General features: G+C 47.9%; 1 protein-coding gene across 2 annotated transcripts; it reads left to right on the forward strand.

Annotated features, from left to right (window-relative positions):
* The first annotated feature begins 273 nt into the window (after positions 1-273).
* On the forward strand, positions 274-49,348 carry DSTYK (dual serine/threonine and tyrosine protein kinase). Of its 2 annotated transcripts, none has more exons than XM_045982474.1 (13): positions 274-671; positions 18,710-19,098; positions 30,669-31,338; positions 35,244-35,476; positions 35,878-35,961; positions 36,588-36,764; positions 37,511-37,640; positions 38,782-38,938; positions 39,378-39,510; positions 40,812-40,925; positions 42,281-42,395; positions 44,469-44,603; positions 44,946-49,348. In XM_045982474.1, the coding sequence occupies exons 1-13, from the start codon at positions 404-406 to the stop codon at positions 45,131-45,133; spliced, it is 2,793 nt and encodes a 930-aa protein (XP_045838430.1). In that variant the 5' UTR covers positions 274-403; the 3' UTR covers positions 45,134-49,348. The 2 variants fall into 2 exon arrangements, with proteins under 2 accessions (XP_045838430.1, XP_045838431.1); XM_045982475.1 differs by having other exon boundaries at positions 36,597-36,764.
* Positions 49,349-65,906: the final 16,558 nt, after the last annotated feature.

Below are 65,906 nucleotides of genomic sequence, written 5' to 3' on the forward strand. Positions count from 1 at the left end.
ATAGAGGGCGCGGGAACACGTTTTGAAACGAGGAGAGCGTGCAATAACAAGAATCGGTGAGGGTCCACGGGGAATCAGCCCCATCCACCATCTCCAGGTTTCCGAGCTCGGCCGGCCCACACTACAAGTCCCAGGAGACCCCGCAAAGGGAGGGCGCGCCCCAGTGATCCTTCCCTCACTCTCCCGGAGAGTGGAGACAAAGGTTCCGCTGGCGGCGCACTGCGGGTTGGTTTGTTTTCAACGGCGGTGACGGAGGTTGGAAGCCCGGCCGACTGCCGGCGGGGGCGTCGGGAGGCGGATTCCTCCTCCCCCGAAGCGCTGGGGTGGGGAGGGGGGCGGGGAGCAGGGAAGCGGGGGCCAGCGGACCGGGGGCCGAGCCGGCCGGACAGAGGAGGCTGGAGAGATGGAGGGCGACGGGGTGCCGTGGGGGAGCGAGCCCGTCTCGGGTCCCGGCCCGGGCGGCGGCGGAATGATCCGCGAGCTGTGCCGGGGCTTCGGGCGTTACCGCCGCTACCTGGGCCGCCTGCGGCAGAACCTGCGCGAAACCCAGAAGTTCTTCCGCGACATCAAGTGCTCCCACAGCCACAGTTGTCCCTCCTCCCCCACGGGAGGCGGCGGCGGGGCCGAGCGCGGCCCTGCCGGCGACGTCGCCGAGCCCGGGCTGCAGGCGGGTAAGGAGAGCAGCGGCGGCGGAGACAGGGCTGGAGGGGCCAGCTGGAGGGCGGACCGCAACCCTGTCCCTGCAGAACAGGCCGGGAAGGGGCGGAAAGTGGGAGCGGGGCGGCGTGGCGGGGCCACCGGGCCTGGGCCGTCTGGATCGGCGAGGCCGTGGGCGGGCATCCCTCGGGGCGGGGGTGAGCGAGGGGCGCGCGGGGGCCGCCCGGAGCTCCGGGAGCGGGCTGAGGGGCGCCGGGCCAGCGGGCCGTGCGCTGGGGCCGGGGTCCCCTGGGGAACGGGGAGGGTCGCTCCGAGTGGGGGGTGGGCCGTCGTGGTCGGAGACCCGCCTAGGGATGGAGGAGTGGGCAGGCAGAGGAAGAGCAGCAGGCGGGGAGCCCCGGGAGCCCGAGGAGGCCAGGGAACTGGCATGGATTGTGTGTGTTGTGCTCGCGTGTGTGATTATGTGCAATGCTTTTGCACCAATCGCGTGGCAAGTCTGTGAAGAAGTAGGACTGTACTCTAAACGGGGCTGATGGCTGAAGCAAGTAGCTGTCTGAGTGGTGCCAGCGGTTGCTCGTGCTTCTGGTGAAGAATTAGAGAGGGAAGGGATCGGGTTTGTTGGTGGTGGTGGTGCTGAGCGTTCTTCCCTTGATTCTCACAGGGGTGTGCTAGAGTCCCTGAAGCACTTAAAATCCTGCAGGGGCTTTGATCTTTTCTGATTTCTCGCTTCCTCTTCAACTGCTGTTGGTGGGGGAACCGGAGGGTTTGTTAAGTACTGCGTCTAATTAGGAAATAGATTGGAAGGGAGAAGGGACTGGCATCCCATGTGGGCAAGTACCCTGGGGCCAACATAGCAAATAAGCCAGTGGGTTTAATTTAGTGACTCTCAAACTTAAATGCATTAAAACCAAATTAGCATTAAAAATGTCTCATGCTCTACCCCACAGATAGCGTAGGTCTTTTGGGTGGATCCTGAGAATCTAAACATGGAATGCCACTGGGGGTTCTGTTGCAAATGGTCTACAAACACACTTTGGGAAGCACACATCTATTTATTTATTTATTTTTAAGATTTTATTTATTTATTTGACAGAGAGAGAGGCAGCAAGAGCAGGAACACAAGTAGGGGGAGTGGGAGAAGGAGAAGCTGACTTCCTGCCAAGCAGGGAGCCTGATGCCGGGCTCAATCCCAGGACCCCAGGATCATGACCCGAGTGGAAGGCAGACACCCAACGACTGGGCCACCCAGGCGCCCCGAAGCGCACATTTAGATGCCGATAGCACACTTGAACATGAGGCTCAGAACAGAGTGAATTACTGAACTTCTTCAGAGTTTGTGTGTTGGGTCCTGCATTTCCAAAGTTGCCTGTTTGATGACTTAAAGTTGTCTGAGACTCCAGAAATGGTGCTCAAAGTAAGATAGCAAGATTCTGATATGATCTTAAACAATACCGTTCCATTTAGTTGGCCTGGATGTAATAAGCATGGGAGGAATGGCATGATAGCGTTTCTGGAGGGGTGGTTTTGGCATTGTATGCCCAGAGATTTGCTGTTCTGAAAACGGACCTATAGAGGCTGTCAGAGAACTGGCAAGAAGGGCTGATGTTTTCAGAGATGATCCTCAGAATTTGTACTTTCACCTCTCCCCCCAGCAGTGCTTTCCAGCAGCTTCCCTGCTCACAAGTTTTTCTTACAGCTTACCTAAAAGAGTCCTCTATTGCTGTTACTTTACAACAACTATTTATTTTAGAATCACTACTGAAAAAAAAAATCAGAGAGATGGAAGTTTTCAAGGCACTTTGACGTGCTCTTATTTTTATTCTTTAAAAAAGCAAGTTAAGAAAGACAAATGTACCCTTTGTATTTTGCCTCATTGGCTTTTCTAGTTGACTGCATCATGAACTAATCTTTGCGTATTGTATTTAACTAATTCTCGTCACCCTCTGGAGTCTGTCCATCTGAAATAAAAACCAGGGTAGTGTGCTGATGACTGGACTGGGAACAATTTGATTTTGTTCCATAAAATGCTTCCATTCCTTTCAGTATGGGCAGTTTTGCCTTTGGAGGTGAAAATGAGCTGGTATCAGGGAAAATCAGTGAGGTGGCACTTACTATGTATATTTGGGGAATGCCCTTTCTCCAGCTGTCCAGGTCACTGTGTTGGAAAGTAGAAACCGCTCCTTAGAAGACAACTAGCTCTTGTTTTCTCCTTTTACAGGCTATCTCTGCAAGGTCAAGTTCACTCAGAGGCTGTCTCAACTTTGTTTTGTGAATGTTGGTTTCTGAATAGGAACTTGGAATGTTAAGAGCAGAAACACTTAAATTCCCTTTATCTATTTTACCCAACCCCTACCCACCTCCTCTCTGGCAACCACCAGTTCTGTTTGGTCTCTCTTTTTTTTCTTTGCCCATTTCTTTCTTTTTTTTTTTTTTTTTAAGATTTTTATTTATTTATTTGACAGAGAAAGAGACAGTGAGAGAGGGAACACAGCAGGAGGAGTGGGAGAGGGAGAAACAGGCTTCCTGCTGAACAGGGAGCCTGATGCAGGGCTTGATCCCAGGACCCCCGGGATCATGACCTGAGCTCAAGTCAGACGCTTAAGGACTGAGCCACCCAGAAGCCCCTCTTTGCCTTTTTCGTTTGTTTTTTTTTTCAATTCCACATATGAGTGAAAGGAACAGTCAATTCCTAACCTAACAAATCTCTGGAAGGTTTTTCTTTTGTTATGTTTTTTGTTTTTTTTTTTAAGATTTTATTTATTTACTTGACAGAAAGAGATCACAAGTAGGCAGAGAGGCAGGCAGAGAGAGAGAGGGAAGCAGGCCCCCTGCTGAGCAGAGAGCCCTATGCGGGACTCGATCCCAGGACCCTGAGATCATGACCTGAGCCAAACGCAGACCCATAACTGACTGAGCCACCCAGGCGCCCCTTCTAGAAGGCTTTAATCATCATTGCAGAGTGGAAGTGTGCTTCTAGGTTGGATGTAGTATAGTATTTGAGCAACTGAAGATCATCGGTTAACTCCAGATTTCTATTATATCACTTTTAACCACGGAGGAGATGGGAAGGACCCCAGAATAACACTTTCTCCTTAATTTTGACAGTTTTGTATTCTTCAGAGGCAGTTTAGAGAGTGTACATGATGTTTTAGGAGCTAAAAAGTACCTTTGCCTGGCCCGTGCAAAGCAGACTGAATTACAAGTAAAAATTCCATTCCTCCTCTGCTGCCCAGAGGGTTGGCTTTCTTTTCACCAAACTCCAGGGGATGAGAGCCCCTTTATCGGTTATTTTCCTCTGTCAGAGGCTTCAGAAGTAAGGAGATAAAGTTTTTAGAACTTCTTTGAAAAAAGTCAGAGTGGAGTGTTACAAAGTAGCAGAGGGAAAAGTATTTTTCTTGTTTTGTGATCCAACAGATTTCTTAGCTGTTGTAGCGTATCATAAACATAGGAAGACGTTGGAATGACTCAAATGTGTCTAGTTGGAATGCTGTCCTCTGTGGTGCAGTCCTTCAGTCCTGTTTCCACTCCTTCGTGACTGGATGACCTTGGGCACAGCACAGCTATGCTGTGCCAGTTTCCTCGTCTGGCCCCGGGGATTCTAACAGTAATGCTTGCCCTTAGGGTTGTTGGGAGTTAATATATGGTATTGTGTGTGTTAGCATAGTGCCTGTTACTGTGCTGTGTAGGTATTATAGGTTGGTCATACTCTCCATAGTTATTCAGTAAACATTTAAGTATCTGGTATAGGGGACAAAAAGAGTCAAATAAAGACATTGACTGTGGCCTTAGGCTTGTGGGAATCAGTCTTTCCCATCTATACTTTTCTCATAAGAAAGAAAAAAGAGGGCACCTGGGTGGCTCAGTTGGTTAAGTGACTGCCTTCAGCCCAGGTCATGATCCCAGAGTCTCAGGATTGAGTCCCGCATCAGGCTCCCTGCTCAGCGGGGACTCTGCTGCTCCCTCTGATCCTCCTCCCTCTCGTGCTCTCTCACTCTCTCTCTCAAATAAATAAATAAAATCTTTTAAAAAAAGGAAAGAAAAAAGAATTATAATTATCATCATTACAGTGCACCTGTTATTTGTTTCTGTTGGAGGGATAAAAAGGACGAGGAAGACCTGAGGTTGGTCCTCTAGAAAGGGACAGTCTGATGTCAGTCATATATTCAGACAGCACCTAAGGCAGAAAAATGGCAGAGAGCTAAGGTATGGCTAGATTATAGGCATTTTATGGGACTTACAATTCTTAGGTTTTTATAGCTTTTTGCCTTTGGTTAGCAAACAGCTCAGTTTGTCCAACATTCTTTGCCTTCTTTTTCACTCCTAGTATAAACTGGTTGCCAGAATTTAAAAGAAGAGGGAGAGCAGTAGTACACTTATTTGAAATAGACATTTTTCCTGGACTCTTTAGACGGAAATCAATATGGTAATTAAGTGGCAGGGACACTGGGGGAGAGACAGAAAACTGGGGAGAGAGGTGATTGTTTAAAGCCTGGTTTCATGGAGCTGCCTTCTTCCTGGGGCTGCGGGGTTGGACGTCAGTTGTGGGGTGAAACAGCCGGAGACTGGGATGGGTGTGCTTTCTAGAAAGTGGTTCGCCCTGGTCAGATTTGACTCTGCCGTGTAACCTCTGCGGGATGGTGCTGTAATTGTGGTTCTTAAGTCTGACTTTCATGACCCCAAGCAGGTTGGAAACTTTCGCTTTCTCTGTCAATTTTCTTCCTGTATGGAAGCGACTTGATAGTGGTTGAAAAGCACACACAAGCATTGGAATCAGACTGGGTTTCCTCTTGTAGTTCAGCCTCTTATTCACTGTGTGCCTTGGGCAAGTTGCTCAACCTCGTTGAGTCTTGGCTTCTTCCTATGTGAAATGGTAGTGGTATGAAATGCTGTATATCGGATGATTCCATCTGTGTGAAATGCCCAGAATAGGCAAATCATAAAGATAGAAGGTCTGTTAGTGATTGCCAGCGAATGAGGAGAGAGGAAAATGCAGAGTGACTGCTAATGGTGTGGGATTTCATTTTGGAGAATGAAAATGTTCCAGAACTAGGTTGTGGTGATGGGTGCACAGCTTTGTGAATATGCTAAAAAAGACTGAATTATACACTTTAAGAGGGTGAATTGTATCTAAATACATACATATATAAAAAGGGAGTGCTAATGTCTATTTCCCAAAGTTGTTGTGACATTTAGAGATGATCTACTTTAAAGCACTTAGCGCAGGCATATACTTAGTGCTAAATGGAAGCGGCTGTTTGAGTGTGTGTGTGTATGTAGTTGGTGAGCACTGGAATAGGAGGTTGGAGCATGGTGTGTTGGGGGAAGAAAAAGAAGAGCAGAAGGACAGAAGGATGGAATGTGGGACCGAGCAGTTTTGAGCTGGAGGCAGATTCAGCCCCATGTCTCTAAACTCCCCAGTCCAGTTCTGCTTCTGTGATTCCCTCCTTGTTCTTTTCTGACCTGGCCAGGAGAATATAAAATACACCCTGGCAATGGAGAGATTTTGTTACAAATGAGTCATAGCCCAGCTATGGAGCCGTAATTGACTTTAGTGGGAGACTCTCTGATTGGATCGAGTTCAACATGACCCTGCCTACTCCAGCTTCTTATTCCACTTTCTAGTCCCTGACATTAGGGCCCCCGGCCCCTCTTTGCTGATTTTGCTATCTCCTGTTCCCTGGGAGGAAGCCCCTCCTTATCCCCCGCAAAGCGATGGCTGTTTGCACCTTTCCCTTCACAGCCTCTCCCTTCCTAATCTTGCCCTCCTGGGATGATCTGTTTCCCATGGCACAGGGCAGCCCACTGTGAAAAGGTGTAGGTAATTCTGCCTACCTTTAGAAGAAAAGACAATTACCTTTAAGATTTGCCGTGTGTGTAGTTTAGTCTGAAGTGTCGTCACTGACTTTAGTATGTTTAGTTCTTCAGCCTTGGAAGTGGTTTTTAAGGAAAGCATGGATTTAAACAAAAATCCATTCTGGTTTTTAAATTTGGTTTTGCTCTGTCCACCTTGCCAGCACCTCCTTTTATTTCCATTTTCTTCTGTTCTCCGTCTTACTTCCTGCAGCTCATGTACTTCTCAAAACCAGTCTTTTGAAAATAAAACCTCAAGAAATACGTTGTCGAAGGGAAATTTGCATTTCACTGTGTACCTTTTGCTCAATTCCTATAGGTTCTGGACATACAGAATGTGCTTTCGTATGTATGTTGTTTTGTTGTTTGCATGGTTGCTGTGGATATATTTGTTTATCCCGCTTACTAGCTTGTGGACCCCTAAGGGTAAAGACTGTGTTTTATTCCTCTTCCTGTCCCCGTAATGCCTGCCATAGTGTGTTATGCGTAGTGGGCAAATAAACGCCTGTCACGTCAGTTCCATGACGGGTAGATATTGGAATGATGCTTTTTCCCACCTCAGAAGGACATTTCCTCCCCATCAAAGATAGAGGTGTTTGTGTTTCTGCCTACATTTTACTAGCTGGACCCCTAAAACAGAACAATGGCGCATTTGAGAGATGACTGAATAGACCGGGCTGCATTCTGTGCTGATGCCCAAATGGTTTTCATGCCCCAGGGAGGGAGTTGCATGTGATCCCAGTCTGCCAGAGCATCACCGTGACAAGGGAAGTAAATCCTTAATATTTCTTCACTCAGCAGGTCCTTATTAATGCCCGATTCTGTGTGGGCCCAGGACGTGCAATAGGGAACCGCTGTCCCACCAGTTGACGTTATTCCAAGATGATGTCATGGAAAGGGGGATTCTTGTTTTGTCGTGTTCCCTCTAGAGGATTTTCTACAAACTGGTTACCTACTTAACTATGGGCTGTCTTCGAGGGATGGGATAAGGCATACGGGAAGTGGTAAGGTCAAATGACACTGCCAGAAAGAGGGGTTGAGATGCTTTACTAACTTTCTAACCGGAGTTCAGGAAAATCAACCCCAATCTGTCTTCCATGGAGTAATTGTGATTGTCTTGTTTGTGTGGCTCAAAGCAAGAATGTATTCACAAAGATTATTGTTAGAGTGGCTTTCATCTTGCTATCTTTTCTCCGAGCTTGCTCAGAGGGAGGCCGGCGTGAAGAATAAGAGATGTGCGGGTACGCGTGGTTTTCTCCCTAGCGGTGTTCGGACCTCAGGTGAGTTTGCTCCTTGCTTCGTGGAGGAAAGTAATTCACCTCCAGGGAACGAAGGGTTCTGCTTCCTGCACAGTGCGGTGAGTCTGGTGGCCGTACTCACAGCAAGGGATAGAGGCGAGTCCACGCGGGAGATGCGGTTTTCCGTCTTGACTCTCGGAGGTCTGCCTGGAGTGCCCTGTAGGATTGCCAGGCTAAGTCGATGCCACCCTGTGCCTGAAGATGGTTCAGTTCGGGGCGCCGGGGTGGCTCAGTGGGTTAAGCCTCTGCCTTCGGCTCAGGTCATGATCTCAGGGTCCTGGGATCGAGCCCCACATCAGGCTCTCTGCCTCTCTGCCTACTTGTGATCTCTCTCTCTCTGTCAAATAAATAAATAAAATCTTGAAAGAAAAAGAAAATGGATTCAGTTCTTTGCCAAACGAGGATCCTGGAATCTGACACCTTAATGGAGAACAGAGATAGCCTTGGTGGGGATACATGCCCCTTGCTTGGCGCTGTCAGCCAGCCTCTCTGAGAAGGTCCCCTTAGACAGGATACTCCTCCAAAGTCCAAACCAAGTGCTCCGAAGGGAAGTCGGTCAGACATGGGGACGGACTCCTGGTGTCACCTGTGGGCCCCCGGTTGAAGCACCCATCGTGTGCAGTGCCTTTTTCTGCCTTCTTCAGTGTGGCAGGCAGTGTGAATGGTTTGGACACACTCCCCAGCCTTGCGCCGTGCGGCCCTGGGAACCTTTTGACCACAGCTCTCTTTGGAGTTGGGCTTTGTAATGTGCTTCCGTTCCCTGGGGTGGTGTTCTCTGTGCAGGAAAATGGGAAGCAGGACTGGAGGATTGTTTTTGCTTTTCACTTGTCTAACGAATAATGCCTCAAAACTATCACGAAGAATGATGCTAGGTTATGTACTCATAAAAGCCTTTGATTTAAAAAAAAACACACAAATCTCACACTTTTTAAAAAAAAATGCTTTTATCCCTTGTCTTTATTCAGTTGTTAAAAAAAAAGTCCAAAGTCCAACTTTAGCTTCATCAGATTAAGAACTTTAGTGCCTATTTACGCTGGACATGTTTTATAGCTTAGTGTTTCTTACCCTTTCCACTCGGTGTAATGGGGCGGAAATTACATTTCCCAGGATTTTTTTTTTTTAATCGAGCCAAACTTTCCAGAGCAAAAACGAAGGCCCTGTCATAAATGCAGCTAGATTCAAGGCTAATTTGAATAAAAGCTCGTTCTTTATTTAAATTAGAGGGACAGTGTCTGAGCCCATATGGAGTGTATTTTTTAAGAATATTGTGTACAACATACTATAGCCTTAACTTTTTAAAGATTTATTTATTTGAGAGAGAGAGAGAGAGAGAATCCTAAGCAGACTCGCTGTTGAATACAGAGTCTGAACAGGGCCCCATCCCAGGACCCTGAGAACATGACCTGAGCAGAAACCGAGTTGAAGGTTCAACTAATTGAGCCACCCAGATGCCCCCCCCCACCTTTTAAAATATTTATTTATTTTAGAGAGAGAGAATGCACCAGGCGGAGGAGGAGAGGGAGAGAGAGAATCCCAACCTGACTCCCCGCGGAGCGTGGAGTCCTGTGGAGGGCTCGATCCCAACCACTGAGATCATGACCTGAGCCAAAATCAAGACCAGATACTTAACCAGCTGAGTCACCCAGCCCCGAGCCTTAACTTTTAATATTCTGGAGATAGGTAGGTACAAGGGGAAATATAGGGAGGGACAGAGCCAGTAGGAGAAAAGCCGTTCTTGCTCCTCAGGCTCCGAGTCGGGGAGTCTTGTTTCAGTTTCTACTGAGTCTCCGCAGCCTCTTCCTCCACGGAGAGAAGTGGAGTTCCGCTGCCCCAGCTTGGAAACGTGCTTTGTAACTGAGGCATACAAGTAGTTATGTGTAAGAAGAGGTGGAGATGTGTTCCCTCCTGCTGCATAACCAGAAGGGACTTCTGCAAGCAGTGCTGCGTCATGAGGCTTCTGGTGGCTTCTGGTGGCTTCTTGTTCAGTGCACTGGATGGTTGCAGGTAACTTTCGGCAGCTCCGGTCCCGGGGCACGTTTGTCTGTACTGCTTAGCCTTGAGGATTTGGGTTCTAGATCTGACCCTGAGCTGCTTACTTAGATTAGTACCTCGAACTCCCCAGACTCTGAACGGCCCCCAGGTCACCATCACAGGAAGATGGGGGAGAGAGGAGGTGATGTGCAAGGCGAAGGTAGGGACAGTGAGGAAACGGTTCCTATTTCAGTTCTGTTATGATCGTATTTGATGGGGTTTTTTTCCCTGGGGCGTTTTTGTCAAGTACAATTCTGTCTCCCTCTCCTTTCCTGTGAGATCCAGAACTGGATATACTTTGCTAGGTATCCTTCTGGCTCATTTAAAAAAAATTACTTTGAAACCATTTCAGATGTACATAAGTGTTGCCAAACTGGACAGAGAACTGCTGGACGCACCTCACGCAGATTCCCGGTTGTTAACATTTTATTGCTTTTGCGTTAGCTGATGTTGCTGGTGTCCTCCCAATCTCTCTGTCTTCCTCTATTGTATCTGCGGTTTCTCTGTAGCCTTCGAAAGCACACTGTTGGTAGGTGGTCTTCTCTCCTCTGAACACCCCAGTGTGCCATTCTCCGCAGCGAGGACCTGTGTCTCCATACCAGCATGCACCTCCCCAAGCCAGGGCCCGAGCAGTGATGCTGTGCCACCATCCGGTGCACAGACCCTGCTCACGTTCTGCCAACTGTCCCCAAGAATGGCTCTTTTTCTTTCTGATCCAGGATCCTGTCCAGCGACATGTGTTGCATTGGCTGTCATGTGTCTTCAGACTCCCTGAATGTGGAACAGGTCCTCAGCCTTTCCTTGCCATTTAGATCTTGGACAGGTTTAAAGGGTAGGCTTTTTATTCTGTAGGATGACCCTCAACCTGGATCTGTTTGGTGTTTCCTCACTAGACTCGGTCCTGAGCTTTCAGCGAGACTAAGCACGGAAATGATGGACTGTGCCTCACATCAGGGGTACCTGAGCCAACCACGCCCATCCCTGGGGATGTTATGCTAGATCACTGGTCCCGTGGCTGTCTTCTAGGTCCCCCCACCTTAAAGTCACCATTTTTTCCCTTTGCAATCGATTAGTCTTTAGTGGGAAGTGTTCTAAGATTTCCCTGAGAAGCCCATTCCTGAAAACACGGCCTTCCGCTAGACCTCAGCACCCATTGACAGCTCCCACCTGGCTCGATGGGGTTTCCCCATCCATCATCCTTCCGGATTTCTTAGTTGGTATTCCTGTGGTAAGGAAGGGTTTTCCTTTTCCTTTTTCGCTTAGCCCTTTATTCAGTTTTTTCAATGGATTTCTTCAATGGGTTATAATCTCATACTATTATGTAAGAACATTTTTATGCCTGATTGTCCCTGATTTGATCAGTGAGCCTGGCTGTGAGCTGGTTGGTGTGTCCTTTTGACCCCTCCCCATCAAGAGGCTACCTCCCAAGCGACAGACGCTAAGCCCTCTGTGAACCTTGGGGTTGGCTTCCTCGGAGGAACTGCTTCCACCTCTGCCTCCCATAACCTACGCTGCCTGCTGCCTCTCTGTTCCCCCTGCAGCGTGACCAGCCTCAGCAGCAGTTTTGCCCAAAACAGAACTTGTCAGCAGGCGGCTGAGTGTGGGCTCTTTATTCTAGGGCTCCCACGTTGTATAAGCTTCTGGGGTGCAGGGCGCGGGTGGCCGTCTCCCTCTTCCAGGTACCAGGACCGTCTACTTCTGAAAAACACGTAGACCCTACCGTGGCCTCCCTGTGGGATAACCTACTGACATTTCTGCCAGCTTGACTTCTCAGCTTCCAACAAACGCTTTCGCTCCTTGAGAATATTTCAACGTCTAATTTCCAAAAACCTTTCTGTTCCACCACAGTGTACTTGTACGACTTGGTCCTGAGGATTCCAAAAGCCAGACTACGTGGGCGTATGTTTTCCTTAAATTCTCCTGGGCTCCTAATGTCTCCCCTGTAATTCGGAATCCTTTAAGTTGAGCTGATGCTCAGAGCTGGTTTGGGAATGGTAAATAAGCATTTCGTGGCAGAATTCGTTCTCTCAGCTCCTGAGCTTGTCCTTTTCTCTACTCTTGGCACATACAGTTCATAAGAAATAACGATGTCTCACAGCTTATTTGCAGAAATGCATATTTGTGTCACTGATTACTTGAGCAAATTATTAAATCCTCCCATAAAATCCTGCACATGTCACTCGCTTTCAGAGAGGACTACAAGTCACTGTTAAAAGCGAGGTGAACATATTGGACCCAGTGGAGGGAAGTCCTCGGGTGCCAGGAACAAGGCTTGCAGCAGTAACTTTTGGGACCTGAGTTGACTCTGAAGTCCTTCCAACCAAGTGAGTTGTAATAGTATGAGAAGCCACGGCAGAGTCCCATTCACCTCCGTTCTCCTACTCCATATCATGCCTTCCCTACCTTGGACGTGGACTGCAGCTTACCCTGCCTTCACTCACCTTTCCAGGGATGGGCATGGAAAACAGACAAAGAACGTGCATTGACATAGATCCATTGCCCTTACCCAAAACAAAGTATCCTAATGGGTCACTAGAGACATAAAAAGGTCATTAGCATTTCTTCCGTCCAATTCTTCCTTTTTATAATAGTCTTAACCTCAAAAGCAAAGGATAATACAAGCTGATAAGAGGAGCATGAAAAGTTTCTCTGAAACTTTATTTTTATTTTTTTAAATGTTTGTTTATTGGATGCCTGGCTCAGTCAGTTAAGTATCTGCCTTCCCCTCAGGTCATGATGCCGAAGTCCCAGGATTGAGCACCACATCGGGCTCCATGTTCAGCGGGGAGCCTGCTTCTCCCTCTGATACTCCTTCTGCTCATTCTTACTCTCTCTCTCTCTCAAAATGGATAAATAAAATCTTAAAGAAATAAATATTTATTTATTTATTTATTATTTGAGAGAGAGCGTGCACACGGAGGGGGAGAGAGTCTGGAGCAGACCCTGTGCTGAACGCAGTGCCCGACTTGGGGCTCAACCCCACGACCCTGAGATCATGGCCTGAGCCAAAATCAAGAGTTGAATGTTCAACCAGTTGAGCCACCCAGGCGCCCCCATCCTTTTCTTTTAGCAAAGTACTCTGGCGATCTTAGAAAAACAACTTCCTTTAAAAATGTGCCCCAGCTAATGGTCCTACTGTGTTTTTTCTCCCAGGCTTTATGTATTCCTTATGATTTTGAGAGTTTTGGTTTTTTTTTAAGATTTTATTTATTTATTTGACAAACAGAGATCACAAGTAGGCAGAGAGGCAGGCGGGGGGGCGGGGGTTGAAGGGGAAGCAGACTTTTTACGGAGCAGAGAGCCCACTGTGGGGCTCGATCCCAGGACCCTGGGATCATGACCTGAACCAAAGGCAGAGGCTTTAACCCACTGTGCCACCTAGGCGCCCCAATTTTGGGAGTTTTTGGCAGAGTTTTCATAGAGACTCTGTCAGCCTACTTTACACTGGATTCCTGGGGCACGGAGCCCACCTGAGGATTCTTTTTCTCCCTCTCCCTCTGCTTGAGTTCTCTCTCTCTCTCTCAAATAAATACATACATCTTTAAAAAAATAATAAATTAGGGTCCTGCAATCAACAAATCGTGTTTGGCTCCAAATTGGGGAAAATGTGGTAGTGGGTACTGGGGAGGAAAAATTTCTCCTCTGTCCTTCTGGAGTCCCAGCCGGGCCTAAGAATTAAACTGATGTAAACAGATACATAGGAGAGAAGCACGCACATTTTATTACATTTTACACGGAAATGTACATGGAAACATCCCTATAGGAGATGAAGACCCAAAGAAGCAGAGCTGAACATTTAATGTACTGAATTGGATGGACAAAGAGAAGTAAGTTATGAAAATGTGACAAGACAGAGGGGCTTGGGGTAAGGCAGTTAGTGGTGGAAAAGGGACTAGGAAGATAAGGGTTAGTTTAACAAGCCTTGTTTGTACTGATTTTTCTTGGCCTCGACTCCAGGTCTTTGATGATAAGAGTGTTGCTTTACTTGTGGTATAGGGAGTTCACCATCCAGATGGGGGTTTTTATCTCCTGCTTTCAGGAAGAAAAAGGGGAGGAGGTGAGAATGCCCTTCTTAGAGTGTAGCATGTCCAGTCCCTTGAGCTCAAAACACCCCTTGGGATGGCATATTCCTGGGCTCTTCATGGGCCCTCTTTACCCCTAGGCGTTGAGCTGGGCCCCTGAGACCTCGGCCCAGCTCCTGCACTGTGCTGGGCTCCGTCTCTCATCTGCTTAGATAAATGGGGAAACACGGCTCTGTTATGTTTTGTTTTTCAAGCTGCTGGTTCCACATCTGTAAATGGGGATAATAATAGTCCTCGTTGGGTAGAATTACGAGCATTAAATGAGATGAAGGAAATTAAGAGATGTACTTAGAAAGAGCTAAGTAAATATAACTGTGGGGAGGAAAAGAATTTTTCATTTGCCCTTCCAGTTTCTTTCTTAGCCACAACACCCCTGTGATAAAAAGACACACTAACAGGAGAAAAACAAGTTTAATAACATGTATCCCTCCTATATGCATGCTTTTCCTCCAGGAAAAACCCTCCAGAAAGGCCCATGCCACCACCTTAAACATCATCTCCAGCTAAAGACAAAGATGTTGGGGGTGGGGAGTCAGTTAGGGGAGGTTACCAGGAGGGCTGCTGTGAACAGGGGTAAACGGTCTGCATTAAGATAAGGGTTTCTAGCGCGCCCCGGTGGCTCAGTGGGTTAAGCCTCTGCCTTTAGCTCAGGAATGGAGTCCTGCATCCGGCTCTCTGCTCAGCAGGGAGCCTGCCATCCCCCCAGCGCCCCCCCCCCCCGCATGCCGCCTACTTTTCTGCCTACTTGTGATCTCTGTCTGTCAAATACATTAAATCTTTAAAAAAAGAAAAAAAGACAAGGGTTTCTAGGGATTTAGACTCATCTGTCTCTTCCTGGTACAGAGAGGGAGACGCCCTTGCAAACGGAGATTTCCCTTGTACTGCTCTAAGTGTAAATGTTTCCTATGAAAGGGTAACTTGTGCTCAGTTTTCAGTTTCACCTGCATCTGCTGTTTATTTAAAAATAACCAGCTTAAAATAGCAAGCCAAAGAGGCATATTTTGGGGTGTATTTTGCTCCCGTTTGTGATGGAATACAAACAAAATGGGTTGCTACTATAGATGCTTTCCTCCTCCCTCTTCTAGTTGGAAACCTTTGTTTAGAAGTAACCCTAATCAAGCTGATCTGTATTTAAGAAGCATCAAAAAATATATAAATAAAAATAAGAGCCTTGGCTTGCACTTAAGACAATGTGAGTTGCATTTGCCTGTGGCTGGCGTTGGCGGGGTTAATGGGCTCCCGCTGAGACACCCTGCCGGTGCCTTCTGGCGGCCCCAGATGCAGACGCTGTTAGATTAATTACGAAAGAAAACTCGATTAACTCGGAAGTCCTTAAACTGTCAGTGAGGCAGCTGCTCCAGCTCTGAAGCAGGTTTTCTTCCTCCCTCCTACTGTCAGGCCACAGTTTGGAATCTCTTCCTTTAGAGAGCTGCTGAAACTGCACTCTCTGTAGGTCCTCCAAGCCCCTGGCTAGTTCAGTCAGCTTTTTGATCTGCTGTTAAAATCGTCCAGGGAAAGTTTGCAGATTAAATTCACAGATAATTTAAGATCGAAAACAACCAGCCCAACCACTCATCCCCCTCAGTGGTGTGTCTTGCACCAGTTAAAACCTGAAGGCTTCTTGGAATTTTAGCACTGGAAAGATGCTAACGATGATGTCATGCCCTTCTCCGAGCTCACAGACGAGAAATCCAAGGCTGAGAAAACGCAAGTGAATTGCCAAAGTCACAGAGCTAGTGAGAAGTGGAGCCTGGGAGTCACAATCTCTGCCCCTCCTCCATCTGCTTTTCCTCTTGCTTGCAGCACTCCTCCCTCCCCGAACCCTTTGCCTGGGAGAAGCAAGGATGGAAGCGACCTAGCACTGACTTTGTTTCTGTCCCATCCGTGCCCTCGTTCAAATCTGGTAGAGCTATGTCGGAAATCAGTGGAAAGCTAAAGACCGGTGGCAGAAGTGAAAGGCTTGAATAGCGACATACTGAAAAACAGATGGAGATACCCGTACTGAGGATTTTCTTCAGTCCACTCGTTGCCCAGAGAACCTGAGTGGAGTGCACTCCTGTCCCATGGCACCGGTCTATGGTGGTTTGAACCTAGCTGGTGTATTTGCAGTGGCTGTTTTTGTCACTACAGAGATGGAGGGGAGGGTGATCATTTGGGTCAGATGATTAATGGGGTGTGTCTGCCTTGGCTTTGGCTGAGGCAGCATGTTTTACTGGCTTTCCTAGAGTTGACGCTTAGTCTCAGGTTTTGTGATCTCGCCCTCTGGTCCTGAAAAGTGATGAGTTGGTTTTAGTTCTCAGTTATCCACTCTCCACGCTCACTTAGGTTTCGTTTTTTCTTATGTGTCAACTTTTGCTGTAGGAGTTATGAAGGTCATCAGCGTGGGCTTACACCTGGATGTCCTTCTGAGCTTCCGAGCCGCACTGGGAAAAGAGGAAGGGATAGAAAGTATGGCTGAGAGCGATTTTAGCTGGTGAATCTGTCCCCACAGCTCAGGCTGGCATCGTTGTAGTTAAATTCTGCGAGGTGCAGGGGGGAGGTCCTGTTCTGTGGCCTGTGTCCACTCTCTGCATCGAGATGAAGGTTTTTAGGGCCGATGGTTTTGACCCTAGACTTCTCTGAGAACTCAGTGAAACTACTTACAGCTTTCCGTAGATAATTTTCTACAGTAAATGGTTCTTACACAGAGCAAACCAGGGGGTAACCTGAGTACTTGCTAAGTGTCAGTCACGGTGTTCGGTGTCCAGGGTACAGAGAAATCTGATGGTCCTTCCTGCTTTTGACATTATAAACAGATGACCAGATTAGACTGTGGTAAGTGTTGTTGAGTTGTGAACCAGATATGAAGGGACTAAGCACTAGCCCATTGCTACTTGCTTAGTCGACATATAAGCAATCGGCGTTGTCCCCTCGCTTTTGTTTATTTTAAAGATTTTATTTTGAAGTAACCTCAACTCACAACCCCAAGATGAGGAATTGCCTGGTCTACCGACTGAGCCGCCAGGCACCCCTCTCTATTTGGTTTTAGACTGTGGATCAAAGATTGGACCAGTGGTCTGGTGTGTTACGCTTGGGCTTGGTAAATGCTTTGCACACAGTTAGGCACTCTGTTACGGCTCCTTGCTTTTTCAGAGGAGCCCATCTCTTGCCCAGGAGACTCAATTTCTTTGTCTCGGTGTCCCGATGTGCACATGCAGGCCAGGGGTTGGACTCACAGACACACATGAAAGGAAGGGCTTTCATGGAAAGCATGGAGAGGAATTTGGGCAAAAGCAAAACCTTCTTGAAAACTTTTGGTGGTGCCATTTGTGGAAGGGAAGGGGGTTTGAGGACTTGTTACAGAATAGATCCAGGCTGAAGCAGAAGAGCCCCCTCCCTCGAATGAAGTGAACAGCTTACGAGTGGCTTAACAGCTCATAGTGACGTGACTGAAGGGGAATATTTTTCAGTTGGTGCCACACAGCCTTTCAGTAAAGATGTATTTGGCCCAGAGATCAGCCTTCTTCCAGCCTAAGAACCCCTGTGGCTGTGCCTTTCTTTTTTTTTTTTTTTTAAAGATTTTTTATTTACTTATTTGACAGAGAGAGATCACAAGTAGGCAGAGAGGCAGGCAGAGAGAGAGGGAAGCAGGCTTGCTGCTGAGCAGAGAGCCTGATGCGGGACTCGATCCCAGGACCCTGAGATCATGACCTGAGCCGAAGGCAGCAGCTTTAACCACTGAGCCACCCAGGGGCCCCTGGCTGTGCCTTTCTGAGCAAACTCAGGGGTAGCCTGAGTCACAGACGGGAGCAGGTCGGGAATGATTGCGTTCCGAATCCGAGAGGCGCAGGTCAATGACTTTCGGTTCCTTTTCCCACACAGAGGTTTCTCCTCCTTGAGGAAGCTTTTTGTTCTCTCTTGAACGCCGCCTGCTGTGTGTGTGGAAGCTCGCCATTTACGTGAGTGTGGTTGTCCTGAGTGGATGTTTCTGAGACAGATCACATTCCTCCTAGATGTACCCGGATCGTCTCCTGACAGGGAGCTCTTCCCTTTGTCTTACTCCACGCCTTGTCTTCCGTAAATTGAAGCAGTGGCCCCTGGTCCGGAGTTACTGATCTTCACCCAGCACCCAAAGTTATAGAGAACGGACGCGGCAGCTGGGACGCTGTCAGCAGCCATCAGAGAGACGAACTGGAAAAGATTCTGGAACTAAGCAGACTTGAATAACAATTTATTTTGATGTATGCGTGTGTAAAGATTAGCTCTTTCTCACACACAAAGATGAGCTCACACATTTAGTTATAAAAGATGCCATAAATGAGGAAAGCAACAAGCTAACACGGCACATGGTAGAGACATTTACAAGGGCCTTCTTTGTGCAAGTATTGGGTTTTTTGTCATGAAGGTTTTCACTTTGACGTGTTCAGGTACAGTGTCCCCTTGGATTCACATCCTAGTTCACGTGGTCTTCTCTGGCTTTGCCAGTTTAAGGATCTCAAGACCGAGGCCGAGTCCTGGTGTACTCCTTGGGCTGGCCCTGAACCGCATGAAAACGGAGTGGGGAGGGATCAGGTTCCTGCCGCCTTTCTAGGTATAGACACCTGCTCTGGGGACAAGCCAGGGACGGGACTCCTGTTCGATATTTGAGGAACCTTTTCCAACAGAGATGTTTTCCCGGTCTCTTGTCCAGCCAGGAGCTTCCTAGAAATTGCTTCCGTAGGACCCTGCCATCCTGACTGGGTCTCTGTCTGCCCGTCCTCACTGTCTATCTGTACTGCTTTCTCCTTCCCTGCCCTCCCCTTCCCCGCCCAGGCCAGCTGAGCTGCATCGCCTTCCCACCTAAGGAAGAGAAGTATCTCCAGCAGGTTGTGGACTGCCTTCCCTGCATCTTGATCCTCGGCCAGGACTGCAGTGTCAAGTGCCAGCTGCTGAACCTGCTGTTGGGGGTGCACGTGCTTCCCACCGCCAGGCTGGCCAGGGAGGAGAGCTGTAAGCTTCGGCGTCTCCGCTTCACCTATGGGACTCAGACGCGGGTCGGCCTGGCGCTCCCCGGCCAGTACGAGCTGGTGCACACGCTGGTTGCTGACCAGGGCAACTGGGAGACCATCCCTGAGGAGGACCTGGAGGTCCAAGAGGACGGGGAGGACGCCGCCCCCGTTTTAGCCGAACTGGAGGTGACGATGCACCACGCACTCTTACAGGTACCGGTCTCAACAGCCGCGCACGGACATACCCACGTTTTCTGTATTTGAGCTTTCTCCCAGAGCGGTTTGGCAATGCTCTGGGCCCTGAGCATCAGCTGATAGAGCATATCACCCAGGAAGGGACAGACAGGGCCCTGGCAGCACCCGTCCCTGCGTCTGCACCCCAGGCAGGACCCTGAGCAGTTTGCTTATCTCCCTGCAGCCTGTACTCCTTGCATCTCCGCAGGCTTTTGCAGAGTAATTATGATCAGGCCCACAAATCTTGCTAGAATTGCCTCCAGCCGTCCCTTTCTAAAAGGAATGATAAGATGATGGATTGATGATTAATGGCTCTTACTCGAGTTGAGCCGGAGTAAAGACTTTGAGTTTTTCCTTAGACCTAGCCATTATTATTAACGGGGACAGATCCTGTCTCCTGGTTTCTAAGGAACTAGAGAACCTGAGGACAGGTCAGGCTCAGTGTGAGGAGATACGGAGATCCTGTCATCTTGAAAGATACCTTCTTGGCTTCCCCCTTGGAATCTACTCCCACTTCCAGGAGATCCTTTCAACTATCTGGTATTCAGATCTCTTGTGCTAGGCCTCCTGTCCTGCTCTATAGCTGGGACCAGGCTATGTGATGAGACCGAGCGGGGATCAGCAAAGAATGTGACTGTGTCAGGGGTCAGGAGTGGGTAAGAGGAAAAGAAGGCACTTCTGCTCAGAACGGAGCGTCCCGTCACCTTGATCAGCTGTCCCAGGAAGGAAGGGCTAGCTTAGCAGCAACAGGAAGTTTGGTTTCTTCTTTCTTATAACCTCTACACCTACCCTGTTCTAAAAGGCCTGATCTCCCAGTCAGTGAATGAGTCCTTTGGTTGTGGCTGTGGCCTTTGACACTTCAGAACTAGAAGCTGTCATCTCATTTCCTTCCAGAGACCAGATTTCTTTTATCTTGGTAAATGCTAGAGGGGCTATGTACACAAGCCAGCATTTTCTCTGAGTGCAGTTTCAGCAGTGACTTCCCTGTGTTTTCAGACTGAGGGCTCACACTCCTTAGGTCCAGGATGCCGAGCGCGTTCTTGCGTAATGCTGGCTGCGGCTCTGACAGTAATCCTTGTTCATTAACTGAGGCTGCTCGGTTGACCTGTGAACTTCACAGTTCGTCAGTATTTGAGCCACACATAATCTCTCTGTGATATAATGGCCTGACCTGGTTCTTTCAGGTTCTAGTGCTTCAGTGGGCTTTCAGACTTTTCTAGGATTTCATTCACTGGGGGCACCTTGCTGGCTCAGTTGGTAGAGCATATGCTACTCTTGATCTTGGGGTTGTGACTTTGAGCCCCACATTGGGTATAGAGATTATTTAAGAAATAACATCTTGGGGGCACCCGGGTGGCTCAGTGGGTTAAAGCCTCTGCCTTCGGCTCAGGTCATGATCCCAGGGTCCTGGGATCGAGCTCCACATGGGGCTCTCTGCTCAGCGGGGAGCCTGCTTCCCTCTCTCTCTGCCTGCCTCGCTGCCTGCTTGTGATCTGTGTCTGTCAAATAAATAAATAAATAAATAAAATCTTTTAAAAAAAAAATAACACTTTGTATCAGGACCGAATACATTTATGTACACATATACATTTTTTAAAAAATATTTGTTTATTTGAGAGAGAGAGAGAGAGAACATGAGCAGGGGGAGGGACAGAGGGAGAAAGAGGCTCCCTGCTGAGCAGAGAGCCAGATGTGGGACTCCATCTCAGGACCCTGGGATCATGACCTCAGTCGGAGGCAGACGCCCAACCGACCGAGCCACCCAGGTGCCCCTATACACATAGAAATAACATTTCATGAAACAATACTTTTACTTTTTGTAAGACACACTATTGTCTTTTCTATTTGATTTCACTTTTTAAGACTGACAGTAGCAGTCCACAGAATTGATGCCGTGAGCTGCTGCCTTCTGACCTGCAGCTTAAAAAACACGGTTAAATGGGGCGCCTGGGTGGCTCAGCCATTAAGCCTCTGCCTTCGGCTCAGGTCATGATCCCGGGGTCCTGGAATCAAGCCCCACATCGGACTCTGCTCAGCGGAAGGCTGCTTCTCCATCTCCCACTCCCCCCACTTGTGTTCCTGTCTCACGGTCTCTCTCTGTCAAAAAAATAATGAAATCCTTAAAAACAAAACAAACAAAAAACCACTAGTAAGTAGGTCTGACGGCTATCGGTCAGGTGGCAGTTCTTCCTGTTCTTGCCTTTTAAAAGCAATCTTGGACTGTGAACAGAGCCATGGCCAGGAGAGGCACGTGACTGGATTGATTTCTCTGGGTCCCTTCATTTTATTGACTTTAATTTTTAATGCTCATTTACTTTAGTTCCATGAATTGAGGCAGTTCAAGCAAGTGCCAGGCAGGAGAGTGAGAGCCATCCCCTGGGCACACATCTGAGTGGGGAGAACCCCCCCGACTGCTCCTGACGTGCGCTAAGCACGCCACTGAGGGAACAGTTGAGGCGGCTTCTTGGTTGGGAAGTCAAGGTACCAAATCAGCTTTCCCTCTGCACAGCCGAAGTATGTGTTTTCTTTCTTTCTTTTTTTTTTCAAGATTATTTATTTATTTATTTGACAGACAGATCACAAGTAGGCAGAGAGGCAGGCAAAGAGAGGAAGGGAAGCAGGCTCCCTGCTGAGCAGAGAGCCTGATGTGGGGCTTGATCCCAGGACCCCGGGATCATGACCCGAGCCGAAGGCAGAGGCTTAACCCACTGAGCCACCCAGGTGCCCCTGTGTTTTCTTTCTTGAGGAATATTCTCTTGCCTTGAGGAATTCTCTAGCCTCTTAAGTTCTGTTTCATGTGGTTGGTGAGGCTTCCTTAGCCAGTGTTCCTCCGGATCTGCTTTATTCTCCAGTGGTTTTGATGTAGAAATAGCAGCAGACCCCAGTGGTTCTAAGTTGGGAACCCCTTGATGCCATGCCTTGGGGAGGCCTTCAGAGCCTTTGTGGCGCTCAGGCCCTCTCGGCCCGCACAGTCAGGCCCCTGTCTTCTTGCATCCGTGGGCCTCGGCTCCCGGAGCTCCGGGTGAGGGGCGCTTCCCAGCTACTGTGACGATTTGTGTGCGGGTGAGAAAGATCTTTTTGTTTACTCCCGTTGTATTTAAGATCAAGGAGTTAGCTCTGAACAGCCCTTCCATTTGGTTTGCAAAGGGGGTGTGAAGAAAAGAGAACTCGGCTCAAGGTAACCAAGACTGAATTAGGGGAAGTGAGATGTTCATTTTCAGCTGTCAGATTATCAAAGCAGAGTTTCCCCCTGCCCTCTTGTACAATGGTCATTCTTTTAATATGGTGCTTTAAAGTCCTCATAAATTTGCCAATTTCAATGTGTTCCAGAATAGGCTGACTCACGGGGACCCATAGGGCTTGGTACTCCCAGCTTTTGAGCTCTGGGTCCCCCGAGAGTCTCATTTCATAATTCATCAGCAGAGGAACACCGTCAAGCCTTCATTTCCGTAGCCTTCTTTAGTGTTAAAAACAGAGTCATTTTCCCACTGGCAACACGTTGCAGCGGTCACAGTGCTCCCTAGGTCAGTTTCTGCACACGCGCGTGCTTCCCTTCTCCACCTGCACCCCGGCCGGCTGGCATATTGCCACCTCTTCTTACGAGTCCGCTGGAACACAGTGCCCGCTTCGGGGTTGCCTCAGTCTGATATGGGATGTGTGTGCGTATTTTTCCCGGGACCACCTGTAAGAAAAGGGGTAGCAAGGAGCTGAGATGATTAAACTCTCTCAGTCGGAGCAGTCGGAGGTGGGGACCCCACAGCCTGGCCAGTGTCTCACTCGTGCTGGGGCCGACAGAGCGGTCACTTCTTCTGCCGGCCTGTTTATCTCCATCCTCCGGACAGACATACGCGTCGTCTGGGGGCCAGACTGCCACACGCAGACACCATCTTTGGCTCAGGATGGTGTGTGATGGGGTGACTTTCGGCGAACTGAGGTAGACTGTAGTGTTTCCAGGAACGGTCCGATGACTTGCAAATAAACTTTATTTTTAACTCTAACCAGTTGGAGTAGTAAAGCTTTCTCTTTATAACCCTCAGTCTCCGTCAGTAGCTAGCAATGGATATAATCTATTTTCACTGTTGTACAGACCTTGGTATTTGTCATTTCTCAGCAGTTAACACTGTCATAACCCAAGATCATGAAAGGATTTTACTTGACGTGACAATAGTTTATGCAAAATTTTAACCCCCAAATTTACTAACCATCCTTTGTTGCTGGAAAACTAGCTTTTCTCAATTTTTGTCTAGTTTTTGGCATTTCTGATGGTACTTATAAAACTAGATCTGCTGTGTGTCATTCACCTTCAGTTAGATACCCTATCTTATCTTGAATGTCTCTAGATTGAAAGATAACAGTTGATTGGTAACCAAACGGAAAGAAGGCCGGGTGAAGGTCCTCAGGGCAAAAAGATAACCTTTTGGGGGAGATAATATATGGAATTGGGTCAAAAATGGCCGTTCCAAGGAAAAAGACCCAAAGTTGGGTAACGTATAAGATGGAGAATAGCATTCTGGAGATATAAAGAAGTTCTGATTTTATGGGGCAAAGAGAAAGGGGAACTAAAGTGTTACATTAAAAAAGGGTATTGGGGGGCGCTTGGGTGGCTCAGTGGGTTAAACCTCTGCCTTCGGCTCAGGTCATGATCTCAAGGCCCTGGGATCGAGCCCTGCATTGGGCTCTCTGTTCAGCAGGGAGCCTGCTTCCCCCTCTCTCTGCCTACTTGTGATCTCTCTCTCTGTCAAATAAATGAAATCTTTAAAAAAAAAAAAAAGGGTATTGGAAGTTCAGACAAATGCAAAAATGTAAATTCCTTCTAGGCAATGAGCCTGTCCCCTTCATACTGAACATCCCTCCTGCCTCTCCCCTATCACACACTAACAGGTGTGGGCAACGTAGGCGTCCTGCATACCTGCACGCGTTGCTCTTGGCCAAGAAACCCATAGTACTTGGTGCAGGTTAATTTACCTCTTGAGGGTGCGCGTGGTTGAGAGGCAAGTAGTGTTTTGTTTTTTGTTTTTTAAATCTCTGTGCTCACTAAAATAAATGTAAAAAGAACAGCTTGAATCTGAGGCTGTTTTCTCATTTTACCACCAGTGATTCATTTGTGGCCTTTCAGGGTTAGCTCTTGGGGAGAAAATCCGGCAGAGATTATAGCCTTAATCTTCCTCTTTTGTCTTTTTTTCTTTTTTCCAGGGTCCCATCTACCTCTTTTTTTTTTTTTTTAAGATTTTATTTATTTATTTGAGATAGAGCAAGAGGGAAAGAGCAGGAGCAGGTGGGGGAGAGGCAGAAGGAGAGGGACCTGGAGGCTCTCCAACCGAGCAGGGAGCCCGACACACGGCTCGATCTCCAGGACTCCGGGATCATGACCTGAGCTGAAGGCAGAAGCTCAACCAACTGAGCCACCCAGGCGCCAACTGTCTACCTTTTTTTTGCACCCAGGGGCTTCCCTGTTTTCACTGTGTCAAAGATCTCGGTGTGTTTCACCTTGAGTTGAGGATGGTGGTGGGGGCGGGGAATTCAGAGACTCGCGTTGGGAGTGCTGTCACCAGGCAGAATCTCGGTTGGTGGGGCTAACGAAAATGTTCTCTTTCTGACTCCTTTCATGGTGTCTCAAGCAGTCCTTGCAATTGGTTTCACGGCAGAGCCTTTCCTTCCTAGGTTATACTTTTTAACCTGGAACAATAGTATGGTCAAGACCCCTGAAGTCATCTTGTCCATCCTCCATTCATCTTTTAGAACTTGCCCGACATCAGCCCAGACGGCTCCTGACGCCCTTCAGTGACTGAGTGTGCTCTTTGTAGTCGGGCCGACCTGGATTGACATCCTGGCTTTGTCAGTTCACTGACCGGGTGACGGGGCAGGTTCCCTCTTGCGCAAGATAGGGTAGCAGTCTGTGTCTTCTAGGCCTGCTCTGAGGCCTCAGTGAGACGGTGTGTGAGGACTCAGCACAGTGTCTGGCACAGAGTAAGCCAGTTCCCTCCTCCCTTTGAATGTACTAATCAGCATCCTTGAGAAGAAAATTTCCCCCTCTCTCAGTCACCAGTCCCTTGCCTGACAACCATGTTGGAACGCCTTCCTTTCGTCAAGCGGAAGTCCTGGTTCCAAGTTACTTATCATCATGATTCTGCTCCAGTTAGAGACAAAGTTCTTCCCCATTCATTATAGAGAGCCTTTGTAATGGCAGAAGAGAAAGATGCTATTAAAAGCGAAATAACACAAAAGTTAAAGTTATAAAAAGTTTCCCTTCTGCCTTCTACCACTTTGTCTCTCTGCTTTGATGAATTCATTTGTAAATGACAAGAGAAGGAAGCTCCAGATTCCTGCATTTGCCTGTATCCCTGGGTCCTGGGTGTTGGAGCGGCTGCAAGGAAGGCTGCACGGAGGCCACTAAGTGTGTATGCAGCCAGGTGTCTTGTCCAATGTAACAAGAGCAGAAAGGTATTTTCCTTAAGATGTAACTAGCGTTTAAGAGTGATCCTTCTGGCAACCAGGTGAAAATGACAAATGCTTCACCTGTGTAAGAACAGAGAGGGGGAACCTCTGGCATGGGAGGAGAATGGCCAGTAAAGGTAGTTTAGACTGTGGGGACAGGGATTGAGGGCGAGACCGGGTCAACGGCTGAGCACGGGCAGAGCTGTCTTACGTAGTTATGTGCTTCTTTTCTGTGTGGTGGGAACCTGAGGCTTCAGAACTGTGGAGAAAGCAAAGACCTTTGTGACCTGCCTGAGAGCGTGACTGCCTTCTGCTTGAACCGTCAGTGAACGCGCTCATTCTCGGCCAGAACGGAGTTTCAGGATGTGCCACGAGCCGTGAGAGCCCGTGTCATTAGGAAGTGGTCAGGCTTCGTCAGGGACTGGGCCGTTTCTTCCTGGCATTTCAGACAATGTCCTTGTACATCAGAGACAAAACCTAAGAGGTCAGTGTTTGCAGAGTAGCAATCTCCTTTCTGTTCATTCTCTTAATCTTGCCAAGAAAAATCGATGGTTAGCACATCGACTTCTGTGGCTTCTGTAGACTTGTGCAGAATGCATTCTACAGGAGAACTCCCTTTAGGAATTCCCTGTGCCTTCCAGTGGGAATTTGGGGGGCACTTTCATTCTTCCCTGAGATTCTTTTTCCCTGATTGAGTTAGGAGCAAAATGCTTACTCACTGCTTTCTTCTGGGAGTAGAAGCAAACAGCAATCCCAGCTAAATGTGTGCAATTAGGGTTGAAAGATGGGAACTGTTAAATGTGATTACTGAAATGGTTTGGAGCAGGTAGTGAAGGCATCACTTACTCATCCATTCATTCCACGTGGATCTGTTGATGCCCACGAATGCCAAGCCCCGTTCTAGGTACTAGGAAGGCAGGCAGCCTTCCACGAAACCGTCCGAGGGCAAACTTCCCTCTCCGGGGGCCAGAATAGGGCCCACAACGGCTCTGGCTCCTCCTCTCTATATTACTGACGACTTTTTTCACTCCCTGTCTCCAGGAGACAGTGCTGGCTTCCCTTTTTGTTTATAACTGTCAGGGATGAGTCATCCCTTCACGGTAAGTGTCACAGAACCACACAGCGCCTTCCAGCCTGGTTTGGGCCACTGCCAGGAGGTCGGGCAGCAGCTCCTCCTGCCGGTGTCCGGCACTCGCAGTCGCCAGCGAGGTGAGACCAGCTACACGTGCTGACTCACTGGGGAATGGAGGAGAGAGAGCGTCGCACTCGTTTTTTGCCTGTTTTTGTTTAGTACAAGATGTATTTAGGAGTGGACAACCTCTTTCTGTTTGTCAGTGTATCAGGTAGTACCTTCCATTAGAAAGCCCTGAATCCTTTAAAAAATGAATTTGCACCTGTGAGCAAATAAAGTCCGCAGTTGCTTAGGAAGGGTATTGGTTCTACAAGCAGACCCCGCAGCTGTTGGTTTTCTTGCACACACAGAATGGTTCTTGGAGGAAAACCTATGAATTTATTTTAGAATTTTAAGAAAATCCATTATAAAGAAGCAAGCAAACACAATTATTCCTGACAATTTTCTAAGGAACTCTTACTTTGGTTTTGCTCATTTAGGCTTGCTTCTCGTGATATTCCTGTAATAAGTTTGATTGGGCTGTATCTTTCAAAATGTATTCATATATTGAAGAGAGATTTGCAGCTTTAAAATAAAAAAATTTTTAAAGATTTTATTTATTTATTTGATAGACAGCTAGAGAGGGAACACAAGCAGGGGGAGTGGGAGAGGAAGAAGCAGGCTTCCTACCAAGCAGGGAGCCCAATGCAGGGCTCAATCCCAGGACCCTGAGATCATGACCTGAGCTGAAGGCAGATGCTTTAGGACTGAGCCACCCAGGTGCCCTAAAATAAAAATTATAAAAAAACATTTTCACCTGTCATTCTCTATCTTGTAGCTTTTCATTTCTTGAGATTCTCTCCTAACCTTTATCAAATTATTATGTGTATTATAATGTTGGTGTTTAGGCAATTGTGTGTTCTACTCTAAGCTGTAAAAGTTCTTACCCACTTTTTGAATATGCCTCATGAAGTGATTCATACTCTAGCAGTGTGACTCAGGGTAGTGAAAGGGGGTTTGTTTTGAACAGTGGGATGAGTGTCAGACTAGTCTACCAACCAGAAAACATTTCATGCAGTTCAAGGCGTAGATGAAACAGCAGTTTCTTCTTGCCCTAGGCTTGGATGGAAAGTAGCTGGATTTGTAGTGTTTGCTCAAATTGGAAATGGTGAGATGCTAAAAGCAGTTTTAGCTTTTGGAGAGTTCACATTGGCCAGCCAAATAACAGTTATGTGATCTACCTGAGAATTAGACTTACTAAGTCTTTATTGGGGAGGATGAGATCTTTGTAAAGCTTTTCTGGGGATGGGAGATCTCTCTTCTCTCTCTTCTCTGTCTCTCTCTCTCTCTCACACACCACACACACAAGAAACAACGGGCTGGCATTTCCCAGTCCTTTCTTACTTATCTAGGCAAGAAGATCAAAAAGGAAAAGAACCCAGGTTTTTATTTAAAATTTTTTTCATCAAAAATACCTGCCACTCAGTAAGGTAAGGAATGAAAACAGAATCGCAGTCCGGAGGAACACAAACAGGTGCGTGTTGTTTACATTTCAAGTAAAGTACCTTTGCAACATCTGATAAATGCTAGTGACACACACTTGAACAGGTTTGTGTTGAATTCTTTTTTTTTTTTTTTTAAAGATTTTATTTATTTATTTGACAGACAGAGATCACAAGCAGGCAGAGAGGCAGGCAGAGAGAGAGGAAGGGAATCAGGCTCCCTGGTGAGCAGAGAGCCCAGTGTGGGGCTCAATCCCAGGACTCTGGGATCATGACCTGAGCTGAAGGCAGAAGCTTTAACCCACTGAGCCACCCAGGTGCCCCTTGTGTTGAATCCTTTTGCAACTCTGTGGAATGTGCTAGAATGCTGTGGAGGAATGATTTGGGGTTTGCGAGTCTCTGAAGCCATCGCATTTGGTGTGCCTACATTGGTGGTAGAGGCGTGAGTCTCCAGGTCGACCCTTTGGTCTGGAATGCCAGGTAGAGTAGACGGTGTCTTTTTCTTTTTCTTTTTTCTTTTTAATTTATTTGACAGAGACATAGGGAGGGAACACAAGCAGGGGGTGTCGGAGACGGAGAAGCAGGCTTCCTGCTGAGTAGGGAGCCCAATGTGGAACTTGATCCCAAGACCCTGGGATCATGACCTGAGCTGAAGGCAGATGCTTCAGGACTGAGCCACCCAGGCGCCCCGATTTCAAAGCTATAGAAGAGCAGCGTGTGCAGTGGAAGGAAACATATGCTCTTTAAGTGCCTCAAGATCCTCAGGAAAGAAGTAGAACACAAAGCAAAAACTACTGGTTGTAACATTACCTGTACCAACCTGTAGTGGTTTATTTCTAAACCAAAGATCACGGGGTGTCTGGGTGGCTCTCTCATTGGGTGTCTGCCTTTGGCTCAGGTCATGATCCCAGAGTCATGGGATCGAGCCCTGCATCGGGCTCCCTGCTCTGCAGGAAGCCTGCTTCTCTCTCTGTCAACCCCAGCTTGTGTTCCCTCTCTCTCTCTCTCTTTCTCTGTTAAATAATAAATAAAATCTTTAAAATAAAATAAAATAAACCAGAGATCATTCTTGAAACTCACTTTAGGATCTTTGGTGTATCAGTTGTGACTGGTGGGTTCAATCATATGTAACGGACAGAAAAATGGGCTTGCTTAGACTGGATAGAAGCTAGTTTCTTTTTTCCCTCACATGAAAGAGGCCTGAAGCGAGGCTGGTGTAGCAGCTCCGCTGTCATCAGGGACCAAGGCCCCTACTTCTTTTTGCTTCATCATTCTCAGTGCTGACTTCTACCCTTAGGTTTGCCTTAGGACTGTAGGATGACCTTCTTATTCCGGGCAAAAAGGATGAGGCCAAAAAACATACTTCCTGGCAGAATCAAACCCCTTCTAAAGAACTTTCCGGAAATGCCCACACACTTACTGGGCAACCTTGTCTGTAAAGGCCATTGCCTTCCCAATAATGCAGAGACTAAGTATTGGATGCGCAAACCTTGGTCTCTGTCATACCAAGTGACCGTGAGAATAAATATTACCAAGGCTTACGGGGCTAAGAGTTTGGCATACCTGCAAGCTTCAGAATAGGACAGTAATAATGTTTGGCAAACCTGGCTTTTAGGTTGCTGCTTGATTGATTCAACAATATTGAGGCCTAGTGTTAGGCACTGGAATTACCCGTAGTTAACAAGGTAGACATGTTCCCTGCCCTCAGAGGGTTGACAGGCTATTAGGAAAACATAGGTTTTATTTATTTTTTATTTGTTCTAAAGATTTATTTGTCAGAGCACGTGCACACAAGCAAAGGGGAGGGGTAGAGGGAGGGGTAGCCTCTCCCCTGAGCATGGAGCCCCATGTAGGAATGGATCCTGGGACCCTGGGATCATGACCTGAGCCAAAAGCAGAAGGTCAATGGACTGACCCACCCAGGTGCCCCCAAAAATGGGTTTTAAGTAAATAAATTATAAATGTGTTGAACATTAAGGAAAGGAGAAGTAGAGAGTGCTTGGGACTGTGTACTAGGGAAGACTCACTAAGAGCATGACAAGAGTACAGGGAGATTGGAAGGCTGCTTGGTAGTTAGCTGCCTTAGAAAGGTGGGGCTGGGAATGTGAACAAAGAGGAGAGTGGGAGGAATGTTCCAGGCAGCCTCAATCCCAATCTGATCACGTCCACATCAGTTCTTTCTCCTTCTATTATTTGTCTTACTCCTTCCTGGGAGGGCACCAGTGGATTTCCAAACAACAAAGGAAGCTAGAACTAACGTCTGAAATGACTAAAGAGACTGCCATCCTTTCTACGGGCTGTTGTCTCTCTCTAGAGGAGTGCCTGCCTCTTTGGCTATGCCAGGGAGTGTTGGGAACTCAGGAAGGAGGTGGCAAGTGACTGGGGCGTACTGAAGCCCCATTGCCCCATCTAGATCTGGATTTTGGTCTGAGTGTGGGACTTTGGGGAGGCGGGATTGGTTCTGAACCCAAGTTGCTGATATGACCCCCTTCCCCTTTCAGGACGTGGACATCGTGGTCGCACCGTGCCAAGGCCTCCGGCCCGTAGTAGATGTTCTGGGTGACTTGGTGAACGATTTCTTGCCTGTGATAACCTATGCACTCCACAAGGACGAACTGTCTGAGAGGGACGAGCAAGAGCTTCAGGAAATCCGGAAGTATTTCTCCTTCCCCGTATTCTTTTTCAAAGTGCCGAAGCTGGGCTCGGAAATCATTGCCTCGCCTACCAGAAGACTAGAGAATGAAAGATCAGCGCTCCATCACCAGCTGGTGGACCTGGGCTATCTGAGCAGCAGTCACCGGAACTGTGGGACCCCCGGCCAAGACACTAAAGCTCAGAGCATGTTGGTGGAGCAAAGTGAGAAACTGAGGCACTTGAGCACGTTTTCTCACCAGGTGCTGCAGACCCGCCTGGTGGACGCAGCCAAGGCCCTGAACCGGGTGCACTGCCACTGCCTGGACATCTTTATCAACCAGGCCTTCGACATGCAGCGGGACCTGCAGATCACTCCCAAACGTCTAGAATACACTCGGAAAAAGGAAAATGAGTTGTACGAGTCGCTGATGAATATTGCCAACCGGAAGCAGGAGGAAATGAAGGACATGATAGTTGAGACACTTAACACCATGAAGGAGGAACTTCTGGAGGATGCTGCCAACATGGAATTTAAAGGTAGGTCCTAGCTGGAGAGCTTGGCGTGGGCTGCTGGGACCACAGGATTCCTTAACCCTTTTCTAGCTGGAAATTGAGTCCCATGAATTCCGAGGGCCAAAGGAAACTCAGGCGAACCTCATCTACCCAACTGTCATTAGTAGGAGCCCGCCTTAAATCACTCAGCCAGAGCGGCCACTCTCCTTCTCCGAGGCCTCCCTGGAAGAGTCCCCTGTTATTCCTTCGCGAGACTGGTAGTCCGACTTCTGGTGAGTTCATTCTAATAGCGCTCTTTAATCTCTAGTTTCTCTCTGTATCCTCTTGACCTTGTTGGAACTGGAAAAGAGCTGCCTGAAGAACAGTCACTAAGTCATGCTCTCACCTTGGCTTTGACCTTTGGCACGGCCTGTGCTTCCTTACTGGTTCTTTTCGGTGTGTGTTGTGGTCTCATTTTCTTTCCAGGCTGCTTCTGAAACCCAGCTCAGGAGTGTTCCCCAAAGTCGTGTTCTCAGCTTTTCTGGAAGTCCCTTCTTCATGAATGGCTAATAACAAAATTGGGCCAACGTGATTCGTCAGGCCTTTTGGGGCTGAGGTTTTTGGTGCGGCTGACTTCGTGTACTGACTGCTCAGTGACCCGCCCTGTGGGGACATTAGCCCTCCCACCCATGAATTACAGTGCCGTGGTTTGCACGTTACCGTGGAGGTTCTCAATCACAGTAGTACAGCCAATCTCCTGGGGGCTTTTTGAAAATAGAGATGTTTGAGATCACCCCAGAGCACTCCAGACCGTTAATCAGAATTTCTGACATGGGACCTCATGTCAGGCCTTTTTTTTTCCCCCCCAGTCCCTCTGTGGAGTCTGTGTATTGGCATCTTCTTGAGGAGGGAACTGAGGCTTAGGCAGGTTAAGTCATTTGCACAAGGTCACAGCTGCAGAAGAGTAAAGGCAGAGTTTGGATCTAACAGTCTGACTCCTGAGCCTGTACTCTGCATTTCCATGCTTCACTGCCTCGGAATCCTTCCCAGTTCCTGCTACCGCCATCTTCCTGGCAGCCGGCTTCGGGGCCGCAGCACGATCTCCAGATCTTTGCTCTCCCTTGTCCCTGCATCCGGACAGTGGCCAAGCCCTGATGCATCTTCTTCCGAGTTCCGTATCTGCCTTAGCTTTTCTGTTCTCTCTTCTGCAGTCCACCTGAACTGCTGTTTCCTGTTGCTCTCCGGGACATTCTCTCCTTTCTCCAGTTGAGCTGCATTGGCTCCTTGTTCTGCGGACTGAGTTCTGACTCGTCAGCCTAGTGTTAAGGATCTTGCAGAGCCCAGCCCTGGCCAACTCTCCCAGGCCTGTTTCCCACCAGGCACATTTCACCTGCTCTCAGCTGCTTGCGTCCTCCAGCCCTTCCTTTACTTTTTCATGGCACCCACCCTGCCCTAAACCCAAAAAGTCTTTTATTTGTGAATTTCCAAATCCCACCTACCCTTTAGAGCCTCTTCCAAATAGCGTTTTTCATGAAGTCTTTAGTTTTTTTTTTTTTTTTTTTTTTAGAGACTTGATTTATTTATTTGACAGGCAGAGATCACAAGCAGAGAGGCAGGCATAGAGAGTGGGGGGAAGCAGGCTCCCCGCTGAGCAGAGAGCCCGATTCGGGGCTTAATCCCAGGACCCCAGGATCATGACCTGAGCGGAAGGCAGAGGCTTTAACCCACTGAGCCACCCAGGCACCCCAGTCTTTAATTTTCTTAGATAATAGTGATCGCATCCGTCTGAACTCCCACCACATTTAATGCATACCTGAAATTTCTGGTGTATTTCATTTTCTTTTATTACAGTTACTTATGTTCTACTGACTGTTTTCTCCAGGCCTCGAGATGCAGGAGAACGGGGTCTTGTTTATCATCCTGTCTCTTACAGCAGTTCACGCGGACTCGTGTGCATGCACTACCTCCTGGGAGTTTGAGTGAGTGTGTGAACGATGGGGTATGGCTGTGTCACACGCACACAGAGGAGACAGGCCACCTTAGCAAGCACAGGAAGCCTTCTCATAGATCTTTCTGAAGATGAGCAAAGGTGGTTCAGGACTTGCAGTGGAGATCTCGGAAGGCTTCTGACTGAGGATGCCAGGTGTCAGCGCTAGTACCGAAGCATGCGGCACAGAACAGTTGGGCAGACCGGGAAATGTTTGCCTGTTGGTCATGTGCCGGGAATACTGTGTGCGGTGTCTGGGATGCAGTGGTCAGTTCAACAGACACGGGGGAGCCGGGGACAAGTAGACTAGCCGTCCGGCTCTGTTAACCACCAGGCGGATTTGGGAAGCCACTTTCTGAGTTAGCTGTGTGTTAGACAGGACTTACATGCCTGCTTCTTAACCTTGTTCGAAGCTCTTCCTGGGGATCCTTGAGGCAATGATGGGTAGATTTAGAAGAGAGCCACCACATAGCCTCAGGAGCCTGATTTCTGGTCCTGGTTTATGTTTTAAAATAAAGGTAATGTGGGGCACCTGGGTGGTTCAGTCAGTTAGGTGTCTGACTTCGGTTCAGGTCATGACCTTGGGGTCCTGGGATTGGGCCCCATGGCAAGCTCCCCTCTTGGCAGGGTGTCTACTTGTCCCTCTCCCTCTGCCCCTCCCCCTGCTTGTATGCATGCACACATGCTCAGTCTCTCTGCCAAATAAATAAAACCTTAAAAAATAGTAAAATAGAGGTAGTGCCTAAATGCAGGCTATATTGCATACATACTTCAGAAAGCACTTTTTTTTTTTTAAGATAATACCTACATGCACAGTACTTCACTCCGAGATGCAAAGATACTGTCCTCTAGCCGCCCAGTTTTCCTCCATACGTTCTTCTGCCCCTTGCTTTTGCACTGAATTCATTATCTTAGAGACCTTTCCATAAAGGTGTATATGGACTTGTCTTCTTCTAATAGATGTGCCTGATTTTATTTAACTCTAATCCTGCTGATGAACATTTAGATTCATTCTCTTTTCTTTTTTGCTGTTACAGACTCTTCTGCATTATCATTTACATGCATATCTTTGAGGCTTGCAAAGGTATATTTCTAGAAAAACAATTCCTAGAAGCAGAATAGGTAGGTCAAAGGGTATGTAGATATTTTTGTTGGTTGGTTGGTTAGTTGAAAATTTCAATAGGTTAGAAAAAAATTTTTTTGATAGATATTATAGGATTTCCTCCAAAGAGGCGGCGCCAATTTAAATTCCCACAGTAGACATGCCTTTTTGACAGTGCCTTTTTAGGGGTGGAGTTTTTATGGGTAATTTGTCTTCTCTTAAGTTCTGTCCTCTGACTTGCAGAACAGAGTTCTAATTCTGGGAGGTAGTCGCAGGCCGGCGACAACGGTCCAGTTTTGCTTTTTATTCAGTAATTGATTAGCATCGAATCCCCAACTGCTGGATTTTATTGGGAGTTCCGTAGTGTGAAATGGTACAAAGATCCAAGGCAGTCTGTGAGCTTGGGTTTCAGACGCGAGCTGTCGTCCTTCCTGTACTGTCCCCTTCCCTTGTGTCCACTCTTCGAGGCTGTTTCCTGACCTATAAAATGACCAGTAATACCCACCTGACAAAGTTATCACGAGGATTAAATCCAATTGCGTGTGTAAAATACTTATTATGGTGCCTTTCAAATAGTCTACACTCAATAAATACTCCTCCTGTCCTATAAATGTGACAGAAAGCCGACAGAATCAGTAGGCTCTTTCTAGATGTGGTTGCTCCTTCTCAGTAATGCCCTCAGTAGTCGCGGATCCCGTGACCCCGGGTCATGTTGAGGGTCAGAGCTCGTCCACCAACCGTGCGTTTGACAGCCTTGGTGGCTATCGTGGTGGCTCCTTGGCTTTGATGGGGAGAGGCCTTTCTTCTGAGTACCCGCCCCTTTCCCTCACGGCCAGCTGGCTTCTGTCTCTGCCTCCGTAGATGTCATCGTCCCGGAGAACGGAGAGGCAGTGGGCACCCGAGAGATCAAATGCTGCATCCGGCAGATCCAGGAGCTCATCATCTCCCGGCTCAATCAGGCGGTGGCCAACAAGCTAATCAGCTCGGTGGACTACCTGCGCGAGAGCTTCGTCGGGACCCTGGAACGCTGTCTGCAGAGCCTGGAGAAGTCCCAGGATGTCTCGGTTCACATCACCAGTAATTATCTCAAACAGGTACTCGAAGACCGGGTAGCCACCACATCACAGAGGGCACAGGAGACAGAGCCCGCCTGCAAGCCCAGCCTCGAGCTAGCCAAGCACGTCCTGGGCACCCTTTGGCCCATCCAGTTTGAATCTTAACACTGTTTTCCCGTCACATGACCCCTGCCCGTCAGAGGTGCTTGTGCACTTGCAAAATCGCGGTTAAGGCATGAGCTGGTTGGTGAAGATGGAAGTAAAGGGGCCCAGAGAGTCACAAAATAGGTGATCGAACCATGTGGCCTGCAAGTTTATGGAAGGACATATTTGGGAACCTTGAAACGGGACTCTGTGCTTTAAGTAAAATAGTATTTATCACGTTTTTTAATCAGCCACTGTGCTCAGACATACTGATTTTCTTCGTGACTCTCTTTCAGATCTTAAATGCTGCCTATCACGTTGAAGTTACATTTCACTCCGGGTCCTCAGTCACAAGGATGCTGTGGGAGCAAATCAAACAGGTGGAGTCCGCTGGAGGAGCGTTTCCCGCCCCCGCTGGCTCAGACGAACCTTAGTCCCTCCAATAGCGACTGATGTCTAGAATGTTCTCTTGGGGTAGGGCAGCCATTTGTCCGGGTTTGTCTGCCTGGGAGAGTTCTGGTTTATGCCTGTTCTGAAATAACTAGGAACAGTGCCCCTTGAACGCTTAAAGTGGCGCATTTAAATGAAATTTTATGCAGCCGTAAAGCTCTCCTTCACTCACTTCCTCATATTCCTTTCTCCCACCCTAAGTGTTTTCTCAGAACCAGGCTTGGTTGCCAGGGGCCATTTGTGTGGTTTCTTTTCCGGAATTCGATGGTGCTCTTTCTCTATCCGGAGTTCAGAAAGGGAGTTCTGAGCACCCCGGGTGCTACCTGTACATAGTGAGGGCTTGTGAGCATGTGGACTCGGCCTGGTGTTCTTTGATGCTTTCCCTTGCTCTGAGCCCTGACTCTCGGGTCAGTGGGACTGGAGAGGAGCCTTGGCCTTCACGGGGCTCCTTTCTTCATCGCCTGCTCCTAGACTGGCTGATCCCCAGGGAAGGGGCGTGGGTTCTTTCTGGCAGCTCCGGTCTCCCTTGAGTCTTCTCACTGACCTGGTCCTGCAGATCATCCAGCGCCTCACATGGGTGAGCCCGCCTGCCATAACGCTGGAGTGGAAGAGGAAGGTGGCCCAGGAAGCCATCGAGAGCCTCAGTGCCTCCAAGCTGGCCAAGAGCATCTGCAGCCAGTTTCGGACCCGGCTCAACAGCTCTCATGAGGCTTTTGCAGCCTCCTTGCGGCAGGTGGGCGTGCGGGAAGAGGGAGAAGAACCTACCGTCGGGGAATATTTTGCCCACTGCTCTCCACAGAATTTTTGTAGAATCATCAGTGTATTTTCTTCCTATAGCCATGAAACGGTAACATTGTGTCATGGAAAGTGTCATCAGTACATTTTTCTTTTTTTCTTTTTTTTTTTTTTAAGATTTTATTTATTTATTTGACAGAGAGAAATCACAAGTAGGCAGAGAGGCAGGCAGAGAGAGGAAGGGAAGCAGGCTCCTTGCCGAGCAGAGAGCCCGATGCCGGGCTCGATCCCAGGACCCCGGGATCATGACCTGAGCTGGAGGCAGAGGCTTTAACCCACTGAGCCACCCAGGCGCCCCAAGGGGTAGGAATTTTATGTAAGTTGCCTAGTATTTTAGGAATGAGTCAGAGAAAGGACTTAGTAACTTTTATGCTGGTTCAGTTATGTGACATCTGCTTATCCCCTTGGAGCAGATGTGTGTGCTCTTGTGTACATGTGTATGTGTGTGCACGTGTGTTTGTGTGTGCATGTGTATATGTGGGGGGGTTGTGGAGATGGGGGTATGCATCCAGGAGGAACAGGTATTACCTACTGAGAGCCCACTGTGTCCCAGTCACATTACAGACGTCTTGTGTAACTCTTACAGTTGCCCTTAGGAGAAGCTGTTATTACCCCATATAGCAGGTGAGGAAACCAAGCTGAGGACTTGACAAGTCACATGACTTTTTTCTGCTTCCCTCCCAGCTAGAAGCTGGCCACTCAGGCCGGTTGGAAAAAACGGAAGATCTGTGGCTGAAGGTTCGGAAGGATCATGCCCCACGTCTGGCTCGCCTTTCTCTGGAAAGTCGTTCTTTACAGGATGTCTTGCTGCATCGTGAGTCCTTGTTTTTTTTCCTTGTAGGAAAGTAAATAGGAAGAATGTTCTGGTCACGTGACATTCTCATGTTCTACCTCGGAGAATCCCAGTGTCTAAAGCTGCTTCCTTGAAAGGCTGCCTCAGTACTCTGTGATGTGTTTTTGAATTCGTGAAGTCTGTTTGGTCCTGCTGTTTATACAGTTCAGACAACATGACTGAAGTTTATGTAAACCGGACCAGTTAGGGGCGCCTGGATGGCTCAGTGGGTTGGGCCTCTGCCTTCGGCTCAGGTCATGATCTCAGGGTCTTGGGATCAAACCCTGCATCAGGCTCTCTGCTCAGCGGGGAGCCTGCTTCCCCCTCTCTCTCTGCCAGCCTCTCTGCCTGCTTGTGATCTCTGTCTGTCAAATAAATAAACAAAATCTTTAAAAATCGGGCCAGTTAGGTTACTTTCTAGTAGTTTCCAGTAGCATCAGAATTTCTTCCCCAGCATAATTACAACTTCTTACTTCTAGGTCCATGTCTAAGAATTTTTTTTCTAAGGTTTTATTTAGGGGTGCCTGGGTGGCTCAGTGGATTAAACCTCTGCCTTTGGCTCAAGTCATGATCTCAGGGTCCTGGGATCGAGCCCCTCATGGGCCTCTTTGCTCAGCAGGGAGCCTGCTTCCCCCCCCCCCCCCGCCCCACATCTGCCTCTGCCTCTCATGATCTCTCTCTGTCAAATAAATAAATAAAATCTTTTAAAAAAAAATAAAGGTTTTCTTTATTTGAGAGAGAGAGTGAGTGAGCACGAGCGGGGCACAGGGGACAAGGGAGAAACAGACTCCCAGCTAAGTAGGGAGCCCAATGTAGGGCTCGATCCCAGGACCCCAAGATCATGATCTGATCCAAAAGCAGATGCTTAACTGAGCCACTCAGGCTCCCTAAGAATCTTTTTTAATCAAGATATTTTATGTATTTTTTTCATAAGCAGTCTTCCAGATTTTACTTTTAAGTAATCTGTATAGCCAGTGTGGGGCTTGAACCCACAACCCTGAGCTCAAGAGTCACATGCTCCACTGACCCAGCCAGCCAGGTGTCCTGCACTTCTAACAGTCTTAGGGAGGTTGTCCAGCAAGCTCTCTTTCCTCCTGCCTTATCTCGTCTCCTTACTTAATAGGTAAACCTAAACTGGGACAGGAGCTAGGCCGGGGCCAGTATGGTGTGGTGTACCTGTGTGACAACTGGGGAGGGCACTTCCCTTGTGCCCTTAAGTCGGTCGTCCCTCCGGACGAGAAGCACTGGAATGACCTGGCTTTGGAGTTTCACTACATGAGGTAGGTTCTCCTGTCATTTGTCTCTGTGGGAGAAGACCCAGGGAAGAAGCCAGAGAAGCCCGGGATGAGCTTTGTGCCGAGACTTACAGCACGCTGTGTCTCTCTATTCCCGGGTCCCCAGACGTTGTAGCCAGTGTTTCCATGTCGGGCCCAGAAGTGTGCTCTCTTGCAGGCCTTCAAGGCCTCTGCCCCTCCCACCGTCTCAATTTCTCAGACTTGGCCTTCCCTTTGACTTCCCAGTCCTTAAGGCCTGTTAGTTTTAGATTCCATAATTCTAATTCTTTGTTAGGGGGCCATTCTCTTGACCCTCTGCACCAGGGGCCATGAGCTCTGGCCCTGAACGACGTGTGGTCTCAAGGGGACTCCTGGCCATGTGACGGCACGCTGTACACGGTCAGAGCCGGAGCATGGCAGCCCTAGACTCTGTCGTTCCCACCAGGTCTCTGCCGAAGCACGAGCGCTTGGTGGATCTGCACGGCTCGGTCATCGACTACAGCTACGGCGGGGGCTCCAGCATCGCCGTGCTGCTCATCATGGAGCGGCTGCACCGGGACCTCTACACCGGGCTGAAGGTGAGGCGGGGCACGGGGCTGAACCGTAGCCAACAGCCAGATCCGCGGGGTCCTCCCTGGCGGGTCTTCCTTTCTTGTTTATCCAGACCTTCTAGCTTTCACAAGACGTTTTTTGGGAATAATCAAGTTTTATTGCCCTTGTTTCCAAAAAACCTTAGAATTTCTCAGAATTGATTTTTGGCTTAGTTTATATCCAGAATACTGCCAGTGCACCGCTGTTTGCCTCTTGTGGTAGGGGCGAAAATCTAGACGACCCAGAAGCGCAGAAAAGCATCTTATAACTTTGCCGTTCTTCCTCTTTTTTTGCTCTCGATGGATGCAGCTAGTGTTTGTTGTTAAGTCAACAAACATTTATTCGTGACTACTTTGTGCGAGATCTCATGCTAAGCACCATAAGGGCGTATCAAGAAGTGTAATTGCCGGGGCACCTGGCTGGCTTAGTCAGGGGAGCATGTGACTCTTGGTCTCAGGGTCATGAGTTCTAGCCCCATGTTGGGCCTAGAAGGTGTAATTGCCAGAAGCTTTTAAGAGACTTCAGTCGGTGAATATTTCATGAAGATTTGGTGTTTGGGTGTGATAAATCCACCTTGATGGGTACTATTTGGGCAGGTAGAAGGAAGAGGCTGAGCTGCTGGATGGGTGATGTAACGTTCTCTGGAATTCAAGAGGCCCTAAGTTGGAGGCATGGTAAAAGTGACTTTGATATTTGAATCTGTGAAGCCAAACCTGGGCTAACCAGGCCTTCAGTGCAGTAGAAGGCATTCTGCCCGAGAGGCCTAGAAATCCTTTTTTTTTAAAATATTTTTATTTTTAAAAATTTTTAACTTTTTAAAAATAGTCTGTACACCCAACATGGGGCTTGAACTCACAACCCTGAGATCAAGAGTCACATGTTCTGCTGACTGAGCCAGTCAGGCGTCTGGAGACCTAGAACTCCTTTGAGCCTCAAGGGCAGTTCCAGAGTCTGTTCAGGCCTTAGAAATGAGCTCAGGCCTCCAGCTGTGGCCTGTGCCTCTTGTAGTCCCCTGCGGGGTCATCCGGCCGCTTGCGTGCCGCCTCTGAGGCATGTTATCTGGTCTCACACCTTGTCCTTCCTTGCTTTCCCTCGGCTTCCTTGCCCTAACTGCTTTCTTCTTCCCTTCTTCCTGCCAGCTTCTCTGTCCTTGTCCTCGGTGTGCCCCAGTGCAGGCTGCCTTGCAGTGGCCCGCAGAAGGAGCTCTTAGTGGGTTTAAGCACGAGGGACGGAGCTGGACGGAGGAGTTGTCTTCTCAGTGACGAGTGAGCCCTTTTGTCTCCCCAAGGCTGGGCTGACGCTGGAGACGCGTCTGCAGATAGCGCTCGATGTGGTGGAAGGGGTCCGCTTCCTGCACAGCCAGGGACTCGTGCACCGTGATATCAAGCTCAAAAATGTCCTGGTAAGTAGAGCTGTTTCCCCGAGATAGCGCCCTGCCTCTGTGGCTTGAGTGGCCTTTGCGGGGGTCCACCTCCATGTGGCGGGATCGCGGGCCACGCCTGCCAGGATTGCTGTGGAGTTGACAGTGGACGGGTTGATGGCAGCCTGGACGCAAGGCTTGGGGAGTGCCAGGCCGCCTCCTAGACTGAGCTTCTCTTGCTTAAGGTTTTTCCTCCCAATCCTTTTGGGCACATGGGAGCGTACAGAACAGAGAGGTCAGATGGAGACCTTAGATCATTCATCCGGACTCATGCTGTCTTTCTCTGGGTTCGTCTCTCTCTGTTCTTCACTCTCTCTCTCTCACACACACATACACGTACTTTTTTACTCAACTGTAGGAAGTAAGTTCCCAATAGCACGGGACTCCTTAAAACTTGAGCTTGTATTTTCTAGAAAGGACATTTTTCTGTGTAATTAAAATGCCAATATCACACCAAACAAATTGACATTAATACGGCACTGTTAGTGAATGAGCAGTTTATAGTAATACTTCCTGGTTGCTCAGACCCTTGTTTGATCCTGGGCTCACTCCAGGGATCACACGGGGCACTTTGTTGTCCTGTTTTCCTGTCCTCCTTTAATCTGGAATCGTCCTTTTGTGATGTTGCTGTGTTTGAGGATTCCAGGTCTGGTGGTGGTTTAGGGTTTGGTCGGAGGCGCTGGCTGAGGGCTGAGCTGGGTAAATGCACCATCAAGCGGAAGGTGGTCACGAGCCCACCAGGTCTGGTATCTCAGCTCGGAAGAGTCTTCTGACCTGTTCCTCTTGAAACCATATTGGATATTGTCAGGATGTCCGGCAACACTTAATGATACAGAACGATGACAGCAGTGCGGGGAATGGGAGAGATTGCCCTAAAATCATGGGCTGAAACCAGAGAGGCTTACCGGTAGTCAACTGGGGCACAGCTTTATCCTCTTGGACCTTCAGGAAAGGAAACTGTGGGGAATTCATGCAACTCTTCTCGGCTGACCAGAGGACCTCAGCCTTCTTCCTTAGTGACTTTCTGCCATGGGGTCTGGAGGTCAGAGGAGAATCATCAGGAACTGAAATAGTGTCCTCGGTGTCTTTCACTTATTCATTCTTCCAAGACTTACTAAGCTTCTGAGATGGGCGAGGTACACACAGATGAAAAAGACAGCCTCTGCCATCAGGTTGCTGACAGTCTGGGGCGAAGACAGGAGTGGGAATGAATCTGGAGACAGGGCACTTGACTGAGTGCTGCTTGGAGGTGGACGCCTGCTTCTGAGCGTGTGTGCGCAGCTGGTGCTGTGGGCAGGGTCCAGCGCAGGCTGACTCTCGCCCTGCTTCGTTGGCAGCTGGACAAGCAGAACCGCGCCAAGATCACCGACTTAGGATTCTGCAAGCCGGAGGCCATGATGTCAGGCAGCATTGTGGGGACGCCGATCCATATGGCCCCTGAACTTTTCACAGGTAAGCTGCGGGGCGGGGAGTGGGCTTCAGCCGGGCTCTGAACTGTAACCCTGACAGCTACCTCCTGGGCTCAGTAGTACCCACAAGTACTTCTGGCAGGTCTGCTGCCGGCAAGGGAGAAGCAGGGGAGGGAGACCAGAGGCAGGGAGGGGGAAAAGGGAAACGGTAGAGTGGAAAGAAGGAAAAACGCACACAGGAGATACCAGTCCTCCTGGTGGCTGTTTCTCTGGCTCTTTGCGCCGTAATTGCCATAATCAGCCAATCGGCTGACCCTAAGGTACTGACCGAGTGTCCGGTACGTCAGGAGTTGGCCCTGATCGTTGAGGAACTTGCAGATGACAGAGATGTATGTGGAGAGGTCAGATCGTTAGGAAGCAGCAGAGGACAGCATGTGGCGAGCTGCTAGAACGGGTGCCCCCTGATGTGATGTTGGCTCTCAGACAAGCGATGAAGGAAGGTTGAAATGTTTGACAGTTTTGCGGTAGACGTGAGATGTTGCCTAGAGCTTGAGTCAGGTCTGGAAGAATCCACCTGTGGGAAGGGAACTTGTGGGAAGTATGTTCTTTGGGCTGGGCAGCACGAGTATGCTTTTTCATATATTTTGTTCCATTTAATCCTCGCGGCCCTTCTGTGGTGATGGTGATGTATTTTGTGCCCAGTCACAGATAAAGTCGAGTCCAGATCGGTGAGCTTCAGAGAGACACCCCAAAACACTGAGCTAGAGATGATGGAGCTGGGATTGGAATCCAGGTTTTTCTGGCTCTAGAATCTCACCCTACATCATGAAGGAGAGAACATTCTGGAGTCTGGGGAAAGGGAAATAGGAAAATTGCAGAACAGAAAGAAGCGTAACAGGAAGGAGATCTGCATGGGGAGTGACAGCAGACGAGGCGGGAGATGAAATGCTGGGAGCTTGAATGTGCAGAGGGTGAAGGCTCGGTGTGGGGCTGGTGTCCAGGAGGAGGCTGCTCAGGGCACAGAAACCAAACAAGTGCGCCTGGTGCCAGGGCCGCTCAGGGGAGCAGCGGGCCAGACTAGGGGATCAGCAGAAGAGAAGGACGGGACGAGGACCTGAGGCCTCGGGCCTGGGGGACGGGAGATGGTTGTGGCGTTGCCGAGGCAGATGCGAAGGTCACGGCAGGCCCCTCATCAGCGTGGGTTCGAACTGGCGATCTGCACAGCCTCTCTCGTTAGCCTCACGCACGGGTCTGCCCCCGGGCTTCACGGAGTTGGGCTTGTCAGGGTCAGAGTCAGCTGGACCCACAGCAGAGCCAAGCACATGCCCATCATTTTTCTTTCTCTAGATTTACTTCCCAAAGAAGTTCTGTTCGCACTGCTTTCATTTTATTTTGGCTCCTTCGTGTTTCATTTCCCTGGATTGTTTCTCCGAGTCCTGCTGCTGACAGAGGACTCTAAAATATGTTCTTCCTGTCACCTGTTGCCCTCAGATAAAGGACTTCGTGCTGTCCATTGAATCCAGACTTTTCTGTCTGACTTTTTTTTTTTTTTAAGATTTTTATTTATTTATTTATTTATTTAATTGACAGAGAGAGAGAGAGAGAGAGATCACAAGTAGGCAGAGAGGCAGGCAGAGAGAGGGGGAAGCAGGCTCCCTGCGGAGCAGAGAGCCAGATGCGGGGCTCGATCCCAGGACCCTGAGATCATGACCTGAGCCGAAGGCAGCGGCTTAATCCACTGAGCCACCCAGGCGCCCCTCTGTCTGACTTTTAAAGACTGTTACATTCTGGTTCCAGTCTACCCACCTGCTTGGTTCCCAGCCTTCCTTCCCTAATCCACACCGTTCAGGTTCAGTCTTCTTGGCTGTTCCGTCAAAGTCAAAGGCCCGTCCTCCTCCTTTGTCAGGCTCTAGCCTCAGCCCTCCTGGTATCTGCCTTCCCAGGGCTGTGGTTTTAGGTATAAAAAGATCGGTGCCCCGCCTACCAGGGTTGTTAGGGGAGGCAATGGATGTTAAAAGGTTTAGAAAAAAGGCATGGAGACCTGCACAGACCCCATGAGCGGGGATGCAGCTGCTCTCTGTCCCGGGCTCACGGCTGTCGCCCCTTCTTGCTGTAGGGAAGTACGATAACTCTGTCGATGTCTACGCCTTCGGCATTCTCTTCTGGTATATCTGTTCGGGCTCTGTCAAGCTCCCTGAAGCATTTGAGAGGTGTGCCAGCAAAGACCATCTCTGGAACAATGTACGGAGAGGTAAGCGCCACAACCCTACCTTGTTCTGACCACCCCCGCCGACCACCACTGAGAGCAGTGGGTCCACAGACCATCAGGGAATCCAGGAGAGACACTGAAGTCAGGCCTTGGCTTTCAGGCAGTGTGTACTGAACTGTTTCCAGAAGATTTTTTTCTGGAACATTCCCAGTTCTTCAGCTTCCTATGCCAGTGCATTCCAGTTTGTTGTCAGTGTTACTACTGGGTTCTGAAGCCAGAGTTCCTGAGCCCCGCCTGGGCGATCGGTCTGCGAGCTGGTTGGGCCTCATCGTGGCACGGGCCTTCTCACTGACCATGGCCTTGTTTTCATGTGCCTTTCCCCAGGAGCCCGACCAGAGCGTCTGCCTGTGTTTGACGAGGAGTGCTGGCAGCTGATGGAAGCCTGCTGGGACGGGGACCCCTCTCAGAGGCCTCTCTTGGGCATCGTCCAGCCCATGCTCCAGGGTATCATGGACCGGCTGTGCAAGTCGAGTTCTGATCGGCCAAGCAGGGGACTTGATGATTCTACTTGAAAGCAAAGACCTTTCTCCTCTACTCTCTATTTCTTTCCTTCCCCTCACCTTTTGGCCATGGGAGGAATTTGACATTTATTCAGAGAGCTCCCGAGAGAACTGATGCTTGCTGGGCAGCTTGAGACCTTCCCAGCAGAGATGCCTCCCGGACCGTGAACAGTTGGCTGTGTGCTGGGGCACGTGCAGCAGCTCACTGATGCCCCAAGCCATGCTGTCGGCAGAAGACTGTCTAGGACACGTAAACGCCGAAGAATACAACGTTCCAGCCTCAGAACTGAAAAGGAGGCAAATGTACCAATTGTCTGTTCACTGTATGTTGCTAAGACAGGCAGGGCACTGCAGCGGCAATAGTATTCAAAGCTATAATTTTCATAATTTTGGCTCCAGCTAGGAGTAGTTTGGTTCCGTCCAGTCATCAGGACCCTTAGAAAATTTGAACTTCCTTCTGGGATTGTGAGAACATAGGAGCCAAACAGTAACTTCTGGCTCCCTGCAACCAGATCTCAGGTTGCCACAGCCAGAGGCCTCCACGAGGGAGCTAGAAACAGAGCTGTCTGTACCTTACAGTGCCGGCGTGTTTACATTTATAGGACTGAATAGCCCTGACTTTGGGGGTGGATGTCATGGTCACATCACCAAGAGGCCACAAAAAAAAAATGTCGTGCACACATATGTATGTATATACATATGTGATTGGATTTTGAGTTACTGCTAATCCCAGGACAGAATCTTTTCTTCTTCCCTTTCATCTTTTTTCCTCCCTCTTTTTGGTCTCAAGATGGGGAAACTCCAGTGAACTTGGTATCTGGGGATGCGTGTCTGAGCAAAACTGATAGGTGGGGAGTAACTGGGGAGACCCGAGACGTGGGCAGTGATCTGGAGGCCGTGGGCTTCCCTGCAAGCCCACTGGAAGGATACCAGGAGAATCAAAAATTTCCATTTTTGTGTTTGAATCTAACACACTGATGTTTTTAAACGCCTCCACGAGCATTTTAACCGAGATTTCTTTTGCAAACTTGTCCCTTCTTTTTACTTTGACTATAACGTATGAGGGAAAGCACCAGATGAAAGAGAACGCTTTTTGTAGCTGTGTGTGTCCCTCAACCGTGTGTTCACGTCTGGGACGGTTCCCCTCCCCTGCGGCTGGGAGCTGTGCTGATGGGCTTTCGGAATGTGCGTTGGGAAGTGTGCCTAAGAAGAGAAATTCGGAAGGGGAGCAATTTACACGTTGATGCATCTCAGACCTTGACTTAAAGCCTCTCTCCACCAAGATGGTCCATTCGATTTAGAAGACCAGGTGGGTGAAAGAAGACAGCGGAGGGAGGTGAGGAACCTCCGTCCCATCTGCTTGATCTCTGGGCACGGCGCGCTCTCCCCTGTGCCTGGCCCCCAATGCTGTGAACCAGGTCCCTGAGTAGGTGTGTAAGGAAATGGGCAGATTTGCTCCTAGAAGCCTGTCGGGTCGTTTCTGAGAGAATGGCCATTTCTTAAACATGAACAGAGTATAAATGGCATCTACCAGAAAGTTTTCCTATAACTCTTCAAGTTCGGTTTTCACTCTTTGGCTCTGCTGGGCTCTGAGTATGATGCCCGTAAGTGCAGGACGCTCCAAGCACTCGGGGTCCGTCAGAAACTCCATGTAGTGCTAAGAATCTTTTTACTTGCAACAGCGAAGTGCCGACCTGCTGTCTTTGGGGTCTGTAGCTCGAGCCTTGTTCTGATGGAATGTCCAGTAGACCTGTTAGAATTAACACCCATTTATAGCATTACTTCTTCAAGTCACTCTATTCCTGTCTGCATTAACTCATTTGTCCTCCTGGGGACGATGATGGGGCTTCCAGGAAGCCAGATTTTCAAGTTTAAAAAGGAGAGGTGCATAGCTTCTCCCTGCCGACAAAGCAGTCTAAGTGTTTTGTATGACATTTCAGGAAAGGTCTTCTCCAGTTCCCTTTCCCAGAGTCCTCCTTTACTCCAGCTCACATCAGGAGTCTGTGCTTCCAGTGGGGAAGCCACATTCCTAACATTCTTCTAAAGTCTTAGTTCCTACCCCCCATTCATGCAGGGGCAGGGGCGGGGGGGGGGGGGGGGGGGGGAGGGGGTTCTTCTACCCAGTGTCCCTTTTCAGTTTGTCCCCTCCCTGCAGCTTAGTCTGCTCTCAGACACTGGTTTCCTAGCAGATTCCAACATTTTTTTGCCTGAGTGAGGAGGGAGGACGGGAGGGACCAATGCTAAGTAAGACAGTAATTGTGTTAACAATTCAATACAAAAAAAGTATTTTGAGAAAAGATGCAAGATATTCCTGAAGATCTCCAGGCCAGCCAAAGTCCACATAGTGATATTAGGAGGTTGTTATTTGAACACTCAGCGGGCTGAGTGCGGGAATACAGACATATAACACACGCATACTTTGCTTTTGTTTTATAACATCAGCTGATTTGGGATTCTTTGTTCCTTGGCACCCATTATTGTTAAAGTGATGGAATGCCATGAAATGTACTGTACTGTATATTACTTAGGAAGACACTAGGTATTCAAAGGAGTCTGGGAGCACTTGGGCTGTAGCGCGCTCAAGAAGACCAAAGTCCTCAAGATTTTACCCCCAGCTTTGGTTGCGTTTGCTCCCAAGGGGTGAGGTGAGATGGTGGCTGGGGCAGGGGGAAGGGTGGGACGGATCACCCTCACTGTGTCCTGTCCTCCTAATCGACCTCACTAGGGCGACTTACCCCAGCCCAAAAATGATCACCTGGCCCTTTCAACACGCTTGAAGTCCGGTCACTTAATGTCATTTCAGAACTGAGTGAGGGACCTTCTTGCAGAGCAATCAAGAAGTGGCAGAGCCTGGGGCCCCCCACGCGGCCGACGCTGTGCCTGGCGAGCGAGGTCAGTCTGGCAGGAGCTGGGGAATTCTCGTTTGGCTGAGGTTTCCACCGGCGTGACCTAGTTCCTTGATCCTCTGTAGAGAGTGGCTCATTGATTGAGCAAGCCTTCTCCTCCTTTAGGAAGGGGGGCTGTGCTGGTTTTTCCCAGACCAAAGAGAATCACTTGTGACTCCAATTTCAAGGGGACAGAGCCTAGGAAGCAGCTTCTCCTAATTTTTAACACTAAAACTCAAGGAAACAGTGAAGGAAAGGACGTATTACTGGCACGGATGGAAACGGGGGAACAGTAGAACCCGCCCCCAGCACCCGTCCGCTCTCAAGTGCATTCTGACGCATCTTTGCTGAGCTGCCAAAGTGGGGGTTGGAAGTTGTCTCCTAACAAGAGAAGGGGTTTGGGGTGGCAGGCTCCAGAGTGATAACTGCACTGAACGACACTTTATTTTTTTGGCTTATTATTTAGCACTGAAAAGCCAAGAGGGGTCGGTGATTACGGTAGCACTTGGGGGGCAGAGGTCCCCTGTGGCCTTGCTTTGGAAAGAAGGCATGCTTGGTGTTCCATCTGGCTAATCAGGGAATCCCCGAAGTCCATACAGCTTCGGAGCGGGATAAAGGGCCCTCGAGTCCTTCGCCAAAAGAGTAGTTGCTTTCTTTGAGTTTTCAAAGTTTGACTTCTGGATTTGCTGGATCAAATAACCCACTTTTTCTTTAAAAGAAAAAAAGTGGATTTACCCTTCTAAATATGGGGGGAGCGGTTAGGGCTAGTGCTGTCTAAAAGTGGGTGAGGAGTGGGAACCTTCAGAAACTTGTACTGCAAACTCCTTTGGGGGTTGCGAGGAGCACTACTGTTCTTAAAAGGGTTTTATTTTTAACTTCATCTGCTTTGTTAACATCCAGTCCAGTTGAGATGCCTGCGGAGACTATGTGAAGGCGTGGCGTGGGGGGAGGCCACCCGACTCAGACGGTTGGGAAGGAAATCGGTCTGGACAGCTTGTTGTCTTTTATTCTTATGTAATATTTGTGTTTGTTTCAGAGGACTAATGTCTATTACAGTGTTAATAAAAGTGTAACATACTAGGTGTGGAGAATAAAAGTGCAATAACAAGAGGAAGTTACCTTGGCACAAACCTCAGTCCTTCACTCTCCTTTCCTGTGCTGTCTCTTGGTGTAATATGGCAAACAAGACCATATTGTGTTTTTTAAGAGACATGACTCTGGGTTAAATCTTCATCTAGTGTCGTCGTGGATGGTTGGGTTGGTTTTGTAGAGTGTCCTGTCTCCTCGTGGGGACACACGGATGCCACGTGTGCTGTAGAATAAAGGTCACGTTAACATTTGACATTTACCTGTCGTTGGCTTTGTTGCCCTTCCGTCCCTGGGTCAGAAGGACGCCCCCTTTCATCCCATGTCCATGGGGGACCTCTGCAGTCAGAGGCCCTTCCGCTGGCCTTGGAGGGTGCTGGGGCCTCTTACTCCCCGAACACTGTTCCGGGTCTCTGGGCACCGGGCATTACCACTCTCAGAGCGTGGGGCAGGAGGACGAGAGAGGGGCAGTGGAGTGATAGCAGTGTCTCTTTGAGAGCCTTTCTGGGATTCCCACCCTGTTCTCCAGCTTGTCTTCAGCAGGGACTTGCAGCACTGGGAGTTCCTGCACGAGCCGAGCCGGGCTACCCCCTGGGTCGCAGAGAGAATCTGGGGATGGAATCTATATACTGGCCCAGCTGCATTTTCTGTCTGGACTCATCTGTTGTTCGGATCCACCTCCTCGGCCTTGCCTGATGGGTGCCAGCATCGGCCCCTCGAAGCAGAGGGCCACCACCCGTCACTCCTCATCTCCGTGGAAGGTCAGCAGGCAGCTTGCAGAGCTCTGCTGCAGGCTGTGTGCGGTTACTGGATCCTGGGGTTACCAGGATTTGTTTGGGGTTCTTGGATCCTCCTGCTGGGGTGGCCTCAGTATTTGCTACCCCTGCTGGTGCTCTGACTGCAAGCGCCCGTCCGGCCAGGAGGGGGCAGCACACCTCAGACTGTTGGTGTGTGCCAGAGTCGGGGTGGGGTGGGGGAAGCTGCAGTGGAACCCAAGCGGTTCCCAGCCCTCCCCTCCACCATAGACGTTTCATGCAGCTAAGCCTCTCCCCTGGGAGAAACTTTCCACCGGCTCCCGCTACCCTTCACCGCTAAAGGCATCCCATCATGGATGCACTTTCTCGCTGTTCTCCTCGTGTAAAGTTCAGCGGGACAGTTCACTTCACTTCCTCTCTTACCAGGACTTTGGAGAACACGGCTGGTGGCAACACCTTTTCAGCCTGGGTGTGCTTCCCACGAACACCTCCCCCAGCAGGCAACTGTTCAGGGTAACTGGGGTGGCCTTCCCAGGCCTGTGTTTGGGTGGAGCTCAGAGGGGAGAGGCCACCAAGTGTCTGAACATTACTAAATTCAACTTCAAAACGTCTGCCTTTAGCAGGATCGCAAGGAGGCCCCACAGTACTCACCGAGTAGCCTCCTTTCAGGGGCAGCTATCGTGGGGCCTGCATGCTGGTTGAGCCTCGTAGGGCCCTCCTGGGACGGCCTGCTCCTCAGTCCATTCTAATGGTAGCATTTCAAGTCAGAGAAGAACACGATTTTATAAAAATGGCTACCCACCTGAGGAAAAGATCATGCAAAAGAAAAGGGGAAGATCTAAATGTTAAAAATAAATAAACTCTAAAGGAAGGAGTTTTTCGATATGCCAGGCAGCATTCTAAATGCTTTACATATATTAACTCACTTGATCCCCACCACCACAGCCCCATGCTAGGGATGAGGAAACTAAGGCAGAGGGAGACCACCGGGGTCATGCATGAGAAGGGCAGCTCCAGTATTTCTGCCGCCACAATGAACTGTCACGCTAGGCTGCCTCTGCAGGAAAATGCATGTCACTATGTTCCAGCAGCAAGGAAAAAATTGAAAAGCAAATTTTCGAAAAAGATGTGCGTCTTTATCTATAGGGAAATGCATATGAGAAACATATTTCCATCTCTCAAATTACTAAAAAATATTAAACTATTCATTACTCTGGGGGATGAGCCCTTCCCCACATTGTTGGGGAAGTGGCTGTAGCTGCACAAGGGCAATTTGGCGGTACCTATTATAAAAATTTTAAATGCATATATCCTTTGATCTGAAAATGATTTCCATGCAGTCCTTGCCTACAGGAATATTTTCACAGGTACGCAAAATTATGTAAGTGTAAGGATATTTACCGCATCATTATTTGTAATACAATGTTCACGTCTGGCCACAGATGAGGACTGAACTGTGCTCACCCAATGGAATACTACATAGCCATTAAAAGGAAGGACACAGCTCTCTGTGTATTGACAAGGATGTTTATACTAGGTCACAGAGTGAAGGAATACTTTATAGAAGAATACATTTCATGTGCTATGGTGAGTGCTGTGAAGTGTGTAAACCTGGCGATTCACAGACCTGTACCCCTGGGGCTAAAAATACATTATATGTTTATAAAAAAAAAATAAAAAAAATACATATTTCCTATGATCCCTTTTCGGGGTAATATATGCCTTCCATTTCCCATAACCCCAAATTCTCTAGAAATCTAGTCCGTCTCTTTCTGTGTATATGGCTAGAAAGAGGTTTGTAAGGAGACACCTCATACTGGTAACAGCAGATTTCCTGGGGAGAGAACTCCAGCTTCAGTGTATTGCCTTTCTGTTATTCTTTTGTTCATCAATTTAAGAAAATGAATGGAACGGCTAATTCAAGAGAAAGGAAACAGGTACTGGAAAGCTCTTACAGGCCCACAGACTCAGTAGGTAGGAGCCACAGTAGACCCGCAGGTGGCTGCCAAGGGCTTCACTGTGGCTGTGAAGCGCCACCTTCACTCCCTGATGAGGCGACAGCCAGGGGGAATTTTCTCACTTGGCCCAGCACAGGTCCCAGGCCCATGTCACAGCTGTATTGGCTCGCAGCTGGAAGGCTCTGTCCCCTCCAGATTCCATGGTGGGAAGCAGGCCTCCGGACCTGTCTGCCCATCAAAACTGCATTCAGTGGAGGACATGTCATTCCTGAAAGGTAATTGAAGAACCTTTAGAAAAGGGACCTATGTTCAGGACTGCCTCGGATGACATACATCCCCTGCAGTTCACCTTTTGGACTGCTCAGCATCTGTCCCCTCCCTCTGGCTCTCTTGGGAGGCAAAGTGGTGAAAATAGATGTACGGATTGGAGCCCGAGCATGGAGGGGTCATGGCTGGGGCTCTGGGAAGGACATTAAAGAGAAGACCCCCTTGGTTTCTCTTTCCTTTCTTCTGCCTTCCTTGTCTCAGCAGGGGTCTCCAGGAGATCAAACCTAAAGATGTTGAAGCATCTAAGAATAGGCTAAAACACCAGCCTTTCTGTGCATAGAACCCAGGAGTTGAAAAGGTAGAAAGATGAGTCAACTCCAGGCTCAGTGCGAAACCGCAGGCTCTGAGATTAAGGAAAGCTGCCCCAGGTTCCAAGCTGGGAACGTGCAGAAGCAACGGTCAGTCTGAGACCTCTTACTGAGCAGCATTTGCTTACAATTTCTAAAAACTATTAATTTCTATTTAATGCCTGCTAAAAATACATGCATAACATCCTTGCAAACTATGAACTGTGATAATTTTAAAACCATGTAAACTTCCCTAAGAACCTGTGGATCAGAACATTACCACAGTGTTGAAGCCCCTGTGTGCTCTTTTCCAGATGCCCTGGGTCTCTCTCCTGCCCCAAGGTGACCAATGTGCTTGTCATTCTCTTGCTCAAAAACCAAAAAGCTTTTCCAAATATACATGTGTTTTAAGCAATATATAATTTGGATTTGCATGTTCTTGAGCTCGAAAATGTCATTACCGGGGCACCTGGGAGGCTCAGTCAGTTAAGTGTCTACCTTTGGCTCAGTTCATGGTCCCGGGGTCCTGGGATCAAGTCCTGCATTGGGCTCCCTGCTCAGTGGGGAGCTTGCTTCTCCCTCTGCCTCGGTCCCTCCCCACCCTGCCCCATTCATGATCTCTCTCAAATAAATAAAATCTTTTTAAAAATGGCGTTACCTGTATTTCATCTTCTGTAACTTTTTTTCTCTTCATTCATGATGTCTGACTTTTATCCCAGCTAACTGGCTGGCAGTTTGCTCTCACCGTGAGAGAGATTATTCCAATGTGTGAGTGGACTTCGATGTGGCCTCTCTCTCAGAGAAGCAACTTTTGGTTGGCTTGTTTCTCTCACTGCGCCTCTGTTTCCCAGCCCACTAATGCCTTCTCATTTTATTTATCGTCTTGGTTCTCCCTTTAAGGGTGAGTACATAGTCCACTGTTTTCTCCCATCTTTTTTAAGTTTTTAATTTTTATTTATTTGAAAGAGAGAGAGAGAACACAAGCAGAGGGGGGGCAGAAGCAGATTTCCCCGCTGAGTGGGGAGCCCCATGACGAAGAGGGACTCGATCCCAGGACCCCGGAACCATGCCCTGAGCCGAAGGCAGACACTTAACTGACTGAGCCACCCAGGCGCCCCTGTCCCATCTTCTTAAGCTGGATGCTTTGGTCATGAATTTTCAACTTTTCTTCCTTTCTCACACAAACACTGACGTTTCAGTTGAATTCCCTTGAATCATAACTGTTGCGGCATCCCGTAAATTTTACTCTGAAACATGTTTGTTATGGTTTGGTTTCAGTGTTTTCTATTTCCTGTTACTATTTCTTCTCTGCTCTGAGTTTTACGTGGGTATGTTTCTAAATTTCCAAGTGCAAGGAAGAGTTTTTTGGTGTTTTTGTTAATGATTTATAAACAACGACATTGTGGGCAGAGAACGTGGTCTGTAGGATGACAGTTTTTAAAAATTTGTTGGAACTTGCTCTGCGGGCTCACTTGTGGTTAATTTTTATAAGTGCTTTATAAAGTGTTCCTCAAAGGAATGAGCATGTTCATTACTTTTTTATGATTCATCGATGCAAGCCCAGGGCCCTCTACTGACACTGGAAATGGCAGGACCACAAATGCTCTTCTGTTTTGCCTGGTGTCTGGCACACAGCCCAGCCCACGTGGGTGCTCTCTCGGCCCCTACACCCCCTTTCCCCTCTCTGCTCTGCTCTCTGGCCTCTGTGGACCCCACCTTTTGCTCTGCACTTCCAGTGAAGTTCTGCTGCGCTCACGGGAGTTTGGAGGGCGGCAGGAGAAAAGCTGGGCAGGTTTCATCCTAGCTCCCCTTCAGCAGTGGCTGCGTTCCCCCTGAAGATCATAGCTCCTGTCTCGTGGCTCTCCTGCAACTATAGGGTTTTTTGTTTGTTTGTTTTTTAAGATTTTAAGGAATCTCTAGCCCCCGCACGGGGCTTGAACTCACAACCCAGAGATCAAGAGCCCCCGCCTTTACCTATCAGGCCCCACAGTTTCCCCGCGCTGGGAGTCCTGGCTGCTCTGCTGGTTCCCCCTCACCCTGCTTCCATGGTTTCGACAGTCCCTTCCCTCAGCATCCCTCGGTTCCCCATTTCCAGCACACCCTCCCTTCCCTGCAGCTGACACCGTGGCAGGATGAATGTGCGTTGAACAAATTACGTGGCAACATTGTGTGCGGAGTCACCCAGAGCTCAAGAGGGCACCTGGTGTTTGGGGAGCGGAGAGTTTGGTGAGGCCAAAGCGTGGTGGGCGAGGCGGCACTGCAGCCAAGACAGACCGGAAAGACCCGCAGGGGCCCGGGGGTGAGGGAGCCTGCAGGCCATGTGTCACGCTCCCAGGGCTCAGACTCCTGAGACACAGACTCTGAGACAGAGGCACCTGCACAGGAAGTAGCCCGGTGCCCTCCCGGCCTCTTTGGCTCAGCAGCTGGGAGAAGTGAAGGAAGCAGGGGGAGCCCAGCAGCATCTGATGAGTGCAGGAAGCAGCCAAGCAATCTCCCGTGGAGACCTGCAGGCCACAATTCACACCTGTCCCAGCTTCAGGCTGCAGAGAGGAAATCCAAGGTCTTGGCTTGTTTTATCCAGAGAGGGCACAGCCTTTGTCTTTGGCCCCAGGGCTGGAAGCAGAGGCGGATCCTGGAGCCTGCATTCCTTGGCCCCAGACTTACACCTTCTCCCCCTCCGGCTTCTAGCGCCCTCACCAGCTGTGGTCGCATTTCATCATCGGGCCTCATGAAGGCGTAGTAAGGTAGAATGAGAAACTGCCATAAGTATCCCGACTGTTATGTTTTCTCTGCTGAGACATGGGATCCCTGGGCAGCCGATCAGCAGGTTTTCAAAGTCCCAAGAGGTGGACTTGGGAAGACTGCTTAAAGCATCCCAGTTAGGGGCATCTGGGTGGCTTGGTCGGTTACGCGTCAGCTCTTGGTTTCGGCTCGGGTTGTGATCTCGTGGATTGTGGGAGCGGCCCCATATCAGGATGTGCGCAGCATGCAGTCAGTTTGAAAGATTCTCTCCCTCTGCTCCGTCCCCTGCTCGCTTGCACTCTCCCTCTGTCTCCAATAAATAAATCAATCTTTAAAAAAAAAAAAAATCCCATCTAGGCTCCTCTTTTACAGCAGAGGACACGAGACCCTGTGCACAGAGGATGTCACACAGCTAGCTGGCAGGTAGGACCACAGTAACACCCATGTCTCCTGATCCCCAGGCTGGTTTTCCTTTCTTAATTATAGCTCCCACTGGCTCGCTGAGTTGAAGAGCAGGCTGGCCGATGGGGTTCTTCATCTCTCTTGCAGGGGTCTGGTATCTCATGTATGGCCTCCCCATCCCATTTCAGGTACTCAGTAGGAGTCTGTGGCCCTGAGACATGAGAACAGCTTAGGAAGCTATAGGAAGGAGGGCTTGCTGAACCAGAAACCCACAGTGAGGGACAAAGGCCAAGGCAGGTGAGCAGAGAGGCAGCCTGAGGGTTACAAGTGGTGGAGGTCACCAGCTGGGGAGGGGTAACTTCTCCATCCCCGGGCCCAGAGGAGGAGGACCTCTGGCTGGACAGCCCCACGGGCTGGATCCCAAAGAGCCACCACAGCAGCATCACCCAGAGCAGTGAATGAGGGCTCTGGGTAGCTTGGGAAGTTTCCCACTTGTCTTTGGTGGGTCTGTTGAGCTGGAGGAGGTAAGAGATTAAATTTTAGACGGTAAGGCCTGGCCCAAGGAGGTGGAAAATTTAAAGATTTTTTAAATTTTTCTGACAGAGAGAGAGCAAGCACAAGCAAGGAGAGTGGCAGGCAGAGGGAGAAGCAGGCTCCCCACTGAGCAGAGAGCCTGATGCGGGATCGATCCCAGGACCCTGGGATCATGACCTGAGCCAAAGGCAGATGCTTAACCAACTGAGCCACCCAGGTGGCCCACCATTGAGCTCTTGAGACTGGTGTTTCTGGAATAGATTAGCATTTGAATTGGCGAACTGAGTGAACCAAACAGCGCTCCCCAGTGTGGGTGAGTATCATCTAATCCACTGAGGGCAGAGGAAGGATGAATTCACTTTCTCAGTTTGGCCTGGGACATCCATTTCTTGCCCTTGGAACTGGAACTCCTGGTTCTCAGACCTTTAGCTTTGGACCAGGACTTACACTATGAGTCCCGCCTGGTTCCAGGCCTTTGGACTCAGACTGAATTACACCATCAGTTTTCCTGGTTCTCCAGCTTGCAGATGGCATATCATGGGACTTCTTGGCCTTCATAATCATGTGATCCAATTACTAGAATAAATTTCTCGTATATATTACACACACACACACTCCATTTCTCTGGAGAAATGTACTTAGAGGAAAATTCATAGCATTGAATGCATATATTATTTTTATCTATTTATTGAGAGAGGGAGAAAGGGAGGAAGGGAGAGAAGGGAGAGAGAGAATCTTAAGCAGACTCTAAGCCCAATGCAGACCCCGATGTGGGGCTTGATCCTACAACCCAGAGATCATGACCTGAGCCAAAATTAAGAGTCAGACGCCTCCAGACACCTCTGAGTGCATATATTAGAAAAGAAAAAAGCTCTAAAACCAATCATCTAAGCTTCTGTCTTAAAAAACAAAACAAAACAGGAAAAAACCAGAAAACTTGAAAATGAAGAGAGATCTGCCATCGCGCCCTGAAACAAAGTTCTCAGACACCAATCTGAGCGGCTGTGCAGGCCGCCTCTGCAAGGAACAGCGCAGCAGCTGAGTCCTGCACATAGCTTTGGTCTTATTTCTTACCAGAAAAGCAAGGACGATGCCTCCAAGCATGGGAAAGGAGTATAAAGGGATGGCAAACTTCTTAAAGCAGACTTACATTGTCCCCTACACAGGCACGCAGGGAGTCAGTCATGGGATAAGGGAGGAGTGGGATGTTTGGGCTGGCAATTGCCAGGTGAAGAAAGGGAAGACTGAGGGTTACATTCTTTCATAGCTCCTGACTCACTCCCTGCCCCTGCGGATCGTGGGATCCTGCTCCTACCGGGCCATTGCGTTCAACAGCCCGAGAACAGGAAATGCTGCTGACATTTAAGCTGCTTCCACGATCACTCCGTACGGTTTATGATGTATTTTCTCAGATTAACTCCACAAGATCAAATCCAAAGTAAGCAGAAGAAAAGAAATAATAAAAATTCATATTATGTCACAAGGCAATTACATTGAAAACAGGAAATCAACAAAACCAAAAGCTGGTTCTTTGAAAAGATCACTAAAGTTGATAAGCCTTCAGCTAAGCTAACTAAGAAAAGAGAACGGGCAGAGGCAGAGGGAGAAGCAGGCTCCTGGCCGAGCAGGCAGTTCGTAGTTCCAGTCCCAGACCCTGGGATCATGATCTCAGCCAAAGGCAGAAGCTCAACTGACTATGCCACCCAGGCGCTCCTAGCATCGTTCTCAATAATGAGCAACTAGAAGCTTTTCTATTAAGATCAGGAACAAGGCAAGGATGTCCTCTATCACCACTCCTTTTCAACACTGTACTAGAAGTCCTAACTAATGCAGAAACGGAAGATAGGAAATAAAAAGCATACTTACTGGGGAGGAAGAAATAAAGCTGTCTCTGTTTGCAGATGACCTGTCTACGTACAGAATCTGAAAGATTTGCCCAAAGCTGCCTGGAACTAATGAGTGATTATAGCAAGGTTGCAGGAAACAACGTGAATATCAAAAGTCAATTGCTTTCACAGACCTGTACCCCTGGGGCAAATAATATATTATATGTTAATAAAAATAAGTAATAAAAAAAGTTAAAAAAATCAATTGCTTTCCTATACACTAGCGAGAAACAAGTAGAATTTGAAATTTTAAAAAACACAACACAATTTACATTAGCACCCCCCAAATGAAATACTTTGGTATCAATCTAACAAAATATGTATAAGATTATGTAAAGAATACAACAAAACTCCAATGAAAGAAATAAAAAAATAAATGGAGAGATATTCCATACCGAGGGATCAGAAGACTCAGTAATGTCATGATAGCTCTTCCAAATTTGATTTACAGTTTCAGTACAATCCCAATCAAAATCCCAGTAAATTATTTTGTGGAGAGCAACAAATTGATTCTAATGTTTATACGGAGAGGCAGAAGACCCAGAATAGCCAACACAATATTGAAGGGAAAGAACAAAGTCAGAGGATTGACACTATGTGACTTATTACAAAGCCACACTAATCAAGGTGGTATGGTATCAATGAAAGAATAATTAGACCCACACAAACACAGTCAACTGATCTGTTGATCAGTTTGACAAAGGAGCACAGGCAATACAGTGGGAAAAGATGGTCTTTTCAACAAATGGTATTACAGTAACTGGACATAAACTTGTAAAAAAACTGAATCCAGGGGCGCCTGGCTGGCTCAGTTGTTAAGTGTCTGCCTTTGGCTCAGGTCATGATCCCATGGTTCTGGGATCGAGCCCCACATCAGGCTCTCTGCTCAGTGGGAAGCCTGCTTCTCCCTCTTCCACTCCCCCTGCTTGTGTTCCCTCTCTCACTGTGTGTCTCTCTCTGTCAAAATAAATAAATAAATAAAAATCTTTAAAAAAAAAAAAACAAAACAAAACTGAATCTAGGGGCGCCTGGCTGGCTCAGTCATGCAACTCTTGATCTCAGGGTTGTGAGGTCAAGCCCCATGCTGGGCATAGAACTTACTTAAATGAAAATGAATCTAGACACACATCTTATACCTTTCACAAAACTTAACCTAACATGGATCCCAAAACTAAATGTGGGGTGCCTGGGTGGCTCAATCAGTTAAGCAGCTGACTCTTGATCTTGGCTCAGGTCAAGATCTCAGAGTGGCGGGATCGAGCCCCATGTCAGGCTCTGTGCTCAGTGCAGATTCTGCTTGTCCCTCTCCCTGCCCGTTCCCCCCCAACTCTCTCTCTCTCAGATAAATAAGTAAAGTAAATGTAAATGCAAAACTACAAAGTTTCTAGAAGTGAATATAGGAAAAATGCAGATGACCTTGCACAGGGAAGTGACTTTTCGATATGACACTGTGAAAGGAAGAATTGATAAAGTGCACTTCATCGAAGTCAGAATGTTCTGTTCTGTGAAAGATACCATTAAGAGAATGAAAACACAAATTACAGACTGGGAGGAAATGTTTGCAAAAGACACAACTGGTAAAGGACAGGTATCCAAAATATACACAGAACTCTTAACGCTCAATGGATAGAAAATGACCTGGTCGAAAAATGCCCAAAAGATCTAAACAGACACCTCACCAAAGAAGATATATGGATGGCAGATAAGCATATGAAGAGATGCCCCACATCGCATGTCACCAGCAAAATGCAAATTAAAACAAGAGAGGGGCGCCTGGGTGGCTCGGTGTGGGGCGCCTCGGTTGCTCAGTGTGTTAAAGCCTCTGCCTTCAGCTCGGGTCATGATCCCGGGGTCCTGGGACCGAGCCCTGAGTCAGGCTCTCAGCTTGGCGGGAAGCCTGCTTCCTCCTCTCTCTCTGCCTGCTTGTGATCTCTGTCTGTCAAATAAATAAATAAAATCTTAAAAAAAAAAACCAACAACACAAGATATACCACTACACCCCCTTTTTTTTTTAAAAAGGTTCTATTTATTTATTTGACACAGAAAGAGAGATCACAAGTAGGCAGAGAGGCAGGCAGAGACAGAAGGGAAAGCAGGCTTCCTGCTGAGCAGAGAACCTGATGCGGGGCCCGATCTCAGGACCCTGAGATCATGACCTGAGCCGAAGGCAGAGGCTTAACCCGCTGAGCCACCCAGGTGTCCCTCACTACACCCTTATTGGAATGACCAAAATCCAGAAAACTGATAATACCTTATGTTGGATGAGGCTGTGGCAACAGGAACTTTTCATTGTTGCTGGGAAAGCAAACTGGTATGGTCACTTTGGAAAACTGTGGTTTCTTAGAAAACTGAACATATTCTTAGCACACAAACCAATGATCATACTTCTTGGTATTTATCCAAAGGAAGTAAAGATGTGTCCACACAAAAGCCTGCACATGGATGTTTTTGGCAGTTTTATTCCTAATTGCCAAACTTAGAAGCAACCAAGTTATCCTTCAGTAGATGAATGGATAAATAAACACTGTCTGGTACATTCAGACAATGGAATACTAGTTGATACTAAAGAGAAATGAGCTGCCATGCCATGGAAAGACATGGAGGAAACTTAAATGCATATTGCTAAGTAAAAGAAGCCAGTCTGAAGAGGCTACATATTGTATAAGTTCAACTATACAATGTTTTTGAGAAGGCAAAAAAACCCCAAAAAACAAACAAACAAACCAAAACTAGGGAGATCATGAAAGGATCACTGGCTGCCAGGAGTTGAATGTAGGGAAGGGTAAGTTGGCAGAGCCCAGAAGGATTTTTAGGGCAGTAAAATTACACTGTATGACACTATAATGGTGTATATATATCATATATTTGTCAAAACCCATAGGATATAAAATAGCAAGAGTGAACCCTAATATAAACTAAGGACTTTGGGTGATAATGATGGGTCATTTTTTATATGTTCATCAAAGGTAACAAGAGTACCACTCGGGGATGTTGATAATGGGGGGTTCATGCATGTGTGGGGGCAGGTGGCGTATGTAATGAAATCCTGTATCTTCTTCTCAATATTGCCATCGACCTAAAACTGCTCTGAAAAATAAAGTGTATTTTAAAAAAAGACATTCACTTTTGACTTAAAACAAAAAACAAAACAAAACAAAAAACTATTTAAGGGCGCCTGCGTGGCTCAGTTGGTTAGGCGGCTGCTTTTGGCTCAGGTCATGATCCTGGAGTCCCAGGACTGAGTCCCACATCGGGCTCCCAGCTCAGCGGGGAGTCTGTTCCTCCCTCTGACCCTCCCCCCTCTCATGCTCTCTCTCAAATAAATAAATAAAATCTTTAAAGAAAACCTATTTAAGCTGGAATAAAAAAAGAATTGGTAACTTTTCAACTCATTTTAAGATGCTCATGTGGTATCAATAGCAAAACCTGATAAAGATACTAAGAAAATTCTATAGACCAATCTTAAGACCCTGAGATCATGACCTGAGCCAGAATTAAGAGCTGAACTCGTAACTGACTGAGCCACCCACACACGCCTGTATTTCTTTCTATATTCTGGATGTGAACCCTTTTGATGTTCTCTGGATGAATAAGCCTCTGCAAGAGAAACTCCCAGGCTCTCAGAGCACTACGTCAGAAGTCTCCACACCCCCTAGCAGATAAACACCCTCAGTATTTGGATTCTGGCCTGGGACGAGGAGGAATCCAGATTCTATTTATAGATCGCTGAGGGTGGGAGACACTGGGGACTAAACTCTTCTTCTTTCCCTCCGTACAGATTTATTGCGACACAGAAAAGTTCTCTTTACTTGAAGTGCCCAGAGCTTGCAGTCTGGCTTGTATAACAAGTTATGTAAGTTTTCTTTAAAATAGAAAAAAGGTAAGGGGTGCCCGGGTGGTTCAGTCGGTTAAGCATCTTTTGATTTCGGCTCAGATAAAGATCTCTCAGTGTTGTGAGATCAAGCCCTGTATCAAGCTCTCAATTGGGGCTCCGCACTCAGTGGGCAGTCTGCTTAGGATTCTCCTTTTCCCTCTGCCCACCCCCCCACCCCACTCATGCTCCCTCTCTAAAATAAATAAATAAATAAATCTTTCAAAAAAGTAAAAAGGGGAGGTACCTGGCTGGCTCAGTTGTTAAGCGTCTGCCTTTGGCTCAGGTCATGATCTTGTCATCCTGGGATCGAGCCCCGTGTTGGGCTCCCTGCTCAGCAGGAAGCCTGCTTCTCCTTCTGCCTCTCCCCTTGCTTGTGTTCCCTCTCTCGATGTCTCTCTAGCAAATAAATAAAAGAAAAAAGGTAAAAATAGGAGGTATAGAAGGAAAAATAGGTAAACGAGGGGGGAAAAAACTATACTGAAAACCGCATCAGGGATTTTAGCCAATTTTTTAAAAAGATTTATTTATTTATTTGACAGATAGAGATTACAAGTAGGCAGGGAGGCAGGCAGAGAGATAAGAGGAAGCAGGCTCCCCGCTAAGCAGAGAGCCCGATGCGGGGCTCGATCCCAGGACCCTGGGATCATGACCTGAGCCAAAGGCAGAGGCTTTAACCCGCTGAGCCACCCAGGCACCCCTTAGCCAATGTTTTTTTAAAGGGTTTGAAATATTAGCATCCAACCCAATAAAGACAATTGAAATGATTACAGTGGATGGGAGAACCAGAGAATTGAGGAGAAACCAATAGGTTGTCTTTATATAATATCTGTTAGTTGTTTTTTCCTTTATGCAATGTTTTCCTTTGTTTTTGACAAGGAGCAACTGTGGGTTTTCTTTACTTAAAGAATTTTGAATGGTTGTTTTGATTTTAGAGATGGTTTCATCGGGGTGCCTGGGTGGCTCAGCGGGTTAAATAAATAATAAATAAATAAATAAATAAACAAAATCTTGAAAAAAAAAAGAAATGGTTTTGTCAATCTTTTCAGTTTGAAATGATACTCCCTTCCCTATTTCCTCCCAATGGAAATGGGGTTAGAGCATTCTGCCTTGTTCGGGAGTGGAATGAGTTAGGACTTTTGTAATCAACAGATCATGTTTTGGAATAGCACAAACAACAAAGCTTATCTTTTCTAAAGGTCCAAGGATATTTAACTGAATGAGAAAATGTTAATGCGGTATGTCCTTGGGAACAAATTTGATGCAGAAAGTATTATGTTTGATTTGCTTCTAAATCTCTGCTTTATTTTTCTTTTTTTTTTAATATTTTATTTATTTATTTTGACAGAGAGAGATCACAAGCAGGCAGAGAGGCAGGCAGAGAGAGAGGAGGAAGCAGGCTCCCTGCCGAGCAGAGGAGCCCGATGTGGGACTCGATCCCAGGACCCTGAGATCATGACCTGAGCCGAAGGCAGCGGCTTAACCCACTGAGCCACCCAGGCGCCCACTGCTTTATTTTTCAATCTGAAGCCAACTACCGTGGTTTCCATCTGTCTGACACCAGTGGCCTCTCATTCATATCTGTTCTCTTCAACAGATGTGCCAAACTATGGGGGCTTCGTAGTCCACATTCCAAATTCTTGGGAAGGAATCTAATTGGGTTCAGCTTGGGTCAGGGGCTTAGCCACAGAGTAATCAACTGTGGCCTGGGGGAATAGGGTGCACCATGTGAATGAGGCTTCTCTTTCTGCTAATTATGGTTGACAAGTGGAGGCAGACTGAACTAGATACTTAAATTTGTGGGGCCCTGTGCACAGTGAGAACACAAAGGTCCAAAGATGGTGAAGGATTTCAAGATTGCAACAGCAGAACATTAAACCAAGGGTGGGCCCCTTCTAAGCGCAGGGGGTTGGATGACTGCATGGGTCTCGTGCCAAGAGGCTACTCCTTGCTCTAGACCTGGAGGAAGAGCCTCCAAAATGAATTTCCAGACCCTATTGTCAAAACTTGGAACCAGAGATTCCTGTTTTTGGAGTTCATAACTTAGGGTGTTATGTTTTCCACACCCCCAACCCTGACCTCTTTATCTCCTCCTCAGATCCAGTAACTTCATGTGAAATTGCTTGAGTGTGAGTAAGTTGGGTTTTTAAGTCTTCTGTCTCTTCCCTTCTATTACGAGGCAATGATCTTGAAGGCTGTACAAAGTGTGCATTTGACTTGGGTCAGTAATCTTCAGTAAGAGTTAATGATGGAGTTAATGTCCTTTCCTAAAAAACATTCTTACCAAAAAAATATAAAATAAAAATAAGAACCCACCTTTTTACCTTGAATTATTTTAGACTTACATAAAAGTCACAAATATAGTCTTGAGAGTTTTCATATGTCTCTCCTGGTAACTTTCCCTAATGTTAACATCCTACATAACTATAGTGCAATTGTCAGAACCCAAAGATTAACATTGGTACAGTACTACTAATTAAAGACCTTTCTTGAATTTACCAGCTTTTTTGCTCATTTATTTTTCCTATTCTAGGCTCCTGACCAGACCCACACAGCATGTAGTTATTTCTCCTAAGTCTCATGCAGTCTGTAAAAGCACCTTTGACTATGCCTTTCATGACTTTGACTTTTTTGAAGAGTACTGATCAGTTATTTTGTCAAATGTCCCACAATTTGAGTTTGTCTGACGTTTTCTCATGATTAGGCTGAATACGACGGATAACATTGTGTCCTCAACGCATCGTATCAGGTTCATGGTTTTACTTTGTCTTGTTCCTGGTGATGTTGACCTTTATCACCAGATCAAGGGATCAGGTGGCTTCTGCTAGATTTCACACGGAAAACGACTACCTTTCCCTTTGTAGTTAATAGATCTCTTGCAGGAGATATTCTGAGACTATGCAAATTCTGCTTCTCTTCAAACTTCTGCCCATTCAATTTTGTACTTCTCAGTGGAGCTGTTTTCTGCAGGGTTTTTTGTTTTGTTTTGTTCTTTTGGGTCTCTAGGCTTGTGGATCCAACCAAGGGCTCATTTTAGTTCTTCCCATCCTTTTTAGTGTAGCTATGTTTTTGACTTACAGTAGGTTCATTTTTTAATATTTTTTATTCCATTTGGGCTCTCTCCACATCCCAGTTGGTTTTATTGATTTATCCTGGGGGTATGGGAAACACTAGCATTCTAAGAGTCAGAGCAACACAAATATATACTCTGAGTGACACCACCTCCTCACTCCTGCTACCCCACTCTCATTTACTGCTCTTTTCCAACTTCCTCCCACCTATCCCTTACAGGAAACCAATGTCCTTAGTTTCTGATTCATCTTTCCTGTACTGTGTTTCTTTCGCACAAATGGACAAAGGCAGCATGTTTTCTTATATTCCCTTCTCACTTAGGGCTGCGTGTGTGCTTTGCATTTTTCACTTAGAGATGTCTTGGCAACCACTTTATATCAAATTCAGAGTTCTTCCTCATTTTTTTAACAGCTGCTGAGTATGCCATTGTGTGTTGGACCATAAATGTACAAACGGACTGTTTCCAAAGTACTGCAATTACCAATACCGCAATGAACAACCTTACGCTTGTGCCTTTTCCCACAAAAGCGTGGAGTGTATCTTCAAGTGAGTATCATAGATACATATAACTATTTCTTTCCTTCCAATCCTTCTTGCCAGAACTGAGAGCTGTGTCTATGTTACTATCTCTTTCATGCTTTCTTTCTTAGCTCTAACAGCCTTTCAAGTCTGTAATCTCTGATAGCACAGATGGCGGTCATAAGTACTCGAGCACATTTTCTCAGAAAGTCTTCACTCCCTAATAATCTGGTGGCACCCCCACTCTTGTAATAGAAATGGTTCTCAACCTTGTCTGAACATGAGAATCACTAAGAATCTTTTAAATGTATCAATGCCTAGGAATGCTCTAGGTAGATTCTACAATTAATGCAGAATCTCTGGGTGTGGGACTCAGGGACCTGTATTATTCTGCGGTGCCCCAGATATTACAATGTGCAGCTACGGTTGAGAACCACTGGCTTAAATCCTTGAAATGTGAC

The sequence above is a fragment of the Meles meles genome, chromosome 17, assembly GCF_922984935.1.
Source record: "Meles meles chromosome 17, mMelMel3.1 paternal haplotype, whole genome shotgun sequence".
NCBI lineage: Eukaryota > Metazoa > Chordata > Mammalia > Carnivora > Mustelidae > Meles > Meles meles.

Excerpts from the sequence above, each read along its gene's own strand:
- DSTYK (XM_045982474.1), top strand. The coding sequence starts at position 404 with ATGGAGGGCGACGGGGTGCCGTGGGGGAGCGAGCCCGTCTCGGGTCCC. Across the intron at positions 36,765-37,510 it reads TTGCAGCCTCCTTGCGGCAG|CTAGAAGCTGGCCACTCAGG; the intron begins GTGGGCGTGCGG and ends CTTCCCTCCCAG. Across the intron at positions 37,641-38,781 it reads ACAGGATGTCTTGCTGCATC|GTAAACCTAAACTGGGACAG; the intron begins GTGAGTCCTTGT and ends CTTACTTAATAG.